The following is a 70968-nucleotide window of genomic DNA, read 5'->3' as shown; positions in this document are numbered from 1 at the left end:
TAGGATGGGAATGAAAGATTCATGCCCGAGACTCCTGAAAAGACAAGTATGGCACCATCAAAGTGCACTTCATGAATTAGCCCTGGTTCATCCTCAAACTTTTGGAGAGATGTCACTTTCAATATTTACTCAATGGCCCAGCTGTGTGAGGCTGGCGCTTCTGACAGCCGATGCATCAGGAGTTCTCAGCAGTCGGGGAGGCCATCTGTGTTTATTTTCCATTAGGAGTGCCTCCCTCTCATCTCTCCCTTCTCATCTCTATCTTCATTAAGGACACACTTTACATTATATGTATTAATTCATTATTCATACATTGAAATGGGATGATCTCACTGATGAGCAACAAGGGACCTCACTGTACTTACTGATGTCGTACCGGCATTCCCATACACATCTCCCGCAACAAAGTCAGTCGCAGTGCGTCTGATTCATAACCGCTCACATCATCTAAACAAACCGGTAAAGCTCAACCGATATGAAAATGCTTGCTTCAGGCGCGACACAGCATGAGTTACCCAAACAGGGAATTCAGCAGAGCTTGTGTGATTTAATGCCAAATTCACAAGATGAGGTGTGTGTGTGTGTGTGTGTGTGTGTATGTGGGAGCAAACTCATTTGCTGGTGTATGGTGGGATGCTAAACTGTGTGTGCGAGGATGGGGGACCACATGATGGGCCCTGGCTGCACGCCTAAAATACACACCTTTACAGAGAGTTGGGGTGTTGCTGGGTAAACGGCCCGCAGGCCCTCCTGACAGACATCGCACCCAATTAGCATTCGGCACCTTCACCTTCTGCTTTGGGCAACAAGCAGTGTTGTGATGTAGCACAATTTTTGTCAAGAACAAGCAGGGTGACTATTGTCTAAGTATAGAAACAGTTCAGGCGCGTCGAGGCATGCCCTCCGAAATGCACACGAGGACACGAACACTCTGGGATGGAAATATTTTGGGGGAATCTCATTGACAGTCTGTGGAATTTGAATATAATGAGAACACAGACAAAAAGTCAAACCACATGACAACCCCCGTCCCTACCACTCAGCCATACACCTCTATTTGGCACGCTGACGTATTTCTTTATTGCATTTCCCCCTTTGATGGCATATGATGCCTGAAAAATGTTAGCCTATAAAGTACCGCTAGTAGCCAGGTAATGATGCAGTGTTCTTTGTTATTTGATTCATAGCATGAAGTTGTGAAGAAATTCAAAGTGTCTATGCTTCTCTGCCTCCATCAGATAAATACTAAATGGCATTGTGATAAATATAAACCAAGATTGTCACAGCTATGCAAGAGAAATCACCGCAGCTGAAGTAGTCTTATTGAAAATGTCAAATTGAAGGGTCGTCCCATTTCATATGTGGGGATTTCGACCACCACCCCTCCATCCCTGATCTGGGAGGCAAGGAGGCCCTCAAAAACAAGGGGTGAAAATTGGAAATGGGATCCAGCCAAATTGTTGTCTTCTCTGGTACAATCGATTCGACTAACAATGCCAATATTCACAATGGATTAAACTCAAGGTGGCTCAAGTCTCGTCAAAGTCTTTTAAGGGCCTGTTGGTGTGTGAGGAGGAGGACAGGAGCTTTTAACAGGCCGCTGCCAAAGTGTCGAGGACAGGTCTCCTCAGGTGTGCCTGGCAGCGGTCCTTGCAGCTTTTTCGAGATTCCGACGGCTATGAAAAGGTGCGTATACAGTATGTGTCATTTGAAAGGTGTGACAAACCTTTTAGAGTGCGATCACCTGTCTCTGCAGCTCCCCTCAGTTTCACAGAGCTCTTATAGCGTCTTTCACTTTCCTACTTGGGTCGCTGTCATTCATTTATTTGTACTTTTTTCCAGATGCACTCAGCTTTTTTTAAATTTTGTTTTCAGCTAATAAGCTCTGAAAAGCCTGCTGTATGCTACATGCCTAACATCAAACAGACAGACAGACAGACATAGTTAGTGACTAGCTGGTGAACACAGAGGAGGCTTTAACTGCTTTGACAGTCGGATATTTCCCTCAGGAGTCGATGAAATCCAAAACAGAGCTAAAATAAAAAAAAAGGGAAAGAATAGATGTTGGACTTACAATAATGAAGTTTGCCGTATTGACTTTATAAGCTTGTGTTTAAAAAAAAATTGTTGACAAATGAATAAAACATGTATAACCACTGATATAGTCTGAGGTTATTGGAAGCTGCTGTATATTGTTAATAGATCGGCTCAAATGCAAATTCTACGTAAGCCAAAATGAGGGGAATGTAGGAAAATGCGTCAGTGGCGTCTACCAAAGTATCGGCTGATATTTGCTGTAACACAAGCAGCACAGCTCTGTTTGTATTGTTCACAAGTCTCTTCCAATTTCCCCTGCTCGGTGTCCCCAAACACGGAAACTATTTAATCTGTTTCTTCCATCATTACTTCTATCTTTTGTTCTCGTTCTATTTAATACTGTAAAAGCATTAGCGTTCAAAAGAAACCGGGAGTGAAAATGAAAAAGAGACACATAAAAGCGGGCTGTCGGATTGCAGAGAAACGCGTATAATTCCTTCATTAATAGATTTTGATAAAGAAAATTTGAATTCCAAATGAATTCTTTATTGGAAAACAAATAATGGCGAGGTTAATTAAGGTGTCTGCGTGAGGAGTTTAGGGAAAAATAATCTGGTTTGAAGAACAGTGCTAACATTTACATATTAAAGGTCATCCAAATTTCTTTTAAAAAAAGTCAATTAAAGTAATTGAAGAAAAGCTGCAGAATGGGTAATGAAATATTGTTAATCTGAATTTAACACAGTGTGAGGCATATTAATTTGATTCCGCTGATGATATTTCCATCCCCGCTGGGCTGTGCTGTTTTTAAACCGTCCCCCCCCCCCCAGGTGAAATTAAAGTTCGGACACAGTCTTGGCATGACTGGGGAGAAACCTTTATTTCCAGCTAACTGTGCCGGCAAATGGCTGCCAAACAAAATGAGAGACAAGTCACAACAGAGGCTGTGCTGAAAGAAAAAAAACCTGCCTCCTTTTGAGCCACAACTCACTCCATATTTCCGCTCAATCGATGGGGACAACATCGCCGAATTCACGCCTCACATCTCATAGTTTCCGTCTAACTGGACTGACAAAGGACTCGCCCATGAAGCTGGTTTTTTCGGTCAAACTCATGTGTATGTACAATTCTGTGTCCCGTGGGTGCCATTAGAAAAGGGCGGCTAGGTTGGCCTCTGGTCCCAGTGAGGGGCTAAGCTGCTGCAATTTGTGGCTTCGGAACAGTGACAAGAGGCGGTCCCACCATGTGGCTGTGTCGGGGCCTCGTAGAGCTCTGATAATGAGGCAGGTTGCCTCATTAAAAGCCATGAGGCTTGCACACAAAAGAAACCGACATCAAAAGCCTCCACGCTGCCTTTACTTCGCCCCTGCTACACATGCTTTTGACCACGGTACTAATGCCACAGTATGAAAGCCACACAAAAGACCTCTCCGCCGCTGCAACCTCTCTTTTGCTGTCGCCTGGCACCTAAAGGCTGCTGTACGTTTCCTTCTGGAAAAATAATTAATCAGTCTTTCATATGTTCAAAAAAAAACGAAAACCTAGGATCTCTGCCTCACGGTTGTATGCCTCTCTGCACACAAGCCGAGTTGCGGTCTAAATCCATGTCTGTCCAGACTGGTATAATATATGTAGCGGAGGGATTTAATGGAAGGTAGTAAGTGTCAAGTACTTGAGAAAACATGCGGTCTTCACTTGGAGACTAGCTTTTACAAAAGAGTACAGAGGGACGACGGCCAGCTTCGTCAGGCGGTGCAAAGACAGTCGCCTGAAGATCGATATCAGCAATGAGCCTGTGGTGGACCGCTGCTGGTAAATTCATCGACAGAGACAAAAACAAGGTCAGATCCCCTGTATGTGTCACATGCTTGGCCAGTAATTCTACATTGTGGCAGATTTGCAGACAACCCCCCACAGCGTGGATTCATCCTGGAGAGAACTACGAACCTTTCTGTTCATTTCTGTTCAATGAGTAAACGTCGGTTATGTCATTTGTCATTAACTGCTAACCTAACTAATAGTCTCTTAGTCTCTGCACAGCAGGTCGGCTTACTATGAAGAAATGTGAAATTTCACTGCCAATGATTGAATAAAAAAGTAATGATTATTTTTGTAAAGAAATTCCATTCTTTTTTTTCATTTTTTGGGGATGGTAAATTACACAGTTCTTTCAGTAAACTACAGGCCTGTAAATGTAGGGCGGCTGTGGCTCAGGAGGTATGGAGCAGGTTGTCTACTGATCAAGGCATCTGTGATTCGATCCCTGGCTCTTGCTCATTGTTGAAGTGTCCTTGGGCAACATACTGAACCCCTAAATTGCCCCTGAATGGCTGCTCAATCTGTGTAGCAGCGTACGTGTGAATGGCCGTGCCTTGATATATGGTGGAATGCTTTGGAAACAAGACGCTGTATCTCTCCCGATGAGCAGGTTGACATTTGACATCCTTCGCCATCAGTGTAGGAAACTTTTCTACTCTCGTACAGGTAAGCCGTCAAATATTTCTTTGTTCTCAATAAAATGTCTTTAGATTGGTTTTGTCATTAATTAAAGTGTTTAAACCTCTAGACTTGAGGTTTATTTTTATTTTTATTCTTTACTTTTTTTTTTTACATAAATCAAATTTTTAGTGAACTTTAATGTCCAGAGTCTAGGATTCAGAAGCATTTAGTGGTGTGGCTGTTAAAAATGCAAAAACCCAGTGTATGATTTACCCATATTGGGCTACTGTGAACAAACTCAGAGCTTCGGCTTACTTTAACTGTGTCGTGCGAGATTCAGGTTCAGAGGTAAGAAAAACTAGAAAAGCTGTTGAGTTTGGGTCGGGCTCTGCAAAATACTCTCTCAGTTGGATTCAGACAGAAAAATGTAGCTTGACTGTAGATGCAAATATAGCATTCCAACATATAGGCTAAAATACCTAATAACTAAAATACCATTATAAGGTACCAAAACCATTATCCTTCTTAGATTAAGGTAATTATACACTAATAAAAACATAATTTTGAATAATATATACCACTTTTGCTTCTAAATCCCCTTAAATCTTACTTTTAGAGAACTTCTGCATGGTAAGGGACCTGCTATAAAGTTGTCTTTCATTTAATAAACGCCAAATTCACATATGTTGGCGAGGAACTTTCATGTTTTTCTGTAATACAGGGTTGCCATGAATGGATCAGGAGATGCAACATCACCACCAATCATGTGAAAGCATGCCATACCTTTTGGTGGTTCAGGGGTCAGGGCCATGCGATGTCCTTCTCTCGGTGGATCAGATCAATCATACAGTGGGTTGCATTCATCTAAAACTTCAAGCAAAATTCAAAAAAAAAAAAAATATCACGCTGCCTTTGACTAAGCCATTAAAGAATTACTCGCCGCGCCCTTTCCCTCCGCAGGCATTTTTTTGCCATTGAGCTGAGCGGAGTCGCAGGAGGGTTGATGCTGTGTGAGTGCGACAGGAAGCAGATGAGATGCGCTCTGACAGCTCCGCTCTGCCACTGCTGGACAGCAAATGTCAGCAGCCAGACAGCATATGTACAAAGTGACAAGAGCAGGAGTCTGTCTGGGCTGTGTGTAATGGCTTTGAGAGCATACACATGCCTGTCATCTGTCTTTGGTTCTGACAGTTGTGTACATTTCTAACAGTATAAATAGCGCGTTGGAATATCAGCAGGATATTCAGGGCTTCGGGGAAAGCTGGAAATTATGAGAAGTTTCTCTGCACGTTGTCTCTGTACGGAGGCGCTTTGAGCGTCCAACCGTCGACACATGAGTCCCCAGGTGCATCGGTGTGAACCGAAGTAAGCCTTGGTGGGGTCCGTCACCGGAAAAATTCAAAGCTTGTGGACCTGAGGCCATAAGGAGGGCAATGGGGTATGGATGGAGATAAGCAGATGCACTTTGCTCAGGCATGAAATACTTTCCAGGGAATGTGGACAGAGATACGGAGAGAGGGAGAGAGATGCAGACCTGAAGTGACAGAACAGAGGAGAGGAGGCGGGAAAAGTGAATGAGTCACCATGCAGAACACAAAACATATTCTTTTGTTCTCGTGGGGATGAGTCACAGTGGATTAATGTACAACGTTGTTTTTGACGTTTTTTTCCCTTCTGTCACAATGTCGTATGAGGTTTTCTCCCAGAGACAGGTCAAATATTCTGCTGTAAAAGCCACATCGGGAAAGTTGTCAATTCATTTGCAAAGATGAATCTGGACGTGACTCCTTTGGAAAATTTCCGATCTGGTGAGCCCAAGAGGGCGTTGGACAGAGCCCCGGGTGCAGCAGTATGATAAGCCTCCCTGTGGCTCGTGGTCGGGTATTCGGCAAAAGCGTGGCGGAGTATTCGGCTGACTGCTGCCTTAGCTCAATATCCACCACTGTGACAGGATTTGGCATGCTCTGGGCCATTTCTGGCTTACCAACAACACTACCTTTCTTTCTCTGTAAATAAAAGGATGTTTCTTTGCTGTTTTTGACATTTTAAACCTAAAAAAAACCCCCCACAAATATTCCAACAAGCAGGCTGGTCTAGCTCCAAACAAAATCCTGTCTGCACTAGTACAATGTGATTGATTCTCTCTCGGTTTTCCTTTGAATGTGTGATGTAATTGTCTGGTCAAAACACAATAAACACATATATCCAATTTGATTCAGACACTCGTCATATGATGCATATGGGCCTTGTATTTTTCGTCCTCTATTCTTCCCCTCGGTGTTGTGTTGTCTCCACAGGTTGAATGAATAATGATGTTCAGCTGTGGGGGGGAAACCCATCGCCTGAAGTCGGATCCGAGCCTTTAAAGCAGTCATGGCTGACCGTGCCCCGCAATTTTCCTCAGCTGCTGCACGCTGAGCTCAGTGGCTGTTCTCCATGGCCCTTTCCTCTTGTTCAGTAGGCTGAAATCGAGTATGTCCTTGTTTAGCCTTTTTGGTTAAAGCACAGACAAGGAGCCTAAAATGAAATATAGAAGACTTATTCTTTGCCTTATTTTATGAGACTTTTTTATCACCTAACAAACCAAATAACAAAGACAGCCTCACAGTGCCCAGCTGGGTGTGCAGCGTCAAGTCACTGTACATTTCCTTCTAGTTTCAGTTCACTGGCCAAAAAGCTGTGACTACATATATTTTTCCTACCCCTACGTGACTGCTCTGTTTGCTCACAGCATTCAGAGATGCCTTATGACGTTAGCAAGTATGGATTTGCAATGAGCATTCCCATGTGGCATTCAGGCTTGAAACATGTTTTTAAAACCAAAAATGTTAATATTCGTGCTGGTTTAAAAGTTAAGATGTTACTGTCTGTGTATTAGGTTCATCACTTTTCATTTTTTAACTTTAAAAAACAAACAAACAACATTTACGTGCCAGTTATTTCCAGTTAGGATCACTTGCTTATGTTTTAGCCAGCTTTAGACTAGTGAGTATACTGATTTCAAATGGTCAGGGTACAGAAAAAGATATTTCTTTGTCTCAAAATACCGGCTATGGTTGCCACAAACATGGCTGAAGAGGTCCATTGTTCCTGTCATGGATATCCTTTTTTTGCCCTCCAAACAAGGTCTTAAAAATACCCACTGGTGTCACATTTTCACTTTTTGGCAGTCTTCTCATCCGTAACTCCACCAACACCCACTCCAGATATAATGATATGAGAGTCAGGTCATAAACATGTCACACGAACGGGATTTGGCACGTATTGTCAAAATGTCAATATGGTGTATGAGCATTTCACCCATTAAGCGTCAAATAATTTCAATATGTTTGAATATACTGAATTCAATTGTTAATTTAAAAGACAGAGAATGAGAAAATTAGGGAGGAAAAAAATAAGGGTTTATGTGGTTCCAAGACCAGAAGCAGCAGATGGAAATTGAATTAGATGGATAATTTGACAGATGAAAAGAATAAGAATAAGAATTACAATGTATTACAAATGTAATAGGAGCTAGTAAGAGCCAGCAGGGTTTTTTGTGGAAGTAACTTTTTGGATCTAGCACAACATATCAATTTAAACATTGTTTTAATTCAGTACGCTCAGCAGCAATGTACGGCAACAACACAGTGATCTGGAGAATTGAACTTTCCTTTCCGTTGATCGATATGCATTTGCTCCGAGTGAAAAATATTTTACCGTGAAGTGCCCTCTTATTTAAATCCTCTGGCAGGCCATTTGAAACTACTGAAACCTCCCGAGGGCTGTACTCTCAGCAAAAAGCAATCCTGGCTCCAATCCACTGCAGCGATTTCAAATGAAATTCAAAGATGCATTTACCATAAAAGGGTATTCACTTTTAAATGGCTTTAGACATCTGATGCATTTGGCTGCTCTTCTCCTGCATTCTTGTTGTTGCTGCGAGATGCTTGCTGTGAGCCACAACATCAATACATGTGATAGAAATATGCCAGAAGGAACAAACTCTGGTTCAACTGTGACGGACCTATGCAATAGATTTGACCCGTGTTAAAGGCCTCCAAATAGACACTGTTCATTACCATTGATTTCAAATGACAGCTGATGAATGAAGAATCTTATTAGCTCCTGCAGTGCAGTTCAGTCTCAGCTGACTCTTTGAGTACCGATCACATTACATCAACATAATGGAATAGTTCGATGCAATGCGACAACCTCTCACGTCACCCTGTTTCTGCCGCAGTTTATGTTTCTGCCGCTTGTTCCTTTACCTGCATCACTTTGCTGTTACTGTTGTCATTTACTACTCCCTTTATCAACCTCCATCTTATCACCGTACCTGGTGAGGGCATTTACCGTTTTTATGTGTGAAGTTTATGACATAGAATATGAGTCAGGTGGGGTCTGTTCTGTATAGCCCATTTTGTGGAGGGTTGACATAATGTAGTATATGCTCAGTGTGTGTAAAAGAAAAGAATTCCACCAAATAAATGTGTTCAACCAATTGTTGCCGTTTGAGACTTCATATAGGCTACTGTAATATCCACTAGAACCAGGCTAGCTGTTTGCCCTGTTTCCTGTCTGTATGCTAAGCTTAGCTAAACAGCTGCTGATGGTAGCTTCTTATCTAAGGGACGCATATGAGAGTGGCATTGATCCCCTATGGCTAAATATTCTGTTTTTTAAGCTGACGTCACTTATGAGACTTAAAGGACCATATAATGCTTAATTTCAAGTTCAAGTTAATTTAGGTTACCGTATTCCCCCCTCTATTTGAAAGACTGTGTTTTAGCACCTGTCTCTTTAAGCCCCCGCCTGCTCTAATTGGTTACCTCACACACACCTGAGCCAGCACTGCTAAATGCAACAGAAATTGCTGAGCTACGTGCTAGGCATAAATCATGCAAATGTGTGACAAGGTGACATAGTGTGATGTCACAAAGTCACGGAGTTGAAGGTGGGACTACTGAAGAGGCTCTCAAAAGCAGTGTTACCTATGGGAAAGAGGAGATTCTGTTGGTGCGGACATTTTTTCCTATGCACAAGAACCTTTCGAACACAATGAAGGAAAGGGGGAAAAAAAGCACAACAGGTCTCCTTTAAGAAAGTTTCAAGTTCAGCAGACTAAAGGGAAGAGGTTGAATGATTCAATTTAATATACCATGATTAAGTCAATATTGCTTGCATTAATGAATAGGTGGGTGACTCACTTGTTGGACTCTTAAGTTGCACTCATTGTTTCTCATTTGTGTGTGACAGTGATTGGCTCGCAGCACTGTGTCAGTGACAGTCTGTTTGTGCAGAGAGGACAGTTCCAGTGCAAACACCAGCACGCAGTGGGTGGACTTAAATGAGGGAGATAAAAGCAATGATGCGTTAAAAGTAAAATATATAAAAAGGAACAATACCTTATTCAAATTAGGGAACAGTGTGAGGCATTAAACAAATAAAAATCAAAAGAATGTGGGAGGATCTTCTGATAAATGGGTGCTGATCCAAAAAAATGAATAAATTAAATGTTGGTGGAAAGCACTGACATGCATCTATCCTCCACTGCATCTCTGGTCATTCATAACTCCTCATCAAGTAGATGCCACGCCCTGCCCCATCATCTTTTGTCTTCTAAAGCTACTCGCACATTCTCATTCAGGTGTCAGTGTGACACCTGATTGTCATGCACTTCCTGCCTGCCCTTCGCCTGACTCATCATTGCGAATCCGGCTGGCACAGCAGTCCATTGGCGCAGCATAGTAAACACGTATGAGGCGAGCATCCCTCTTTATGTTGGAGCTGTCTTGAAACAAAAATTATGGCAGGTTAATGGAGTGGCACCATTCATCTGTGAGGCCAGATCATCTCTTTTTACTTGTTTCTCCTTGACTGTCACACCAGGCGACACAAAACCATCACAGGTCTGTCTCACAGCTCATGTACCAGTGGATTATATAGGCAGCTTTCTCATGTGAATGACAGTGTAGAAGCATCAGAGCGATGTCAAGCGTCTTCATACTTAAATTGGCCTGTGGGTCAGCAGGCGCTCTCATTGTTAGAGGCAGAAAACTCTGTGTCAGTTGTTCAAACGCGCTCTCTTAAACTGGGGCAGGGCTGTTTTTCGTAGCAAGATCTAACAGCGTCTTCTCGGCCCCTGTGCACAATTTTGCGGGTGACATTCGATTTAAAAAGTTTTATCTATGAGACACAAGAAGCTGCTGTGTGAGAAATCTCTCTGTTCAGCATCAGTTGAAGAGGTCTTTGATCGGTAACAACTTGCAAATGTAGAGGCGCTTTGATGTGACGTGTGTCCTCTTACTTCAGAGCCAGAATGGGCTCCATCTTTGAAGCAATAATTCATACAATTGTAACCGAAAAACATTGGCTAGGCGATTTGTGTTTGTTTGGAGTGCGGCTTCTTTTTGAAGTAGACATGCAAGGTTTTGCTTACGCTCTTGCAAAGTAAAAAAAAAAAAAAAGCACGAGGATAGATCTTGTTAAAACAGGAGCAGAAAAGTTGTGTTAGAAGATACACTCTAGATGCAATAGTGAGCTGAGATTGTGTTAAATTATATTTTCAATACATAGTGGGTGAAAAATAACAGTTTAGGGCCTGGTCTCATAGGAAAACACATAAGATGAGTGTATTTCAGCCCAGTCGGCAGCTAAAATTTTGGCATTGTCTGCAAAGCACAGATTTGTTAAATATTTGTCACATTATATATTTTTCAAAAAAAAAAAATGTATGAAACATGAATAAGCATATTTGCCAACATGTAAAAATACCAGAGACAGAGATGGATTGAAAGAGTACTTTATTAATAAAAGGGAAATTATAGCGTTACACAAGCACACAAATCACAAAACAAACAACATGTGATGTAGATACGACTGAAATAAGAAAATATTAATAGCAATTCTGTTTTTATTGGAACATACTCAAATATACACAATGACAATAGCCAGGTTACTGCTGCATATGGTTATAGTGCAGGACTAGTATTGTTTTTTGTCTTTTATTTGTACGAAAAGGTTCTTGTGACTATCAGTGACTATCACAAAGATGTGTGCAAGGAATCTCTGTGTATAAATACTGTTTATACATGCACACACAGTACACAGTATATATATATTTAATAATAGGAATGTGTTTTGTAGGCAAAGGCTTTATGATTACACCATCAATAAACAAAACAGAACATCACACTTGTGGTTTTGAAAATGCAAGGAGACAGTAAACATTATTGAATGTTATGTTATGATATTGTTATGACTGCATGCATTCCCTTCCTCTAAAGGATGTAAACGATACATTCTTCCCTCCGCCACTGACCGTGCAGAAGACGTGATTCGTCCCTCGTGGATAAAACCGTCAGCTCCCATAAAGCAGCATTAGCAGAAACTGTGGCTTGTGGCTTATAGATTTTCCACTTTGAGAAACACTGGATTCATCCACCCTGGCGTGTTTCACTGAGAAAATACTATACCTCGGGATATTGCATGAGAGTATCCCTGTTATTAGGGTTAACATTGCATGGGAACAAAGCAGATTAGAACAATGTCCTGGGGATGAACACCATCTCATCAACGAGCTGTGTCATCTTAGAGTTACTGGCATGAACTGTGAGTGCAAGTTTTCTCTGAAGAATGGAAAATGAAGGAGATTTGAAAGTGCCAGCCTTTTCCTTGTCCACAGAGGGTGATTTATAACAGTATGGATCCCTCTCACTGCGGTTAGGGAGGCAGGACCGTGTCGCTTTGAGGATTTTTCCACCTCTCACCTCAGACAGAGGCAGATGGAGGCATTCTGCAGGTGGTCCTGAATTGCAGTAATTAAAAAGACACAGACAGCCCTGCGGAGCCAGCCCAACATGAGAGCAGGGCAGTGCCCAGACAGATGAGCAGAGTCAGAAGGCGTGAGTGATCAGATATTGCATTTTATAATTTATTTTCAGTTTCTTTTCTCTCCCACTCTTTCTGTTTCTGGGGTCAGACTGGGGCAAGCTTCGTTAAAAAAGAAGGCGTTTGAACTTCTTTCTCCCCTCTCACAGTGAAAATTTGGCTGCCGCTGATAAGATTCCCCCCCTCCGGCATCGGCCGAGCTCATTTGAAGCCTTGACACCCTTTTAGGGCGACCAAGAATTCAGACGGACGGTGACTGGACGACCTGATAGGGAGGGTGTCTGGACATCTCGTACACAGTGTCCACAACAGGATCTGCGTCAGTATGCACATCAGGGTGTTTGCATATCACACATCTGCATAAACAAGGACAGGGCCGACTCAGTGACGCCGCTAACGGGAAATTGAAGGAAAACTTTAATAAAGATTTCCTTTCTGCAGATACGCACCTGTCAATGCGCGTGTTCGCCTGAGCTGAACGTTCATTTCCTCGTCTATGTTCTTTCCTTCTTTCTGTTCTTTAATTAAATTCTTCAGATGTAGATAAACATGGCGTTGCAGCCCACAAACGACACTGTAATTACATTGTACATACCAGCGGACTACCTGTCAAATCAGTAGTCGGGGAGAGTCTTCATTGCCAGCGTTGCATTCTGGTTTTGAAGATGCTAGCTGCTTGAAGAGACCATGCTACTGAGCTTGGGAAAGTGGCTATTTGCCATGGATTTAAAGTACATGTGGAGAGGTAAAGCAACAGACTGTTTGTGTGCAGAAATAAGCCCGTAACAGAACTTATAATTAACTCTTACCTGGTAGCCAGGCTTGTTCGGCTTTATGCAGAGGTTTCCAGCTGCAGATCAGAGCTTCTTCTAGTGAAAACTAAATCCTACACCTTTGTTTACATACATACGTAGTGTTTACACTTGGTCCTCATCCTTTTCTGTTTAGCATGTGATGGCACTGTGTAATTATATAGAAGTGATAACAGCAATGTTAATGCTTTTTATTTTTTTATTTATTTATTTTTTTTTTACACCTTGTGCCCTGTAAATAAAATGTAATTACTGTGAAATAGAGACATTTACCCAAACAAGCTTTAGATTGTGGCTTCTGACTTAAATGTCATGGCAACTACCACGAGTTAATATCACTCCTGAAAGCTAGCATTTAATTTAAAGGAACTATTCAACACTTTAGGGAATATTTGATTTCTTCCCGTGAATTAGATCAGAAGATTTTCATAAATATGCAGCAGGAGCCATAGCTGCTATCTGAGCTTAAAGACTGCAAACAAATCAAACCACATTTTTGACCCATCAACAACACATTCTTAACATCCTGATGGTATTCGACCGCCACAAAAAAGAAACAGCCGTTAAATGAGATGACATAACTCATGCATGATCTTCTAAATCAATAAAAATAAAGTGGAAATGTAATTTGAGTATGATGAGTAGCCACCACACCATTCTATATCATGTCTGCTGTTGAAATTTGGTTTCTTTCAGGATTAAAATGTATTTGGCTCCTTCATTGTAATCCGAATACATGAGAGGACATGTATTATGCACTAAGTAATTAAACTGTCATGTGCTGCGTCTGTCTAAAGCTTTACTGATAGGGGTCATTCCTTATTCCTGACACACAGTCTTATAAAGGTACAAATCAACAAGGTCACCACTGTTGACGCAAGAGTGTCTGAGCAGTCGGTGTTGGGTGTCCTGAAGGGAGTGCGAACCACGGGTCCACAATAAAAGCTCAATCAAAGCTGCCCACCACCTAATCTCCTCTGTCAAGGCAACATTAAAGTTGCATTGTAGAGAGGGAGAGCTCATGTGCCACCCAGACACAGCCGACTGGTACATGGAGGAGGTGTACGGAGCTGGCGGTTCACTCGCTTACTGTTCGTAAGAGACATGGATACTGCTTCTTGATTCTAATTCCGGGAGGCGCTTACACATTCATGAGCCCAAACATAGCTTTCATTCGGTAGCTTTGATCGAATATTGGATAAGCTTTTTAAAAAAATCAAGCCATCATCGAAAGGTTTCAAACAAGGTATGTGCAGCGAATTGCTCGAGACGGGGGAAACTCTGTGTGCCTTCTATCATCTGAGGGCTCAAAACAAACAAGGGTTCTCTGCACAGGGATAACAGCGAGCTCCACATTAGGGGGACGTGTAAATCTTTGAAACAGTGCAAGGTATTGGCAAATCATTATGTCAAATGGGAGTTGTTGCTCAGGGCCAGAGGGAAACGGTGTTGCACATGAAAGCCTTGAAGGGAGAGGGACATCAGAGGAGTCGATTCAGTCAGCCAGCGTGGGGAGACGTGTATGCCCGGGATCAACTAGATCAAAAGTGGCTCCAAAGTGAGCCATTGATCATGTCAGCCAGGTCATTCTGCTGGATTTTTTTTAATATATATACTGGTTAGGGATCTAATTAAGATAATGACATAACAACAACAAAGTGTAAGAGCAGCGGTCTAACGCCGCGTTTCCACTTAGTGCTGTCCAACTGGTTAGTGCCAGGTATGTAACCAGTTTTGTGAAATATCATTTTCAAAAGAGGAATTAACTGCTAACATTATGTTTTCGCAAAAGTACAAATAGGGCTGTCTTGCTTCATCTCTCAGTTAGGTAGTAGGTCGGTTCAGTGATCGACAAATCAAAATAGCATCAATGCAAAGTGAAAACATGGATTCATATCGCCGACAGGTCCGTGTCACTGTTTCCGTCCATGAGCAACTAAACAGTGCCCTCTTTTTATGAAAAATAATCGTATCATGGCAGATATTGTGATATTGGCAAATATCGTATCGTTGTCCAAAGAATCCATATAATATCATGTTGTGATGAAACTATTAGCTAGTTCGTGTTTATGCTTACTTCCTGGTCTGCCTTAATTTAAAAACGTAAAAAATGTTCAACGCACTTTAGGCATATTTTGTATTTGAAAAAAAAAATAAAAATGGAAGGGGTGATTTCTGAACACATCGGAGATCCAGTGAAGGAAATACTCATGGGGACGAATGGGCTGCTGACTGACAAAGCGTAAATGAAGCTGATTTAGCAGGAACAAACCTGTGCTCCAACCACAGATTGTGTCAGATTGAGCATGGACCGAAAGAGGGGTAAAAGAGAGGAGAAAGATAATAGAATTGCATCATGTAGAGGCTGATCTCTTTTTTTTATTATTATTGCCAGCATATGGGTGCACAATTGGGTCAGGAGATAAGCAAGCCCCTGTGGACTGAGTGTGGACAGATGTAATCTATCTCTGGCTGTGTTGATGTCCTCCCCCATCTCGCCTCTCTCATAGGCATGTGGGGATCAGACAGTGGCCTGTGGAAAACAGCTATGCCTTTAGGATTCAGATGAGCATAGGGGAGGATACCTGAATGATCCCTGACACCGGCCATCATTTGCTTTCATTATTTTGATGGTTGAAGCACGGATTTTAAAAATCTAAGAGATATCTGGAGAAGGCACTTCTGGTTCAGTGAGGTGTATTGGAAAACCATTATGTTTTGGCTTAGGTGTTGAAAGGTCGCATCCTTCATTTCAGTTACTGAGCCACTATCAGTCTTTAGCTGCATATTTAATTAGAAAGTTAATAATGCATAGGTTTGACATTACTTCTAATCGACTTTTGCGATTTAATCAATAAGATTTAACCTGCAAATATAATCAATATGAATTGGCTTGTAAGACAGTGGCACAGTGGCATGCACACCATTGTGTTGATATGTGAATGTAGCAGATAAAAAAAAATATGACCACGCTCTAAACTTTGTGTCAGTCAGCAATACAGCTGTAATGATGAGCCAGGTGCCTGTCCTTTGGCCAGCTGCCTGGAAATGGCATTAGATTAGAGTGTCAGGCGGCGATGTGGAAGGTGGAGGGGCGAGCGGGTGGGATATATACGGCGCACTTCGTGAAACAGATGTGGCTGGATTTTCATGAAAGGCATCAATCACAACAGCATCAGCATACAGCCCTGACCCGTTCACAAAAATCATTTCAGTGCGAGAGCTGCATTTTGACAAATGTCAGTATGGAGTATAGGAGAGAGTGTCGTCTGTCTATTGTTTACTAACCAGCTCCTCTGCTCCACAGGGCAAGGGGCAGCTTCTTTTCCACACATTAGAATCATATTATCACTGCAACTCCAGCTTAAAATTTCAATTTGATCTATCTTTAATTCATTTATTACTTCTCTCTATTTTTTTTATATTTGCTGGCTTCCCCTTTTCATTTATTGGTTAGCAATTTGTGACAACTGATCTGCAAAAGCGACACCGATATATCTTTAATTTACTTACCAGCAGGGGCGGATCCAGATTATTTACATTAGGGGGGACAACAGTTTACTAGAGAGGGCACCAAAAAGCGACAACAAATATGAATTCTGCCAGACTTTTCTATTCATAACTTATACTACTAAGTGGAAACATTACCTTTCTTTAATTGTACAGTTACACCGTGTATTCATGTGTTCATGATGCCCCCCCCCGTGCAGACCTGTGTTTGCATTACTATCTAAATAGGTTGCTCTGTCCACGGTCACTGTCATCAAAAATGTCCACCCCCTTTAGTAGAAATCTTGCACTGACATCAAGTGTGTGTATTTTTGCATTAATGCCGATTTGATCAAAGGAGGCGGGGCAATGGGAGGGGCCTCATGCAAAAACGATTTTGAGGAAAGGTTGGTCATGAGCCCAAATGTTCATCCTGTTCATCAAAGGGGTAGTGGGAGTGGCTTCCAACAAAGAGGTGTCTAACTTCTATGTGGATTCACGTAAACACACACACAGTTTTGACTTTTAATTTACTTTTTAATTTATTAGAACAGTGGTTCCCAACCATTTTGGCTTGTGACCCTTTAAAGTGAAGCAATGTGTACATGTAACACATTGTGCTGGCTTGCCTACTGTATGTGAGATACAAGCCATTAAACCTCAAATTGTTTTTAGAGGCTTGAAAATGTGAAACTAATAGATAAGAGAAAATTAGACAAAATAGAGAATGTGTAGCAGACATGTTTTAAATTATTTTTTCCTGGTTTAGAAATGTTCTTGCAATCCTTTGGTGGGATCCAGTCCCCCGGGATTGTAAATGAGTGGAAAATGCCTCCAGCAGAAAGTGATATATTGGCAGCAACTGGGATCTATTAGCGTATCTGGCTGCTGATTTGATGGGAGCTCATTGGGACAGATCAGCGCCACCATCATCCAGCTTAAAACATATAAGGACTTTACACCCGTCCATTCAGGCCAGCCGCCTAATGCCCAGCGAATAATTCCCCAATCAGCACAATGACATGCATGTTGTATATGTGCACGCACACACACACACACGCACACACACACACACACACACAAAGGGGCCCCGTGGAAAAACATCTGTCACTTCAGTGGTCTGCTTATCTGGCCGAGCCATGTCAGCTCTCCCCCCCGTGTGGGCACAAAGGCAGCGGTGGTGTTTTATGCTCTGCAGATGGGTTTGCTGATAGCCGCGCTGCTTCAGTTCAAACAGCCAGGGAGCCGGGAGTGGTGATAGCTGTCTCCTTTTGCTTTCCTCTAAAACACAGACAAAAGACATGCCATTGGAGGTAATTAATAGTTTATGTGACATGCACAAAAGCAGGATTTGGCTTGACTGGGTCTGACTAAAACGCGCACCCTCCTGCCCCCACACCCTCCAAAACGCAGCCCTTGAAGCCACCCGGCCACCTCCTCTCCTCCCCCCCCCACCCCTTAAACGTCTCCCTCCTCCCTCGCACACTCTGTGGTCTGAGCTGCATGCTCACTGTCCCGAAACATGATGAACCATTCAGCCCTATGGGAATTTCTCCTCCCAGCAAGCCAGCGTCAGCTACATCTGTGTTTGTCAGCCAGAGTGGATGCAACGGCAGCAGCGGCAGCAGCAGTGACTTGGCTCAGGCGTCAGGCAGCCTCTCAGTGACATTCTGCTTCAACTTGGCTGAGAGGCGGCACACTTCCTCCAGCTCAGCTCACAGTGGGAGGAAAAGTTCTCCCTCTTTCTCTTCAGCTCCCTGAGCAGATTCTACTCATTCATGAATGAGTGAGGAAGGATGCCCTGCAACTTGAGGATACTTTTCTCATCTGGACAAAAGGTGGACGCACTGAGCAGCTGACTGGGGGGATGTGATGCTGAGCTCCGCGCCCCTCGAGCAGGGATGACCGCAGCCTCCCGGTGTCCACGTCTCCTCCTACTCTTCTTCCTCTTTCTCTTCTGCCTCGGTGCTCCCCTCTGGCATGCGAGGGTCAAAGTCAGCAGGATTTCTCATCCACCACCAACCTCCCTCCGACTGTGTTGTGATCCTGTTCCTCAGCGCCGCACTTGACCTGAAGGCTTCCCAGGCAAAACAAAGGGATTAAACCATGAACTTTGCTCTCGCCAGGAGACACATTCTGCCATTATACAGAGGACTGTGAGATCTGATGAAAGTCAACTGTGAGTATGTTTGTCCTTTTCTTTTTCGGCTGCGTTTTCACAGTCTCGAGAGATTCCGTGAGTGATTGAATGGATACTTTTTAGAAGGCATGACCTGGATTTAAGGGGAAATAGAGTCATGTGTGCACAAGTGCATGTCTGAGAGGTCTCAGCATGTATTTTTAATGTAGCCTTTTACTTTAATGAGCACAGCGGAGGATGTGCTGCCGGAGAGATGTGAGTGATTCCTTTGGAAGACTTTACACATAGAGAAGAGAATACATTGGACTGGATATGTTTTGATTTGGTCACATATTGGGTATAGCCTGATAGTTGTTGTTGAGTGCCTTAAAGGGATGAGTTTGTGAAAGGCTGAAAGTCAGTCAAACATCTTGCCTCTCACATGGTGTCATATCAGTTTCAAACACCTCATTCTCACGTCTCTCGTGAGTCTTTGTCTCACAACCTCTCACAATCTTTGTTCCACATACACCCAGTTCTGCGACACAATCATACAGTTTTACACACCTTGTTTCCCCTCTTTCTGTCTCCTTTTTATACTTATCTTTAAATCAATAGCATTCATAATTCAAAAATGGTACTCTTATTTCAACTGCCTGGTCCTGAAATTTGATATTCCTCTGTTAAAATGTTTTTTTTGTTTGTTTTTTTTTTCATTTCTCACCCAAAACACCAATCAATATTTTTCTTCAAAAGCTCCAGCACGCGGCTCTCACCTCCTCCAGCACCCCCCTTTCCTTCTCTGATTAAGTGAAAATGACAAAACAAGAAAGGATTAAGCAGTGAAGCGTGATTTTAACGAGTCCATCCAGTCCCCGCAGATCTTGTGAGGCGTTTCGACGATTGTAGAGAATGTGCCGGTGCAACCACAGGAAGTAGCTGCTACGAAACAATAAGGGCTTGGTGGGGTTAGGAGAAATCATGACCAGCTTGTAGACCACACTTGACTTTTTTTTTTTTTGCAGCGAATTTGACTTTAAGTTGCATTTTTTTTTATTGTAAATTGGGGTTGTCGAGTTTTCCAGCAGTAATATACCACTGCATCAGACCTGCATTCATTTGGCCCTAATCTCATATACAGTATGCCAGGGAGCTCAATTTTAAGCTCATTAACAAACTGAAATAGTCGCTTCAGAAGGAGACACATGCAGATGTTTTACAGTCCCTGCTTTTGTGCAATCTCAAACTGAAAAATGACATTTGAAATACCTTTGCTTTTTGCAGACAAATTTAACCCCAGCGTAGAGAGAATTTGCCGTTTTATGAGTTGGGAACGAACATCAGGCAACCCAGAGTCACACACAGCAGCATCAGACGCAGGCTCAGAAAACTCTTCATACGAGAACATGAATGAGTTTAAAGCGAGATCATTATCCAAATGATGGGGCATTAATGAAATGTTGTTTGTCGCTCATAAAAATGAACGCCCAGAGGCATTAAGCGTTATGGCTTTATTCCCTTCAGCAGCTGCCAAAGCCACTGGGGTGTCCATAAACAGATCATAATATTCATCTAATGATCATATTCATCATTTTCTCATTGGCGGAGAGATGTAATTCAAGTTTGTACTTGTTTCAAAACCACAGGGGGGATGAGATTTTGGCAGGGGATAAACAAAAAGCAGAAAGGTGTATTTTCGTATGTATTTTGTATTTCACACCTGATGCGACCCATCCTAATGCATGCCTCTTTGACTGATGGGGCTGTATTCCAACACTGACACACTGATGAATATTTCAGATTGCATGTTTCATGGTCAGACTCTTACATGAGAACATTTGTAATCCTCTTTTCTTTCCTCCAAAGCCTGATAAACAGGAATGATTCAAGCATTTCTTAGGTCCTCACATATGCAGGAATCTTACCCATGGGTCAGTGGGCTGACTACAGGATGCACGAACCATTGTGCCAAAAAGCTCTGGGCTGATTTGCACATCATACATACTCACCACGCACACACACGCGCAGTGTCCTTCGCCTCCTTTGCTTTGACTTGCCTCTGTTTTGCCTTCTTCTTCTTCTTCTTTTGGTGTCTCTCATCTTCTTTCCCTTTCTTTCTCAAATGCCACACACACACACACACACACACATGCACGCGCTTTCTCACACACACGCGTGCGTGCACCATTTGCTTTTTATGTTTCTGCTGTACAGAGCAGCTGCTGCAGCCAAAGGAGTGTGTTGAGAAAGGTTATGCATGACTGCGAGGTCTGTTAGGGGCCAGTGCATGGAGCCACTGCACAGGAGTTCTGGTGGCCAGGTGCCAGAGGACCTGCAGGAAGCCACCCTTCAACATGTCCGCCTCTGCCCCTCAGTACGGAGGCTCAGGACGGATTTGTGCGACCTAGTCTGTCCTCATCAGAGACTGGGCACTGTTAATCACTGGATCAATGACCATTACTTATGCATACCGAGCTGAACACGATATTTCAGGAGGCAGTCGGATACTCTTCAGATGTATTTGTAATGAGGAAGTTTTCTTGGCAAGAGTGAGAGCAAAGACATCTTGGCACCGATTCATACTAATTGCCTCTGCGTAGGCTATAATATTTTTATTCTCATGCACTGTATGACCAAGTCACGAATACAGTATGCTACAAGAAATGTTGGCAGCCTGTTTGTTTTTCAACTGACCAGACGGCGTCTCTAAGCTTTCCCCCTACCGTGCGTCACATTTGATACCAAACTGCATCCGTAAAGAAAGTCCCAAAACAGGCCACAACAGGCCATATTCACTATTTATAGTGATGCAGAGTCCATGTTTAGCCCACACTCTGGGATCTGAGTGTACCATTAAAAACGCTTCCTGCTTCGATTTAGAAGCTATTAGCAAGCTTGACTTGTCCCACCAGTTTAGGTCAAGAGGTAGAACGAGTCCATCTTTCTTTGTGTGTGTGTGTGTGTGTGTGTGTGTGTGTGTGTGTGTGTGTGTTTGTGTGTGTAAGCCCTCCGACATGCCAGTCATCACTGAGTCAGGAATATCCAAACGCCACACCTGTCATCATTAATTAATTCTTTTAGTGAACGTAATCACTGACGGTTCAGCCTGTCCGCTTTTTGCTCTGAAAAAGGAAAACAAAATGCTCCGAAGACTATTTCCATAACAGCTGGTGTATTTCGGGTTGAATAGACCATTTTCACTGAAGGTATTTTGACTTGTCAAAGCAAGAAAAAGCACGGGGGGAATTTGTTCTATTAATGACGGCTGCATTCCATTTAGGTGAGAAAAATGCTAGCCACTTCAAGCTACAGTTGGTGTCTCCAACCCATACCTCGCCATGATGACACACACAGACTTAAAGGGTGAATACAATAACAGCCTATACTGTTGTGGCTGACAGCTAACACAAAGTACAGCTTAGGCTAATGGTGGTGTCATTAGTTACCTACCCTAACGAGGTCATGTTTCCACCCATATCTGTTTGTCAGTTGGCTGGTTAATTTGCAGAAAACTACTGATTGGATCTTCGGCAAATTCTCAGGAATGATATGTGGATCTTGATGAAAAGAATTTGGTGTATTACGATGCCTCTATCAAGACTGTTGGGCCTTCGTGGAGGTATGCAAGGTATGCGAGCCATTCTAATTTTGCAGGTAATTGGTTATTACCTAAAGTATGAGACAAATTAACATTTTGACCTGATGTTGGTGCAAGATGATAAGACAAGGCATCACCAAATGTAATGAAATTCAGGGTGACATGGATATTTATACGAAAGCTTATAGCAATCCATCCAGTCGTCGCTCAGATAGTCAAATCATGACCCTCCAAACAACCTTTCCTAAGGCCATGCTGCGAGGCTATGGGGCTAAATGTGATTAAAGGCTTTGACAAGATCATTCAGGAAAGAAATGTTAGGTTTTGAAACCAATGTGTCATATATATTTTTTTTTTTTTTTTACTTGTGAAGGTAAGGTAAGGTAAACAATACATGGCACATTGCTCAGATTGGGCACACCAGGAAACAGCAGCCAGTGTGGTAAGATGCATGGCACCTCCCATGCTATAGAGTCTTAATGATGTGGGGATTTGAGTGATGTGATATGAAATGCCATTCTATAACAAGATGAGGGACAATCCGAGTCCTGCAGGAGGACCCCCGCAGTGACTGGAATGTTATTTGTGAGGGCCTCAGGCTGCTGCTGGCACTCCTGCTAACGTGGCAATGTCAAAAGAATGCCAATGAGTGAGGAAGTTATTTCTCAAGTACGGGGAAGTGATTGCATTCAAAGTACTGCATTGTGGTCAGAAATTGCAATACATCATAGGAGGACCTATCCTGTGAGAGAAATCTTCTTTTCACATAAGACACAAGAGGGATCATGTGAAAGAAAGGAACAGAATACACAACTTACCGCGGTTGGGAAGAACATTTATTGACAAATCCGGCAGTTTGGGCTTGGATAGAATAAAGTAACTAAAAGTGTGCATTCATCTTCAGCCGGGTTCATTTCATACCCAGTACAGGGAGGAAACTGCAGGATGAAATACTTAATCGCCCTCTCGCAGAGCCAGGGTTACACTGAGTAACCTTAAGTTCTTGTTTGGTATCTCAGCAATCAAAGAGAGAGTTTATTCATCTCGCTGTGATTGCACTCAAGTCTTTTCTGAAGCTGGCTGTGCTGTCCAGATACGCACAACAATGTCCCCTTTGCTGTCCTTCGATGCCACTCTAGGTCTCCACTTTAAGTAGGAGCGGCAGCTGGGGTCTGAATTAATTTGCCTTTGAGAGCCTATGCACAGACATAAGTGTGTTGACTGCTCGCTTCTCTTTGGGCATGTTTTGAGGGATTGGACTGACTCAGGGTGAGGATGGGCAAAAGCTGTTTCTCTGCCTAAATGTGTGCATCCACACCCTTTATCCAAATTTCTCTGATGGTCTGAAGGTTTAATTGCTAATACCCACAAGTTCTTTTTTTTTGGTTTCTCCCCACTGAGAGCCTTAGACATCTGTGCTTCCCTGCTGGTGGATTTATGTCACTGCTGCTGTTTGGGACATTTTCAATAAGTTATGATTCTCAAGGACGTGGACATTCAGGACTTGGAAGGTCGAACACAGGACGCAGATGCTATGGCACTAAAATTTCCTAATTTTAAGCAGAGCAACTGGCATGGCTCAAAATTCTGATGCCACAGAGTCCAGTTGTATCCTACTGGAGCACCTGGAAGGGAGCTTCAGAGGACATATTATCTCAATTAGCCTCACACTTGAATACTGTTGTCAAAATCGGTCCAAATCTGTGATTTCCCCTGCAGATTATGATCATCCATCTGCATATACAAATCTAACTAAACCCATGGGACTGAATGCTGCTTACACATTTCATGCAAACCTTCAAGGCAAGAACGGGCAAGACCACATGGCACTGTTATGCATTTGTAGGTCATGAAAGCCGAGGCATCAAACCACAGAGATTCCCAGTGGGGCTCGTTTCGAACGCACACATCCAGGTTGGCATGAGTAGCCCCATGGCCTCGATCGATCGGTGTTTCAAGCAGCACCCAGGGATGAGAGGTGCACACACGCCACTGCTCTAACCTGAGAGGGAAGGAAATGTGTGAGGAAGGATGTGTGCTGCCCTCTGCTGGTGTACTGCGTGTAGTTACGTGTGAGTCGTACTGTATCTCACTGATGGTACTTTACACATAAGAAACCGGACACTTGCAATTTGCATGGATGTCCAAACCTTATCAAGAAAAGAACAGAAAATACGACTAGATGTACTTTAAACATAAGCTTCGGTGCTATGCTTTGTAGACAGAGGGCAACCTGAGAGATGTTGAGGCGGTAAATGACCACACAAGGCCTTCTGCTTACTGACCTCATTCTATGAGTGGTCCTTTAGACTAAAGAAGGATTGTCTACTGAAACTTAATGGTGGGCCACAGGCCTAAAGCAAACATATGGAAGCCCATTTCCACAAAATAAACAAAAGAAATAAAAGAAAATGGAAAAAAAAACTAGTTCCCATGTTAAGTCATTATTATGAGGTAATTGTTGACCTTTTATCTCATAATTATGATTATGATATCATGGGAATATTTCACATTTACAGATAATTTTTTTCATCAAAGTTGGTTTTCATCTTTTTTTGTATCTTTAACTGGCTGAAATGGGCTGTCATATAAATATTTATTGTATAATTATTGACTGACTCGATTACAAAAATATGATAAATGATAAGGGATCCTTCATATTCAAAAAGCTTTTTACCTTGTGAAAAATAAAAACAGCGTAAACAATATTATCATTTTTAATTATAATGTGTTTTTTATTTTTACTCTGAACATCTGGCAGGCCTAAATTAAACCTTGTGCTGGGCCAATGGGCCAACGGCCCTGGGCCAAAGTGCTGCTGAAAAGTACAATATTGCAGGACTAGGGAACTACACAGACCATCCACAAAGAACATTTTTGCCTTTTTGATTATTTTTATCACTCTGCAGAAATGTTGATTTGATGCATGGCTGACAAATTAGCTAGCAGGGAATTTGACATGTGGGCTTTCACCAGCCCCTCGGTTTCGGACAGACTGCATCTATCATTTTACACACTTTCAACAAATTTCATCACGGCTGAATGTGCAATACTGGCTCCCTTTGAGTGCACCAAGGTTGAGATTTGAGTGATCAGGAGATACAAATGTTTGCACTGATTGACTTACTACTTAGCCAGGGAGATTGATTGACTGGCTGGGTGCAACTGTTTAAAATGATGTAGTGACTAAAATGACCTGTCAGGGATACTCACTTTGATTTACTCATCTTCCAAGGTATTCATTTCCTTCCCACAGCCCCCGAGGCTCAGGTTAACTGGATGTTGCCCCTTCGCTGTAGGGGTGACTGTGCTTCTCTGCCTTTGTGTTAATCCTGCTAAAGGCTGGCAGCTTTTTCAGGGTATTTTTTCCCCTGTGCATGCAAGTTTGCTCAGAGAATGGATGAAAAGTGCCCTCAAAGTTAAACTATTTCTGAACAGAGAAATTGATTTAAGCAGATACACATCAAATACTTCATTTACACATCTGTGACATTGCAGTTGTCGGATTGATTCATTTACTTGTATTAGTATCGGATGCATGTGTACTGCATGCATTTTATGCATAAGAATCACAATGTGTAAGATTCTTACCATCAGTCGCAAGCCTAACCCCCACACACTGAGTTTCTAGAGCCCCAAAAGGTGTAAATATATGATGCACTAAGAACATAAAGCTGTACGACCACAGCACCTCAGTGATTTTATTGTCGTCACACATCAGAATTCTTTACCATAGTTTCTCTTATACAGTATGTTCACAGAGAAATGGCCCTCCTCGTGAATTATGAACTGAGTTCACGTGCTATTAATACGACAACGTGGATTTAGAGCAAGGAATAAAAATGATGTAATGACCTGGATTTTTTTAAATGTGCCACAGATGTTTGCAGAGATTGCCTAAAACACTCCATATGGGCACACTCACATGAGCTTACTCTAATTGTGTGAACTGCATGAAGAAAAGAGCTTAATGGCATTTTTCTAGTAGACACAACTGATAAAATTATAGATAAAAGCAGATGCCTTCAATACCAAATTTTTATAGAATTTGCTGAAGTGAATAATAATGTTAAGGATGTCTGACCAGGACAGGTTTTACATTTAATTTTAGGGAGCAAAACAATACGCTTGTTTATTTTCCTCCTCAGTGTGAAGCCAAGTGTGATGCTCAACATGCCGAATTGATGCCATCCAGTGGCTATAAATGGAACTGGAATAATATTTTCTTTCTCTCTTTTTTCCCCCAGGAGATCCTACTGAAAAATGACAAACTGAACACTCTCGTCATGGTTGGACATTAAACACAAGACGACCATGGAAGGAGACAGCATATTGAACTCCACTGTAAACACTACAATGGGAATCCACCTGGTCACTCACAGCCTCTGGGAGGTGATCACCATTGCGACTGTGTCGGCTATCGTCAGCCTCATCACTATTGTGGGGAATGTCCTGGTGATGCTCTCCTTCAAAGTTAACAGCCAGCTAAAGACAGTGAATAATTACTACCTGCTGAGTCTGGCAGCTGCTGACCTCATCATCGGTGTTTTCTCCATGAACCTGTATACCTCTTATATTCTGATGGGCTACTGGGCCTTAGGGAACCTCGCATGTGACCTGTGGCTGGCGTTGGACTATGTTGCCAGTAACGCCTCAGTCATGAACCTGCTGGTGATCAGTTTTGACAGATATTTTTCCATCACCAGACCTCTCACGTACAGGGCCAAAAGGACTCCCAAACGAGCTGGGATCATGATAGGTTTGGCCTGGCTGGTGTCACTCATCCTGTGGGCCCCACCTATTCTCTGCTGGCAGTACTTAGTAGGGAAAAGGACGGTCCCTGAGAGGCAATGCCAGATCCAGTTTTTCTCTGAGCCTGTGATAACATTTGGGACAGCGATTGCTGCCTTTTACATCCCTGTATCAGTCATGACAATCCTATACTGTCGGATCTACAAGGAGACGGAGAAGAGGACCAAAGATCTGGCCGAGCTGCAGGGGATTAACTATCCCTCAGACACTGGGGTCACCCAGCCTCAGAAGACCATCATCAGGTCCTGTTTCAGCTGTAAATTAAGGTCGACTTCACATGACAGGAATCAAGCCTCTTGGTCCTCCTCCAGCAGAAGCAACGCTGCCAAATCAGCAGCCAACACCAATGACGAGTGGTCCAAAGCTGGGCAGCTGACCACCTTCAACAGTTACGCCTCCTCCGAGGATGAGGACAGACCCGTGTCTCCCGGAGGCTTCCAGCCCTCCTTCAGGAACCAGGCCTGTGAGACCATCATCAAGAGTGGAGTGGGCAGTGAGAGTGAGCAGCTCAGCAGCTATGACGAGGACAGCTTCTTCCAGACGCCACCCAAGAGCAACTCCCAGAAGAGCAGCAAGTGTGTGTCCTACAAGTTCAAGCCTGTGGCCAAAGACGCTCACGTGGAGCACCACAGCAAAAACGGAGACACCAAAATGGCGCCCTCGACGTTCTCCTCGGCCGAGTCCATGAGCGTTCCGTCCACCTCGTCGACGTCCAAGCCCATAGATGCCACGCTGAAGAACCAGATCACTAAGAGGAAGAGGATGGTGCTGATCAAGGAGAGGAAGGCAGCTCAGACTCTCAGCGCCATCTTGCTGGCCTTCATCCTAACATGGACGCCTTATAACATCATGGTGCTCATTTCCACTTTCTGCTCAGACTGCATTCCCCTCTCACTCTGGCATCTGGGCTACTGGCTGTGCTACGTCAACAGCACCGTCAATCCCATGTGCTACGCCCTTTGCAACAAGACTTTCCAGAAGACCTTCCGCATGCTCTTACTTTGCCAGTGGAAGAAGAAAAGGATCGAGGAGAAACTATACTGGTACGGACAAAACCCAGCGGTCAGCTCCAAACTGACATGAACTATTGTTTTTTTTTGTTTTGTTTTTTTAAGATGGTGTATGATATGGCTGTAAATTATATGTTTGTATTATTGATCTTGGCTTTATGAACCTGAACTCTACATATTAGATGATATCAAAATAGAAAAAAATACTATATCGAGGAGCTGGTACGATTTATGGTGTTGCTCATTAATCAGTAGGTCTGCTATAGTGTCTGTTAATTACTGCCTCCAACTTTAGAAATGAAACAATGTTATAAAACTGTCCCAATATAATCAGTGACACTGTAAATACTTTTCTTAAACATTCAAAAATACCTGTATTTTTCCCTGATGCTCTTATGCAGGAGATGCCATTAATAAACACACAGAGTATTTCATATTGTACTGTATTTGTATTCAAGATGCACAATTTGATATTTCTGATGCCATGATAAAATTGCCCCAGTCCAAAACTTAACACTAAATATTGGTTGAATAGTATCAAAGGTCCCATATTATACTGATTTCCAGGTTCATACTTACCATATTTTTGGGGTCTACTAGAAGGTCTTACATACTGTCATTGATAAAAAACAAAAAGGTTCTCAAACTGCCCATCGCAGCATCACTACTCGCCCTCTGTCTGAAAGGGTAAGTTAAGGCCCCCCTGCCAAAAATACCTGTCTGCTCTGATTCGTCAGCTTTCACAGGCCTTGAGCAGGCACCGCCCACCATGTCCCTGCATCAGTTCTGCGGGTGTTTATGCAACACAGGCTGTGCGAAGGGCATAGACCATATTCATACGGCGTCAATTTTGCTCTGATGTCATGCTCAGGGTAGCAAATTCTGGGATAATGCTACACTGCTTTTTTTTTTTCCATGTTGCAAGTTGTGTAAATGTAGGGAATCCGATTAACTGATATCATGTCACTGCTTCCCGATTTCCTTTGATCAGCAAGTGTACAGAGAATGGATACTGAAACATTGAGCCATATTTCAGTTAACATTAGCATTTAATTACTTCTGAGCTAACATTACCGTTTACAGTATTGTCAGATTGTCTGTGTTTCTAACACTAGCAACTTGAAACACAGTAATACAACATTGAACTTTGAGCTTGGGACTGTGATGTTGGAGGGAAATGGCCAAAGTGTGATTATGGTCTATTCCTGAGATTGGTCTCCGAATAGTTATGACATCACAATGTTTCCTGTCGGCTAGTTGAAAGGCACAAAGACTGGAAATCTCACATTCTACGATATGGGACCTTTAAAAAAAAACAAAAAACGCCAGTATCCTTCCCCAACTTGATGCTCTTACACCCAAAATGTAGGTGTTGTGTTTGTGTTGAGGATGCACACTTTGTAACTGCTATTTTATTTTTAAAAGGGCTAATACGTGTCGTCCTGATGTCAGAATCTGCTTGCTAAGTCAAGATTGTAACTCGATGATAATCAAAGCCTTTTCACATGTGCCAATGTCATTTGTCAGATGAGTGAATATCCATTCAGCTTAATTGTTTTTCACATCGCACATTCTAAGTTTTCTGCCCGGAGTTATGACACCATAAATTACCGAAATTAAGCTCAAAATGACTTGTTAGCCATTTTATTAACACTACATGACAAACTTGCTTAACAATGTTTACAACAGGACAAGTGTGGAGGTTTCAAGAGCACATATGGTTTATTATTCATCTGTTTATTACTCTCCATCCTCAGGATATTTTGTTTTTCTTCGAGTGTCGATATACAGTATTTGTTTTCTCTGAATTACTGTTGCTAGATCAATATATCATCATGTCTTCATTGTGTTTCTGGCAAACTTGTATTGTACTGTGGCAAAAAATAAAATGGTGTTTGTGCAATGTTGGAAGCCGTGGATGGGAGGTGACATGCAACAGATATTTTACATGTGTCACGAGCTAAAAATGTCATGGAACACTGTTTTATTTTGTAACTGTGATGAACCAGAAATCTGCACTTGCAACTTGGGGATTGAAAGAGCCGCTTTGCTTTATGTTAGTATGTGATGGAAACAAAGCTAGAGCTAAAAACATAAATTTTTATACCGTGTTCCAAGTTTGTGATTCATTTATTTGTTCTTTTCAGTATTTTGTGATCATGTCCATGCATTTCTGAATAAAATGTGGTGAATTTGACTTCCAGTTTGTTGCAAAGAAAAATCTAAAGAAACTAAACTCTTGGCCCCCAATAGCTGCCAAACCCAGTGACATTCATTACCACAAATCCTGAGATTGTCCTCCTCATAGCTCGTCCTTCTTGCAGTCTCCGCTCTGAATCAGTTTGAATGTGTCCGCAGGTTTCACCATCATCCATGCGTACTTGCACAGCCGCTCCTTGTTGCAGTCCTTCTGCCAGTAGATGACGTTCCTGCGATTGAGGTTGGCGCCGGCGCAGGCGTCGTACCACCACCCTCCTCCCGGCACCCCTTGAAACTCCAGTTTCGCACAGTTTTGGAAGTAGTTGTCGTTGTCTCTGTCTTTAGTGGTGAATCTCTGGTTGTCGTGCAGGTAGTTCTCAGTGTCCAGAGTCAGAGCGTCTACAGCCGTGCCCTGGAACAACCCCAGCCTCAGTCTGTATGCGGACGACTCATCCTCCACCAGGACTGGATCATACTCCCCCATCTTGGTTGTGGCGTCTCGGTCCACCAGCTTCACTCCAAGTTTATAGCGCCCCGGGCCACGGGTGAGCTGATGAAGGTATTCGTTCCCAAGCCAGTGATCGCCGGTTACATGCCCGAAACCGAGCTTGTACTCCACCCAAGTACGATCGAAATTCACGCTGCTGTTGATGGTGATGTGCTGCACCACGGTCCAGCCTCCCTCCTGCATGGCACAGTAGGCCACGATGGGGGAGTCTCGCGGTTGGATCAGGTACACCCCGTCTCTAGCCTGGCCTGAAGACGTCATCAGCATTTCATGGCAGTCTCTGGGCAGCGCTGTCGATCAAATATATATATTACCCTTCAATAAGTAACGGTTAAATAACATTGACATCCTTTAGCATGTCTTAAACCCCCAAGAATTAAAAAGACTGTTGGTGAGTAAGAAATAAGACTGGGAGAAAATTTAGAAAACTTGACATAGCAGCAAAATGAATGTTTACATACCACTGTGTTTTCTTGTTCTTCTCCCTTTTTTTTTTTATCAAAATGAACAGTTTGGCATTTTGGGAAATGAAAAAGAAAAAAAAAGGATAGAGGCTGAATGATAGGCAAAAAGCATATTGCAATCATTTCTACAGATACTGAAATAAATAAAGAAAGAAAGATTATGACTTCATTTGTGGAGGGTACCCAACAAGCATGTTCCCTGAGGTCGGAAGACTGGAGCTCCTGCAATTTGGATGTTGCACTTAGCCATAGCTGACTTTGATAATATTTGAAAAAATTGTTCAGCTCTTTCTGATACTAATCTCCTGTGTGTCTGTTAAATATGAACAACCAGGAGACAGTATACTGCTGGCTACTGCTTTACTGACAGCCTAGCACAAAGACTGGAAAAAAGATAGATATAGCAAACCTTATTATGTCCAAAGTGAATTAAGAAATACAATTTTGTTTGTTGATTAGTTTATCTATCAATTTAATTTAATCAGAATTGGTGTGTCGGTGATCAACAGTGTTTTTCAATGCCTCGGGTAAACATTGTCAAACCTTGATCAACTGCCAAATGCTTACAACTGTTTGTCTGACAAGATCTCACTAAGATACACAAATCACCTCTTTCAAAGTGCTTATCACTGATGAGTCACTGAGCAATTTGGGTCTACAGCCTGGAATCTGACCCACACCCACAGGAGAATTGGATCATCGAAGATAAAGAAAATTCAGCATTTTAAAGTAATCACAGGGCTGAGGTCGGAGGATCCAACACAAGTCATGTGCATTTCATTCCTCAAGAGAACTGCGAGCAAAGCAAAAAGGGAAGTCTGAAAGTGAAAGCGCGCACCGATAAATACCTCTCATTCCTCGGTTGAGGACCAACTGGTGTTCATCTGGATGAATCATATTCAGGTTCTCAGCCTGGAGATGCTTCATGTCAGCTGCAGCCACGCTGAGCAGCAGCAGGGCTGCCGCTGGCAGCCAGTCACTCAAACACTTCATCCTTCAGCTGCCAAACCAACAGAGTTTGGTCAAATATACAGTGTGCCAAGCTTCTTTATTAAATTAAGTGAACTTAATAAAGAAAACACAACAGTCCACTGCTGAAGAAAATAATTGGAAGATATCTTTGAAATGTAAAGCAGCGTGTTTACCTTCAGTAGTGCCACATGTATACGGTGACGGAAATAGTTTGTTCTCTGTACCCAAATCTTTCCCCACACTCCTGCTGTAGTTGTCACCACCGACTGAATGGAAAGCACCAGCGGTCGACTGTCGAGTTCAGTTTCAAAGTTCACTTAAAATCCCCCCTCAGTGTCCCAGTCACTGCCGGACTTCAACCTCAGGTTCACACCACAATGACACCAACCCTCCACTTATCTGTGTCAAGTGAGATAAACCCGCATGTAAATGGAGAGATATGAGCTCTAGGCAAACCCACATCTCTGACTTACTTAAATCACTTCACAACTGACTGAGGTTGAAGTCCACATGAGACTGAATGGTTTAACTGAATTTGACATTGCATTGCATTAATAAAACAGAGACATATCAGTTCTGTTTTCTCCCACAGACAGTGGTTACACCCTTTGTTTTGGATCTAAATATTTTTTTTTAAACACCATAACATTTAAAATTTTAAATACAAATTTTATTCATCACAGATTTAGCAATCAAAGGGAATGGACACTCACAATATATCCATCAAACTGACATTTTCCTAAAAAAAAAAAAAAAAAAAAATCTTGATCATAATTGCAACATCCTACTTGGTCAATGAAAAGACAGTGATTAAATTTAAAGTATATTGCACAGTCGCGGTACTTCTGTTCAAGTTGTCCTGTAAGGTAATAAATACGTAAAGCTGGACAGACATCACCTTACAAGCTAAAAGGCACTTTTCTGTGTAAACAGCAGCAGCTCCAGTCTAATAATTCGACTAAAGATTCTTGAGTTTTTGTGGAGCTGCTAACAATAGAAAAAATGTGTTGCAGTTCTTCTTTGCTGTCAAGTAAGTTGAGACAGGAAGGAATCAATGATCTGAGGAAAAAAGATAATTTTATTTAGCATAAGAAAATTCAAAGCCATTAGTTACTGTCAGTGGTGATGATTTGATTTTACATGCAGCACTGACCTTTGCCAAGTCTCCGGCAGTCCCTGGAACAGTTTTCAGCAAAGGTTCCTGATGCCATAACTCCAATAACTGCTGATTAAAGACCTGGAAGTTTCTGCAACAAAGTGGCAAATTCACACTTTTTTCAAGTGGTGATGCATAGGTGGTTTAATTACTATTATATATATATATATATATATATATATATATATATATATATATATATATATATATATATATATATATATATATATATATATATTTATAGGGTTGGGGTGATTACAGCTATATGTCTATTTATGCATTTTTATTTTACTTTGTTTACTGTTTCCTAAGAATAAGCTGAACATACACAGCTTTATTTTTCATTCTTTTAAAAAGGTGCAATATGTAAGAATTGTAAAATTCATACTCAAAACAAATAAGGGGCAGTCTATCATGCGGATGCCGATTGGGACATGGATCTTGGGATGGTAACATGCAAAGGGATGAGCCAGGGCTAGCTGGTTAGCATACCAACTTAAGTACATGTATTTGCGATGTTAAAAAAAATATTTGTTTTATTGCTTCACATTCTGTTGATAATTAAAGTTATTATCTGAATGCACTGAATTACATTTTGCACCTTTAAAGTTCATCCCAGCTCATAAAACACAACACTTACTTATCCGATGGAGGTTTAGTCGATCCACGATAGCCACTTGCTCTCAGTTCCTCGCCCCAGTTTTTCAAAACTGAATTTATCCACGTTAAACCAACGATGAGATACCTGTGAGATCAAAGGACAACCTTTAGCAATTTGCAGCTCCGTACAGTAACTATTCTGCTACACTCCGTCCATTGTATGTTTGTTTTTTTGGCAGAAATTTCATGAGAGCAGGAACACTCACTCTTCATATGGATTTGTGAGGACTTTCTTCACTAAAGGAAAGAGGTCAACACAACACCCAATGGTGATCCTGGAAGAATCTTCATCAATGCTGCAGAGAAAAGTCGATTCAATTAATATTTAATCCTCTTGTAGTCAGCGCTGCTCAATCTCTTCCAAAATTTAGGGCGCTCACCTTTTGCTTATCAGTGGGAGAAAATCAACAAACACACCAATATCTTGGATCCTGTACAAAGACAGTGAAGTAACACTATTTAATATTACAGTGAACATATTGCGTGATAAATCTTTGAAAACCAACTACACGCTACATACAGTATATATATATACGTACCTCAGGAAGTATGTCAACAGCTCTCCTATGTTTCTCTGCCAGAGTGTTAAAGACACTTTCAGTCTCAGATGTCTTCCAAAGAGCACGTCAGTCATCGTGCTGTGATCCCTTGTGAGCTGAAAGACATTGTCAGGCTCATATCTCATCTGCATTTTAATAACAAAGTAATACTAGAAATACAGTCAGAGCTGGGACAGTATGTCTGACCTCAGTGAGCGTACAGTTGTCGGCTTGTTCAGAACCAGTTCTACCAGTCCTGTGGTTGTTATTGACATTAAGCGGAAACTCCCAAGGGTCCATGTCAAATATCTCCTGTTGCACGTCCTGCGTGCACTTCATCTCGTTCTCCTTGTTCGCAGCATCACAAGGCCTCCCGGTCCCGGGCGGCTTCCTCCGGGCCACAGCCAGGTGGTGGGTCTTCCTCTTACATGACACAACCCGCTTCACTCTGCCTGGGTTATGGCAAGAGCGACTTACTGGAAACCTGGGCAGTGTGCAACGTTCAAGCGTTATGTTGAAAGCCAAAACACATCATGCACTGGATGAGATGTAACGGCAGAAACTGGAAGGCCTACCTCTTTTTGTTGAAGTCCTCCACCTGAATTTAAATATACATTTTGCATGGTGATTAATAAAACAATAAAGAGGACCGTCCAACATATAGAAATGTGTGTGTTAGAAGGTGTCACCCATCTCACCTCTTTTGTGTTTCTCCCATGAGTATAGGTCACCTTGTACTGAGATGCATCCTGCTGAAAGGCATTCGCAAGGTTTTGGTAGTCACCGTCTTCACTGTTGGAGTCCATTACACCTTGAGACAGAGAAGCCCCTCTTCATCAGCTATAGTACATTTTTAAACCTAATTAAATTCATATAAAAACACACACAGCCAGTTACCAATGTGATCAAGTCTGCATAATAAGATAACAAAAAATGGTTTATGTATCTAAATATATTTATTATTCACAGCATTTAGCAAAAAATATTATTAATTTAGGTGGCAAATACATGTCAAGCCAGTACAGTAGGAACTAAGAAATAACGGGAGAGGTCGTTTAAAAAAGAATACAGTTTTTATCCTCCAGTCTGCCAGGCTTTCCAAGGTTAACACACCTAAAACACAATTTCCCACAATCCACGTGGGCATGACGTAGCCAGGAACTGCTCCCGGACCCACAGCTGAGTTTTGTTGTGAGTGTTTTCAGCGACTAATTTCAAAAAATGCAGCGAACTTATTCGGTCCAGAATGTGTTTGAAGCTTTTGGACAGCTTCGCCCGTTTTCTTTAAACTGTTAAGTTTCTGTTGGAGACAAAATTAAGAAGATGTTTTCTGTTCGTAACACGTTAGCTGCGTTTACAGTCACAACCGTTTTTCTAGCAAGTCGCAGCAATGTGTAACTGCGTGGCCGCACTTCAGGTGAAACAAATAACATATCCTAGTGGTGTACTCACCTAGTTTCCAATTCCTAATGAGCGACAATAGAGTTAAACATTCCCTGTGATTGTTTCAGGCGACCGCTAACAAGCTTACGTCCAATTTAAACTGATAATACCGCCCAGAATTAGAGAATAAAGCATCCTATTCATCACCCAGTCTGTGTGGTGTGCGACCTCTAGCGACTATTGAGATATTAAACGGTGCACATTTCAAACCAAACACCTCGTTAAAGCCTTGGACAACATTTGCGGTTTCAAACATGCTCCCAGTCAGCTGATCCAGACACATTTAATCAGAGAGGCAGTTACCAGAACTGATGGATCAGCTGGTTTCCTGTTTGGGCTCTAATCAAACATTGCTTTTTGCACCTCATGAGCCATGACCCCTGACAGTGCCTTTATCGGGCCAGTGAGGCATATCAGCTGTTTGCCTTTGCACTTTATTGACCTGAGGCAGGCTGTGGCTTGTGGGCTAATCCCTGCTGCACTTGGGCTCACTTTGACAGCAGCCACTTCCCTGAATGCACAATGAAAAACAACATCAGCCGCTTTTATCGACACATCATCTCTTTCCGCTTTGCTCCCGCTGACTCTGCTGTTTTTGGTTCTGCACTTTCATCCGATGTTCATCAGAGGCCGAGGCGCGGACTGTGTGTGTGACTGTATAGACTGGCGTTGAGGTCAGGTAGGAGATTTTATGGCCGCACTGTTTATTTCTAGATAGGCCCTTGGTTTTATATCAACAGACTCAGTCATGTGATGTTTTGCATGAAAGCATTGAACGTCATGTGACTAAATTGTTTTATTCTCTGGTTGTGTGTTGCCTCAGCTCCTGCAGCTCAGTCGTTGAAATGGTGCCTGTCCATGCCGCCTGTGCTTTGTTAAGCCTCGCACCCCTGTTGGTGCTCGGTGTTCCTCCCATCTGGACCCAGCCGGAGCAGGTGCACCTCTCTTATCCAGGTAAGTGTTTGAACCTTCTCCCTCTGCCTCATGTGTTTTCATTTAGGGACACATTCCCTCCCCCCCTCCTCTGTAATGCAAACCAGTATCCAGGTCATATGACTTGCAGATTCACAGATGTTTTTAACAAATAACTCAATAATACAATGATTGAAAGCACTGGTGTATTTAGAGAGCTGAACCTTTTGTAACTCTTCTGAAGCTCGGCAGGGAGTCTCAAGCTCAGAATCACTTCCAGTTATCGTGATGACCAGTTTGAATAAAGCTAGTGTGTTTCATGCAAGGCACTGATGATATGTCCTGCAAAAGCAACATGTCTCTGTGCACACTGTAAGTCACTTTGAATACAACTTCCATACATTTTGCTGATGTTACTGCGCACAGAGTCCGTGCAGCGTAAACGTTTTTTCGTTTCACTCCGCGTGAAGGTGAAACATGGTGGTCATTAAATGAGTTGATGTCTTGGTGAAATGAGTACCTGGCCAGTCGTCAGCTTATCTTGCCAGCAGCAAGATCAAAAGCACCACTCTTGTGCAACGTCAGCCTTTTCACAAGCATCTCTTGGCTTTGATAAACGCATCGATAAGTGAATCCAGTTGTTCTGTCAGATCAGTCAGCGTCACGATCCCAACGAGTGGGCTTTTTCTTCACAGGAGTGCCAGGTTCCATGGTTGTGACCTGGACCACCTTCAATAAGACGGAGAGCAAAGTGGAGTACGGCCTTCTGGGGGGTCGGCTCTTTGAGATGAGCGCCAAAGGTGACGCCACTCTGTTTGTGGACTGGGGAGAGGAGAAGAGGAAGATGTTTATCCACAGAGTCTCTCTCACAGGCCTCAAACCGGCTGCTTCTTATGGTGAGTGGAGCTTTGGTATTAATTCCACTTTGTCGGATTGTTTCTCCACATAAACGTGTTTTTTCCTCTGTATGATTTCAGCGTACCACTGTGGGAGTGATGTGGGCTGGAGCGATGTGTTCTTCTTCACTGCCCTGAATGACAGCACTAGTTTCAGTCCCAGGTTTGCTCTGTACGGAGACCTGGGCAACGAGAACCCTCAGTCTCTGGCTCGGCTGCAAAAGGAGACGCAGCTTGGCATGTATGATGTCATCCTGCACATAGGTGAGCTCCACATGGATCGAAGTGTTACAACCATTTTTACTTTAAAAGCAGTAAAGAGGCATTAAGCGTTATCAGCTGTTGTCTAAGGCGCTAGTCATCCACAGATACCTTGCACAACACAAATGTGTAACGAAGAGATAATACATCCTGATGGTATTAACTGTAATCAGCATAATGATACTTATTTATCATTTGTATGTTTTGCTTTCGGATGGTGCGGGTTAGATACCGGTCACCTGCTTGCTCCATCACTTCACAGTTGACGATGTGAATAGGTGGGCAGTAGAATCCAAACGAAATATGGGGAAAAAACCTGACTTAATCTCTGACTCTCTTGCTTTCGCCCCGTTTCTCAATTTTCTTGCCAGAGAGTAATAAGAAACAGATAATTTTTCTTCTCCTTTTAGTGGCTCGTCAAATGAAACACAGACTTAAACACTATTTCACAGCTAATTTACAAGGTTAGGGAGAATAGAATTATTTGTTTGCCTCATAAAGTAAGATCAAACTTTCATAGTCCACTAGTCTAGACCTATTCAGCTGGGAAGGAGGGCCCATTTAACAACCTCATTCTGGCCTTTTGATCATTTTGTTAGTAGGCTTATTAGCCCATTTATTAGTTCCGTCTGTTGCTAAGCACACAAATAGTCTTATTTCAGTGGGAATTTCCCTTAAGGAGAGGGAATTTATGGAAATCAAACTGACATCCTACTTATGAGATTAATAGTGAAAACTCATAAACAAGCAATGGAAAAAACACAGGGAATACAAAAGTCTCGCCCCTTTGCACTTTGTTTCTTTCAAATCTGGCCCTTTGGAAAAAGTGGTTTAATAGGCCTGCACTAGTCGTTTATTAAAGGAAAAGTTTGACATTTTTGAAAATTATACTTAATTGCCTTTCATGCTGAGAGGTAGATGAAAAGATCGATACTACTCTCATGACTGTATACCGAATATGTGAATGCAACTTCTCATCTAACTCTTAGTAAGAAAATGATTAAGTGTAATTCTCCAAATGTTTGACCATTACATTAAGCCTTATCACTATAATACAATCTAAGTATGATGGCAAAATTATTAACAAACTGAGAAGTAACCAAGTAAACACAATTTATCAGGGATATTTTGGCACAGTGCACCAAAGATATATATTGTTGTTATACCTAAGCTGCAGGAGAGTCAAACTCAAAATCCAAAACCCAGATCTGTTCTAATCTACAGATTTTCTTTTTGTTTTACAGGGGACTTTGCCTACGATATGCATGAGGTACTCTTCTTTCTTTACAATACAATGAACTCAAATCACACTTGTGCTCAGTCGAGGTCACTGACAGCACATTTCTTTCATCAATAGCATATATTCTTAAAGCCACTGAAATATTCCACTAATTCCACAGTGACAGATGAGAAAAGGCCCTCTACCTTTCTCCACTGCGCCTGCCCTCAGACTCACCACTATTTATTATCAGTGTATAAAAAGGCTCTCAGCTGTGGTTGAGACACACAGCTTATGATTAGCATTACTGCAAAATGCCTTAATCCTGCGGTGAAAGACGAGAGTTGGGCTCATGTCGCTCAAGTATTTCTTGAACAAAAAAAAGCACCATTTAAAACCACAAATCATGAGACCCAATAACATTTTCGCTCATCTGAAAAACCTCCCAGCTGTCATCTTTCATACCTAGTGTACATGGTAACCTTGTCTTGGACGCGAACATCATTTGTCCTGAATAGTTTTCCTGTATTGTTCAAACTTTTTTTTTTTCTTTATATAGAGAAATGCTAAATGCAATCAGCAGACTGCTGCGAAAATTAATAACCATAATTTATCCGGGCTGCGTCTTTCGCTGGAATGTGCTAGTACATCCTGCGGCTTCACTGATATTATAAATAGAAAAACAGAACGTTTCGTCTGAAAGGTCATAAATGGCTGTGGCAGGTAAAAGCCATCAGTGCAGACATGAACCGCAGTGTTTTCAAAAGCCGTGTAGAAAAAAAAGGGAAAAAAACTCTCTGGTTTCAGTGAGGTTTGTTTGGTAGAGCTGATGATGCATTCCTCAAACCGTCTGGAAAATGGACTCGCATAGTTCTCAAAACTAATTTGGCTCAATATTGGCAGATGGGGAAAAATGAAACATTGTTGTCTAGCGGGAAATTTTGGCTTCGTGTTTAACGGCTGAATGAAATTGTTCCAGGACAATGCCAGGATTGGTGATGAGTTCATGAGGCAGATCCAGTCCATTGCAGCCTATGTGCCCTACATGACCTGTCCAGGCAACCACGAGGCCACATAGTAGGTGGAATTTTAATTTCCTCTCACTCTGTTTGACATTTGTTCGGCAGCTATATAGGTTGCTCAGTCAGTCGGACGTTCCACAAAAATTTCCTCTCCCTTTAGCAGCAACAGTTTTCATCCTAGGAAACAAAAACTTGATTAACAGACTTGCTCAAGATCGAGTGGAAAGGTTGATCGCAAACTAAAGGACGGCTGATTAACTGTTCATGTCAATCGGCTAAAAGGGGCTGTGGCAGTGAGTGTGGCCTATAGCAAGAAGAAGTACAACTATTAGACGGATTCACGTTTGTGAGGGTTCGTATTCATATTTGTTGAAAAATTGTTTCTTAATAGCGACCGCTTCAAGAGAAATTCATAGCAAGTGAGTGCACATGGAAGCTATTTGACTGTTTTCTTTTTATTTACATTTTTGTGCCACATTCTGTCCTGGGGCAGAGTTATAATCAATGGGTTTTGGACAATAACAGCAGTACATTCAGTTTTCCATATTGGGGAGCAAGAGTTTCCAGACACCCCCTGACAAATTGCATTCAGAACTGACTACTGTAAATGTAAAGTGTGTGTGTGTGTGTGTGTGTGTGTGTGTGTGTGTGTGCGCGCGCATGTGTTTCTTCGGGGGGGTTGGCCGCAGTTTTTCCACTGTAAGGAACAAACTTTGGTCTGCCGAAAAACTCTTGACTGTACCTTCAGAACACATGGGAGCTATTTTGGTCTCTGCAGGCTGGAACGGCGTCAGGAACCACCAACATCTAAACAAGGCAACGCCCTCCAAAACAAATATTTATCTGACTGGGAATCATCATCTCTCACTATCTGTTTTTCAGTTCCCACAGACGACCCGTGGTGGTGGTGTTGGTGGGAAGTCTGTCTGTGTTTTGACTCATCTCCACTGAATGTGTTGTTCACATTAAGCCTGGGAAATGTCCTGGTCTTAGGCAAAGGGGAAGTGAGGAAGGAACACTGCAGTGACTCATTGATTAATAGTCATTTTTCGATCGAAAAAATCCTAAAAATCTGCCAGTTCCAGCATCTCAAATGTGAGGATTTGATGCTTTTCTTTGTCTTACTTACCAGTTCGTTGAATTTCTATTAGTTTAGGAATGTCTGTCAGAACACATAATTTGAGTTTGGCATCTGAGAAATATGGTGAATATTTTATAATATAAAATGTTGAATAGATTAATTGGAAAATGATCTGCGTAGTTTTTGTTAACAGGGCTGTACCTAATGTCATTTTTTACATTCAAAGCTTTTAATGAGGTTTTCGAATAAAGATTTGAACGTCTGTAGTCGTATTTTAATCCCGAAACGAAAGCCTCGATTTGAATGAAGCAACTTGTTAGATTTAATGATTTATTCTTTTTAGTTAAATCAGCTTTCTTTAATGAATAAATCTGAATCAAACTGGGGATTTTCTACAGTTGTTGGTATGAAAGGGATGTTGACCTTGAGTAATTACTGTAATAGTGTTTGAGCCGAATTATAAAATAAGTGTATGGCCACTTTTGTAAGTGGCAGGTGGAAAAGGAAACAGTTTTGACCACAGTGAAAAAAGGATAAATGCCAAAAAATATAGAACTAAAATAGCCTTCAAATGTCCCAGTCCCCCTTTGTACTCACTCATAGATAGCAGCCACATCAATAAATACATTCTTTTTTATTTCATCATGACCTGAAAATGCCCAATCATTCAATGTAAGAAAGAAAGTGAGAAAACATTTTTGGATCCGTCCCTTTATCTGGATACGCACGAAAGTTCATGGGAATGTTTTGTCCCGAGACCCTTCCTCCATCCAATTTTTATGGAAATGCGTTCAGTAGTTTTTGTGTAGCCTGCTGACAAACCAACAAACAAACGGACGTAGGTGAAAAAATACCTCTTTGGCCGAGGTAATGAAGCAGAACATTTTGTTGGATAAAAACATGTTGTTGGATTTGGAAATGAATGCATCTATTCTCTGTTTAGATAAATGAGTTGGAAACGATCCTCTGCAGCCACCCCTGAAATCTGACTCTACAAATAGCGTGACGCTCATAATATTAGTGTAGCCTAATCTGCATCTGCAACGGTGCCGAAAAGCCAGCATTTAAGTGATGTAGAATTTAAATCTCAGTGGGCTGAATGAAGCTTCAAAGCTCAAACCTATTCAGTACAGCCCTTGTTGATCATAGTCATTTGTTGCAACTCTAAACGGTGCAGCAGCCTGCAGTGCTTCTCTGCGTGTACGAGTTGTACGCTGATATTCTGAAATATTGATATTGTGCTTTTGGTGCTTAAGCCTTGCTATTTAATGAGTTTTTAATTTAATCTGAGTTGGTTTCAGCTTTGGCAATGTATTAATCAGAGTGGTTTTGATCAATGAAAATGTATCACCACTGATGTCAATCGATAAAATATAATACTCTACCTTGTGGGTGAAATATTTTTTAGTCCATTTCACTCTAAATTTTCAGGTTTAGTTCAATAGTATTTTGTTGAAGATGATTATAGATGTCTAACAGATGCCTTAAATTCATCAGATCAGCAGCTAATGTTTACCTAAACTTCAAGCACGGTTGCTGGGGTCAGTCGTAACATTTAGAGAAGCCTGATCTTGCACCATAATATTTACTTGCCGCCGCTATACCGACTGGGACATCAACTGCATGGCCTTGCCATGTGAGGCGCGACTGCAGCCTGGTCTCTATTAAGAAGCTGCACACAGTAGTCTGTTTTCCTTGGCGCCGCATCCTGACATAAGAACCTGATATCAAGAACCATTTTTGCTCGCTGCATTACATAACCAGAAGCCCAGCTCCGCTCTCCCTCCTTCTATATCTAAATGTGTATTTTGTTCTGTGGTGATATTCCCAGCATCTGGCCCCTTTCTTTTTCTGCCTTGCGCTCTGTTGTCCTCTCCTCTCACTACACTTCTCTGTTCCTCTCTCTTTCCAACCTCAAAACCTATTGGGTGAAAGGCAATCGAAACAGGGGCCGACCACAATCGGTTTTCGGTCAGCATTCCAGCAGGATGAGAACAGCGGGTCCCCTGAAGATGCCCCAATCAAGACTGTCTTTGTTCACCACGTACAATATGGCACATCAGGCCCTCGGAGGGACAGCGAGTCGCTGTTTGAAACAAAGTCTTGTGATGGGAGTCTGTGGCATGCTTCCTGAAGACTACGACGGGTTCGTAACAACTGGATTAAGCTCATCAGATGATGAAAGGGGAAGACATGATGAGGAGGGGAAGTTTTGTTAGGTCAGCTTAAGAGTCTGGTTGTTCATATTGGATTTGACAGCCACCAGATTTTTATCTCTGTCTTCTTTTAATGGAAAGCAAACGCACATGGAAACAAGCGTGCTTCGGGACGCAGAGGATGACTCACATGTGGGTCTCCCAGCGTGCAGATTAATGAAACAAATATAAGCTTATCGTCTTTGCACCACAAAAGGAGAGACATAGAAGCCCTCAGTTGGCTTTATTTCTCCAGGCTGATCCTTTCCCTGAGAGCATGCCCAGTTTTATCACTCTGTTTGGATCCGTTGAGAGCATGTGTATTATTTCAGGGCATAGAAAAATTGATTGTTTATTGCTATTTAGTGGATGGTGCCTTCCCAGACCCCTCTACATGTGTTCTGGTACCGTTCCTAGCCACAAGATGGGAGTATGAACTCATCTCACGACTGCTCCTGGTTCAGTGCCATGACTGACGACTCAAGATCAAAACTAATTTCCACAGGTGCAGATGTCAGCTTTTTAGCTTACATTAATTGTATGATTGAATCAGGATATACTAACATTTTCAGATGATGCATTTGAATAAATGATGTGGTTCTTGTATGAAAATACATTACCTTAAAGTCAGAAGTTAAGTGTTTCAGTATTAGAAGTTTTATTGACAAGAAGTATTTTGGAGTGATATCAGCAGTAAAGACACCTAAACAAAGGATTCTTCTTCATGCTGAGTGATCACAATACTCAAGTCAACAAGTCCAATTAGACTCTTTCTCTTACTCAGCAATAACAAACATCTCTCTGATCCTCCTTTTCTGTCCCAGCTCCTGCCCTTTGACATCTGACCCTCTGTCTCTAGTTCTCCCTAACCCTACATTAAGCCAGTCAGTGTAGAATATATTTAAAGAATACAGCCCTTTTCTCTCTTCTTATGTCAGATAAGAAAACAGTCGCCCCAATCACCTCGCTTAGTTAATGGCCCGTTGAGAAGATTGGCTCCTGCCTTCATGCTGGAATAAAAAACTGTGAAAAGAGACGGGCGGGTTGGCGTCAGCGAGAGCTTTCCATGAAAGGGTTTTTCCCTTCTGCGTGGTGCACCCATTGTAATATTTGAGGTGCACTGGTTTAAGATGGATGATGGTGGAAGAACGACGCTCCCACTTTTAAAACGTGGCTCAGTAGACCAACACCCTTCACATCGAGAAAATACGATTCTCTCTGAAGAACAGAGAGTCACAATTAACAAGACCCTGCTGCCCCTCGTCTGTTACTGAAGAAATAACTCAAAGTGGACACACCTTGTGTAGTGACAGTCCATTATTACTTTTCATCCTTTGTTTTTCATTATTTTCCACCGCAACCTTTTTTATTTAATACTACGCTCTGAGTAGAAAGGGAGGGAGGGTAGATGAGTGTCTTAACTGTCTTGTCTTACTTTCAGAATGAATCAATGTTGAAAAAATTGTTTAAAAAAACCCTACAAGTTTACAAAAAGTTTGCATTGAAGTCCAACTCCAAAGACGGACTAGTGAGTGGATGAGTCTCTGATAACATTCAATCTCCCCAACATCCTCTGTCAGCCGCTTCTAAGCAACTGCCTTTTTTAAGACCCATTAAAGCTTCTCAGTTCACAAGTTGGGTATTTACTGACCTCCTTTTATGTCATAAAACATAACATGAACATTTATTTAAGGCATCAAACCCAAAACCCATTCAGAAAACCCATCGAACTCGAGAGAAAGAAGTACATTTTGGGGTTTTAGGACTCATTCCTGCAGCAGCATGTAGTCCAAAACCCAAAGACTCTTCGTTCGCTTTCATAAATAACATGCAGCAAAGCTTACATTTAGCCACTGGAACCCATAAATGTTGACATTTTTACTTGAAAAATTACTTCATTTCAAATTAATCGATATCAAAATAGTTTGCAACTAATCTTCTTTAAACACTGCGGCTCTAGTGATTGATCGTATAGTTTGATGCGGTGCAAAGGGTAAATAAATTAGTGGCGGGCATAGTGGTAGCAGTGGATCGATCACTACAAGCGCCCTGCTATATCTGGATCAAGTAAGAAACCACCACAACTCGGTGCTGAAACAGCTGTGGAATAGCCTCTAATGTGATGCTCTGCTGGAAGCTGGATGTAAAATTACAGTGCTCTTTTAAGATGTCATGGTTTTAAGATCGGTATATATTTAACTGCCTGATTTCTTGATTGACAGGTGTAGTACGCACAGCCTCGGTGGCTCCTACTCGCTCACCCCGTCTCGGCTCCACCCAGGCTCCCCCACGCCGGTCCAAATTTTTTTGATTATGCAGCTCCAGAAACTGACCATGATGTAAAGCTTCAAAACATCCCATCAGAAAGGGCGATGTCACCGAGGCTACGTCCATGTTTTTCTGCAGCCTTTAATTTGGAGATTCAGCCTCTGATAGCCTGGCTGGAGCAAAGTGTACGGTTTCTCAGAACGTCTAAAACTGGCGTGCTCCTTCACTCTTTCTCTGAACTTCGGGGCAGATGTCACCGCCACAGTTTGATGGTCATCTTGATCCGATGATATACCACCCCAAGTTTCCTGCCAGGTCAAAAGGAGACCCGAATAGCGACCTAAAACAAAAGGAATCCACCAAAAACTAGGCGGTTATTTTCAGATTGCTGGTTTATAGCTTAGCTGAGAATTATCTTCGGCATATTGTGAAAGAGACTGCAGTCGAGCTGTTGTTTGAGATCTGGTGTAGACACCACAAAATAAGAGAGCGCGGAAGCTTGAAGAGTTAAATGCTGTTTCTTAGACATTCAAAGAACGTAGATTGTATGATGCGTCTGTCTAACTACCCTTTCTCTTCTTGTTTGTGCACAGCAACTTCTCAAACTACAGGAATCGCTTCAGCATGCCGGGCAACACTGAGAGCCTGTGGTACAGGTGAGAAAGGGAGGAGAAAAAATATGTCCATTTCTTTGAATAAGTTAGAACGTTGTTGCTTTAGTAATGACGTGCTTAAGCTGGTGAAAGAACCGCATGCAGTTTTGGTGAACCCAAACACGGAGCCAGGAAAAGAAATCATTTCTTTTCCACCAAGGAGCCTCTTGTGAAGTATCACGTGCAGGTTTTCTGAACCTCCTACTGTATTTCAGTGAGCTTTAATGAGCTCCCTTCTCTTAGTTTGGTTTGCCTCCTATCTAAGGGACATGGTGACTACACAAAGGAGCTATACATCTGACGGGGTGACTCATCGCCCATTACAGGCCTCCTCCTCTCAGACAGTAAGATAATACCTTGCTAGACCACAGGCCAGCTGCCCACTTCTCAGGCCGAGACGCAGACAGGCCTGCTGGCTGAGAGCCCTTTTTCTTATGTGCACGGTTAGGAAACAAGAGGGGGCTGACACTGGAGAGGCAATCTGAAATCCTGCAACTGCTACTGGAAAGTGTTCAGAACATGCAGTACACATGTACAGAACACATGCTTTTCCATTAACCCCACAGAGTTTATTCGCTAAAGTGGACCTGGCACCGCACCATACAGCAAAATGTCAGGGACTACAACGTCGCCTGGATTTTGGAGTATTTCTCACACGATGTGGGGTTTAAAGAGAGGCCTGTTGTTGCTTTTCTGCTGGCTTTCAGCATGCTTCCCCAGCTGGATCTGAGCCGTGTATCATGTTAATGATGTGTGTCCGCAGCTGGAACCTGGGGTCAGCGCACATCATCTCCCTCTCCACCGAGGTTTATTTCTACCTCGAGTTCGGCCTGGAGCTCCTCTTCAAGCAGTATGAGTGGCTGAGGAAAGACCTGGAGGTTAATGACTGCACCGGTTACATGTGTTGATGATGGCTAAGTGCTCTCCTTTGTTCACACACTTGTTCTCTCTTTTTTCTAATTCAGCAATTTCAAAGATTACCAAATGTCCCCTTGTACAATCTACAGATTTCTCATTCTGTTAGAAATAAAATCTTGCTCTCTCTCTGTCTAACGCATTCTTACATATGCGTGTCTTCTCCTGAACCAGGAGGCCAACAAGCCAGAGAACCGAGCAGTGCGACCATGGATCATCACAATGGGACATAGGCCCATGTACTGCTCCGATGATGACCAGGACGACTGCACCACGTTTGACTCCAAAGTGTGTAAACGACAGAATCCTATCCGTTCATTCATACACTTTAACTAATGCACACAGCGCCCTAAATGACACTGCCACAGAGAGTATTGGTGATCAAGCTCATGCATATGACAGGTTGCCTTTATAAGAAGCATGAACATCAGGGCTATTCAATTACACATTTGTTTGGACCAGAGTTTAAAACCAGGAATTGTCAATGCTACAGACATTTCCTTTTTTTTTTTGTAGCTCTAATAAATTTAAAAATTCCGAATTGTTAATTGTCACAATGGATGCAGTCTGAGGTGTATGATACAGACACGTCGTGACTGTGTACATCACACCTATAAGCATATGTTTGTGAGACATACCTGACACATTCATGTGGACTGCAGACCGCCAGTTGAATAGGTCGAATGTGCAAAGAACAAGAAGCTTTAAAGTTTGGCTCAGTAATGGAGGATAATGCCACTCACACATCTGTTTAGTCTCAAGTGTGGAAAATCTTGTTGCGATGGCTTAGCTGCTCTCCTGATGGCAGCCATCTTAATAGCAAAGCATAATTATCGGTGCTTTCGTGACCCTTTAGTGATTCATTTCATGTGATTCCGCTAAGCAAAAGAATTATTATCGTTACTTTACAACATTTTCTGAATTGCCTACAAAGGGCTCATTGTTTGTGTTGCAGTGTGCGGACATCTGTATTGTTTTAGGTTCATCACATGAAGGTATTTGTAGGGTTCGCTCTCCGCCGTGTTGCCTGACACTTTAATTACTCCTGGTAGCAGACGTGTCACGCTGGTTGCAAGTTGGCCAGTCCACATCGCAGCCCATAAGCACATTCAGTACAGTCTGCTGTCATAATCACTGTAATTTGGAACCAAATAGTTTCCACTTAGTCTGACTTCTCTCAGCACTTGGCTCTGTTTGGAGCGAGGCTGGCACGGGCACGATGGGGCTCCACCAGGTAGGGTTTCGTGCTGCAGGTAGTGTTTTCGCACGTGAATGCCAGTTCATGCTGTCATTATTCCTCTCTGTTATATCTCAGGTCCGACTGGGACGGAACGAAACCCAACCTCCAGCTCCTGGTCTAGAGGATCTATTTTACCGCTATGGTATGAACTCTTTTTGACAACCAGCTGTGCGCTGCTAATGGGTGTTTAAGATCACACATTTGCACGCTCAGACAGTCTAATGTCCTCACAGTTGCAGAGAGCAGAGCAATCCAAACATCCTTTATTAAAAAAGCAGGCGTTTGGTCTGGCTGACATCCCAACAGCCAGTTTGTAAATGTTTTTCCTGTATTACATTTCTCAGACGTTTGTTTGTGGCATTTAATTATTTAACTTGTGGTGGAACTTTTGAAAGTTTGGGTTGCTCTGATCTTAAGCTTTTGTTGATTGCTGAGAAATCTCAAAATTAAATGGGCAGAAGATCTGAGAGGCATTCAGATTACTCAGCAAAATATGTTTAATTGGGCTGTTTGTGCAGTTATGTTTTCTGTGGAAGGTTGCTGACTGTCATCAAATGTCTTTCACAGGAGTGGATTTGGAGTTGTGGGCGCATGAGCATACGTATGAGAGGCTTTGGCCTGTGTACAGTGACAAGGTCAGCTCCTGCATTATCAATTTACCACGTTCTTACATCGTGTTTGCACAAAGTGTTTTATAGTCAGTGAAAGAGACTTTTTGTGTTTTTCTCTTCAGGTGTGCAACGGGAGCAAGGAGCAGCCTTATGTGAACCCAAAAGCTCCCGTACACATTATCACAGGCTCCGCTGTAAGTGCTTTCACATCACTGCTAACATTTTTCCATTGTAAATCATTCAACAAACTGACAGCGGCATCAACAAAAACAATGTCAGCCTTTGTTCACTGTCCTGCCTGTGCAGCAGTTGCTCTGCCGCATGAGTTTAGCACCAGCTGTTCCTCTGGTTAAGTGTTTTCTGATGTGGTGGCGAGCAGCGCAGGGCATGCTTCGTCATCCGACCACAGAGGGGTTAGTCACTGGCATATCAAAATGCGGCCAGACTCACACCGAGGCGCAGCCACAGTTGTAAATGTCACACAGGGCTTTGTGGATGGAGGTGGAGAAAGGCATGTGGCTCATCACTAACAGGTTCGGTTAAATCGCTGTTGAATCCTCCGCAGGGCTGCAGAGAGAGGACTGACAGGTTCAATCCAAACCCCAAAGACTGGAGCGCCTTCCGCAGCACAGACTACGGCTACACCCGCATGCAAGTGGTCAACGCCAGCCACCTTTACTTGGAGCAGGTCTCTGATGACGAGGTGAGGACTCGTGGAAGAACATGCACAAGCGCAGCAGAGGTGAAAGGACACTTTTGACGGTCAGAGAGTGTTGTTGAATGATAAATGCTTTTCTGTGTGTTGCAGTACGGCAAGGTGATTGACAGCATATGGGTGGTGAAGGATAAGCACGGCTTCTCTGCCTGGTTCTGAAGACTGCCATCCTTTAAAAATACTGCTCAGGGAATGCACTTTCAACTTAAAACAAGCATATTTTCAATCATGCACCGATGATAAAAACTACCCAAGTTTCCATCCTGGCCCCTCAGCCTTTAAAATTACGAAGGTGTGAATCACTCATTTAATCGCAAACTTTTTCCACTTTGTTTTATCCAATAAGATGACCTCTTTATAATGATCATCTACTGTGAATGTATATAATGTAGCTGTGATTTGCTGTGAGGTGCTCTACTCCACAACGTTTTATAAACGGGGCATCAAAAACTGTTTCATTTTTGAATAAATTCAGCTTTTTACTCGGATCTCTGGTTTAGTCCTTCCTCCAAAAAGCATCACTGCAGTCCATCACAGGAGTTTGACTTTAGTTTGTTTAGTTTTACTTTTCATCCACAGGTAGATTAAGGTACATTCCTCTCCATTGACAATAGGCATAGACAGCTGTCAGCTGACAGTCTGGCAGACACCGGGCCTCATTCCCTTCTGAGCCTATTTTTCATTTCAAATACCTGGAAATGCACTTACACAGATCACATCTCCTTTCTATCACTCTATCTAGACGACAGATTCTCCCTTGGCCTATCCGATCAGGATATTGGAACCCATTGTCCGTATGTGTGGCCGTTGGGACACAAGACAAAAAAGACACATGGAAGTCCACGCCTACACGAAAGAACTGTTATGTAACTCAGAGATACTTGTGGCTTTGGCACATGCAGAGAGGGAGAGGGCTCTTTCCCCAGAGGGGTTTTGCTCGCACCATGACTCTCACCACTTTGTTGGCATTAGTCCCTAATAACAGCGTGCTGCTTCTGATGAATACTGGCTGACAACCAGCGCGGATCTGCATGGGTCTGTGTTTCGAGTTGTCAAGCAGTATGTTAGCGCCGTAGTATAATCATGTCTCCGTAATTCTGTTGGCACAACACAGTCGACATATACAAAATCAATGACGTGTTGACACTGCACACATGAGTTAACATACAGCACGTTATTCAGCAAGTGTTACTATCCAAAGCGAATGCGGTGCCTGTGAGAGGACGTACACATGTTAATCAGTGATGGAAACTCTGCAGGGAAAACGGCGTCGTTTTTGCTGGAAGAACGTTAAGGTTACGCTCGGTTGGGATGTGTCACAACAAGTTAGCCATGAGAAGCTGAGAGTTCTTGTAGAAAGTACAAATGTAGTCAGGCGTCAGTGGCATGTCTTTAAAGCTGACCATGGATTTGTTGAACTTCTCTCTGATGTCGATACCCTGCTGTTCGGTGGTGTCTGGCAGGAAAAGAAACACATGCGTACAGTGATCACACCTCACATTCACATGCTCTTGGTGTGCCTACCCACCGCTAACTGTCACTCACACACTGACTTACGACTGTAAAAGTATCTGTGTGGAGAAGGCCCCGCTGCACTGAGTTCCTAACCTTTGACCATGCTGTACCCTGCGTATTGTGTGTCCCACCGAGCGAGAGACACCACGTGTGGACTGCAGAGAGCAGACGGGGGGCCGGAGAGGAGAGCATTGGCTGCCAGAAAGTAGCCTAGATTGAATCATTGCATTTGTTTACGATCACGAACAAACACATTTCTAGTCCAATAAAAGTGAGTTGTTTTCCAGTTAGTCACCTATGTACAATGATATAATAAGCGCATCACAAGGCGTGCACGTTCCCCATCATTCTGCTCATGTGATTGCCTAAAATTTAGAAAGAGAACAAAACATTGATCTCAATCCAGGAAAAAGAGAGCAAGGAGAAAATAACATGTCACCTCAGATCGCACGGCCGATGCTGAAATACGATGTGCTTATTACCACTATAATTGAGGAACAGCAGGTCTGTGGTAGTGTGGTTACGGGAGTTTTTGTTGACAGAAATGGATTCCTGCCTTTAACGGGGCAACAGATTTTCTCGCACTTCCTCGTGTACTCCGCGTTCGCCGATTTATGCCTCTCGAGCTTTGCAGGCTTTGGCAGGTCAGAAGTCAGATTTGTTTAACAAAACGTATTTCTCATGCAGTCAGACATTTTAAATGCCCTGCTTCTCACCGATCATGCACAACAGTAGGTTTATTGCGACCGGGGGTGTTGGCAGTTTAATTTGCTATTTGACTGTAATTTGCCCCTGTTAGTCCTCCATCAGGGTAGTTCGCCACTGTAATTCATCGCCGGTTGGTGACCCAATAAATCGGGAGCTGGTGTCTGCTTGGACTTGAAATTCAGAAGCTTCACATGACCACACAGCCTCCCCACTTCAGTTAGCTTCATTGCAGCTAGCTAATTTTTAATCACACATCTACAGCTATTTATCTTCCCAAGCCTATGGCTCAATAAACCATTTAAGTAATGAACTCTCTTCAGACCACATGGGAAATTGGGAAGCAGATGTCTCTTTCTCAACACCGAGCAGCAGTGAAGCCTCTCTATAAGACCTCTCAGAGCGCCCTTCAGTTCAACTCTGCGGCTTACCAATGTTATTTATCTATTTTCAAGAGTCTCTAGTAGCGCTCACACTCGACAACAAACTCCCTCTGGAGACACGATTCGGCTTCTGTGCGGTATTTCTCTCCATGGGTGATCTAGAGCCGGCACTTGATCAGAGGGTTAAACTGTGGAGACTGGGGACATGTGTAATGAATTCAAGGCCCTCAGATGCTGGATCTCCAGGATATTTCATCAATCCAGAAGCTCAGTGTTCTTCCATAACCAAAGCGCCACTATTAGGCAAGCCTCAGACCAACACCAAGACAAACAGCCAACTACAGTCTGCCCAGGCACATCTCGGCACATTCTTGCCATAATTCCACTCTCAACATCAACACCACAATGACTTACAGGGCTTCTGAATATGCCATCAACAGGAACACAGCATGTGAACTGTGAACGTGGGGAACACACTATATTGCCATAGTAAATCTGAGGTAAACATGATAGGGCCCACAGTGAAATTGGGTTTTTGTTTTTGTACTCGCACAGAGCATAAGGGAAATAAAAAAAAAGCCACGTTTTCTCTATTAGAAAAACATAAACCAACATAGATCAGACTGGGGGTTTGATGAAAGCAGTATATTATTTCTGGAGATATGGGAGACAGACCGCCTGGGTCGAAATAACACTAAAGTGAAGTCGGAGAATCCTCAGTGATAAACCACTGTCGGGAGTCAGACAGCACGTGTCCTCTCTCCACACAGCACACTTTCATAAGCAAGCACATGTCCACCTTCAAAAATGTGCAGTTTCATTTCCATTGAATACCTTAAACAAACAGTAACAATTAGTAGCACTCAATGTAGCAGATGATCTTCAGATTTCTATGTTAACTGAAACTGAAAGTTAGACTTTCCTGTTAATATTCAGCTTCAGATAACGATTACCAACCAGGTGAACTTGTGCCCCAGAAGAGACTTCAGCAGTACAGAGAAATGGAACTCGACCAAATCTCAATTTTTGGTACCGATACTGATATTAAGGAGAAAAAAAAAACCAGATATATATAATGTGCTAATTTTTTTGCCGTGATCCCTTAAACATGGTTATCAAACACTTTCAAACTAAAATATCTATAATGGAGGCGAGATTTTTACAGTTTAACAATAAAGTTTATTGTCTAAAATTACTAAATCAGTGACCTAAAACGGTAAGCTTCACTTAAAATACAATAATCATAAATCCCTCCCAAGAGATTTTGTTCTTTAAAACCTAAGTTTATCTATTGCCCGATATCTATAACATGTCATACTGATATATCTGTGATAGGCCAATATCAGTCACTAATATTGGCCTGCTGATACATCTGTCGAGCTCTACTTAGAGTGAAATAGTGTAGAGTAACTTAATTAATTTGGAGAACTGTCACATTCAGTTGTAAGACATGTACAACATGTTTTTGATCGAGAGTGCATGAAAACTAATTGGCAAGCAAATATTGGATAACTGAGTAGTAAGCTAAAAGCAGTGGATAAAAGTAATGGGTGAAATGTTAAAATAGTGTCCAAAAGTGGTCAATCAATTGTCAAAATAGTTAAATGTTGTGAACATGATGCTTTATATTATCATAAGATGCTTATTAACAATAAGAAATATATAAGTGTTAATAATAGCATAATTAATATGTTTGTTGTTAGTTTAATGACATTTATTGGCACTTATTAGAAACTTGTAGTTAAGGCACAAGCCAATGAAAATTATAATAAAAACTATGAATTAGTGCTTGTAAAGAATATATATTAATCTTAATTGGGTCTTGTTCTCACTTTAGCTCCAATTGCTGCAGAAAGCATAGTTAACTGATAATATGTGCATAGTTAATAATAGCCAATTATGCATAATAAAGTACATAATAATTTTAATAAAGCAACATAAAAGCATCATGAAATTTAACAAATGACACAATAGGTTATCTTCCTAAATGTAATAAATCTGTTTGCAATGCTATTATCAACAATTATATGAAACTCCTGAGCTTTAAAAAAAAAAAAGGTCTTAAGCAGTCTAAACTGTTATGTATTTTAAGTACTTATAAATGTCTTATAATGTAACAATGCATGTGTTAATAAAGCTTTTAGAAACACTTACAATTATCTCACTCATGTTAACAGCTTATAAGCACTCATGAGGGCCTTATTACCTATTAACAGATACCTATTACAGGGACCTTAACATAAAGCATTACAAAAATTGTTGAAATAGTGAAATAATAGATAAACGGTTGAAACAGATGATAGTCAAGTTGAACTATACTGCAAGCTTGATCCAACCAACAGTTCAGTTGTGTGAAAAAACATTAACAATATGCATTCATCCATAACATCCTGTTTGAAATCAGTTTTGAAGAAACTGAGCTCATTTGAGATATAGAGACACATCAGACAAGGAGGTTGGGAGCCACTGATGTGAAGGATCAGTCTGAACAGACGTTTGAATCAACCTTCACCCCTCAAAATAAAATGTCTGTAATTTACAGATGGAAAAGTTTCCATGCAGTTCTAACCACAAGCACTGAACAGGTAACCCAGCAATGGAGCTCACATCAGCGACAGTACTTATGCAGTCATCCATCCTGATTAGCAATGCTGTAATTTCTCAAGAAGACATTAGGTTAACTACTCTCCTTGGGTCAAGCAAGGAGGACTCATTAAAGGACTCATCATCATCATTATCATCCTACAATTTAACAGTGAAAGGGCCTCTCTAATTTTTCGTGTCCTCCTATCTGCTCATTTTCAAGTCATCAGTCTTCCCCGCCGAGCAGAAGAACCTCAGGACACACAGGTCATGTTGTTCTACATACTGACACGGTTGTTCTTGAAAGCTGCAGCGGGCCAACATGAGACTCCTCTCAGTCTGCAGGAAGTGCCTCCCCGTGCCAGAGGGCAGAGATTCAACTCATTAACCTCGAGCCTCAACACTCGAGGGGCCTTGAGAGCTGAGCGACAACAGGGGTATGCTACCACATCGGCTGCTGCTGGCAGGCAGAGCTGGGGCTTGTCACTCGGTTCAAGAAGTCTGTGTTCGGGTCTGCTAAGTCGACAAAATATTCTCATTCAGCAGCCGTGTGTGGGAAAACTAAATTTGTTAAGCCTGGTCTGTTGACAAGATGACGTCGGAACTCTTGCCACTGACTGACTTTGAAGAAAGCCTTGCTATGCAGAATGAGAAAGATTACGCATTGTGGCATGCATTCGTATACTTCCTTAAGGGGTCTGATTTTGGAATGGAAACATGTCTTGTTGGACTTCCTTATCCCCAAGCTGTCACAACATCAACCTCTTTTGTGATCACTCCTGGCCTATTGTCGAGGGCCACCACTGCTGACGACAATTACCCATATCCAATAGCCACGAGGATCTGACTCATTTAGCTACCGCACATGCACTAGAGGCTCGTCATGCCTGCCTGGTTAAGACAAATTGCACGGCAGAGCTGTTTTCTCTCACAGGCTGGCAGTGCTGACCAAATGCTCTCACAGAATGCATCATGCTGTTGAGAACAATGCCAGGCTCATTATTGACTATCCTGTGCCCTAAATGTTGCGCATGCTGTGCAGTCTGTCTCGCCCTTTAACTTTGGTTACTGGTACGTTCTCAGACTTGGCTGTGAGGCCTGTCATTGTTGGAAGTTTTGCTGACAATGTCATTTTCTTGTCGATCCATATCCACTGTCTGATACGCAGCACTGTCGAGATGAATAGCATACCTTTGTTGTCTCGGGTACAAAGCCATCACTTTTTCAGCACTTGAGATCTGATCTCTTGCAAAGGAAAGGTCAGTGAGAGGTTTACAATGTCCAGATTTTTACAGGAATGGTGGTGATTAACAGTAATGGTTTTTGCACTCTAAACTCTTGCCCTCTTAAAAATGTCACAAATTGAGCCTGAGGACTCCTCAAGTGCTCTCAACGTTCCAGGCACGTGTAGACGCCGTACTTCACACATCTGACATCAGGAAACAAATAGAAATGTGGAAACCGCAAGTCATTTTGAGCATGCCTGCTCCTACTATTTGACATGACAATCACCCAGTGGTAAGCAATCCCAGCAGTGCCCAAAGGAAATCATGTAGCTCTGTAAGAATGTTATGACAAGGGCATAACCTAGCTCTAGACATAAGACAATATTTCAACACCTTATTTCCCATGGGGACTTGATGCAGGATCTTTCTGAACTCCAGCGGTATCCACATTGCTACTGGTTTGTAGGCGAGCACTGATGGATCTTTCAGCACTCAGCAAAAAGACAGAAATGCCGAAGCTGCTTTTTCTTCACCTGAGGTAAGTCTGGTGTTTAACACTGTTCATGGGTCAACAAAGTAGACCTCCCCTGGGTTGGAGGGCAGCAGTGAACTCAAAAGCACTCAGGAGTGCCCTACGTGGCCCCTAGTGATGGCCAAAAACGGGTCAGGAATGTAAGTGTGTGTGTGTATGCATTGGGAAGATTGTTGCTTGTAACTGAGCAAGGGATCAAATAGGCACATTTATGGGCCGCGCTGAAAGCTGTCTCTGTCCTAAAAGCCACAGTTCAGGCTGTAAAGGTAATCATCCCAGGGAGATGGTATCCAGTGTTGTTTTTGAAATAGTGCGATCATACTAGACCGTCTTGTTGATGGTGAAGCGGTTTTCAGTGTTTATGGAGCGATCCAACTTAATGGGCAATGTAGATCTCCAGTGTAGCCTGAGAAAAAAAACTCCTCTCCTCACCAGCCTGTTGGGTAGGAACTGACTGACTGGCTCACTACAAAAATACAGATGTCTCAGATCACAGAGTAGAAGGTATTCAGAGCATCTGTCCAGATATGCAGCAGGCGGATTTGTCATTAGAGGACATTTCATGTCCCTGGCCTGATGACTGCTGGACTCAGGCAGACAGGTATGCACCTTGTCTAGACCTGGGAAGATATCTTACGTTTTGTTACCTATATCATCCAGATTAATATGAATATGGCCAGAATTCAAAGGTAACGCCAAATACATATCGCAACAACTGCTGCACCTTGCTCGCTATCCTTGGCTGTAGCTAGCTACCATTCACTAATAAGCTCAAGGCTTATTTAGCCGTAAAGCCAGTGGCCCTAGAGATCTTGACCAAGACCTTGGATCACTTGGAGAAAAACCACCGGTGACAGGACTCAGCTAAATTCGATTTAGCGGCCTGAGGTGAAAGTGAACACGGCTGGACACAGAACCTGAAGTAAACACAGCCTCCAAGTCCAGCAGAGGGCAGTTTGACAACAAGAGATAAGATACGGAGGTGATTTACAGCAGATCTGACCAAGACTGTGACTCCATGAATGACAGGAAACGGTAGGCATGGACAGCAGAGGCGTGCAGCAGATGACGATGTTAGCATTACTCAAATCATTACTGTTCATAGCATAACTTCAAACTCGAAGACTTGTTACATTAGAAATGATATAAGGATTTTATTTCTCTTTGAATCCATGAAAGACATGCAAGCCACACATTGACAGTATTACATTGTGCATAGGTGATAACAGAAACAGGTGGTTCCAGTTTTTGTACCCTTTCATCGCAAGCAACCAAGGAAGCTAACGAAACCATGACTTGGATTGTTTGTTCTACCTTACAGTAAGTATGTTTGACCAGCCATTAAGTGGACCGAGGCATGAATTTGGGCAGAGAGAAGCAAATCCTCCCGTGGCTGGGAATTGGTTTTGTGCGGCCACTGGCCACCAGAGGAGCTTGTTTAAACATACCCAGACTGAAAGACTTAATGACCATGCTGACAGCAGTCATTCGAGATGTCTAGTGAGGCTGGAGCGCCTTGGCTGAAAGGGAGAGAGTCTAACAGCTGCAGAGAGAAAGGGAGGGATGTTGTGGTCACCGTCTCTTTATGTAGGCTCCAGAGAAAAGAGGTGCACAGGATTCATTTTTAAATCTGACTTCAGTATTTGTTCTCCCACCAAACCTAAACCAACAGAATATAGGATATACAGTCCCATGGCAGCCTGCTGTGTTTTTCCTGCCACCTCAAATGTGTTCTGCCATTTGCCCCGATGTCATCTCAATTAAAGCTCACCATGTGGACAGAGAACAGCTCAGACTTAAAAGTAGGTTTATGTTTTTCAAAGGTAGTGGTGAGTTTGGATTGCATCCTAAATATAGTCGGACATATTTTGGAATAAATTCTGCTGATTTGATTGATTCCCAGAAACCCATGAGGTATTTCCACGTGCTTCACACGTGCTGACCAGCAGTGGATGTGCATATGTAGAGAAAACGGTAGCAGGAGAGACGGTGCAGTTACAAAGAAGCAGCTCCTGGACATTTTGTTCAAGTAATCTCAAGAACTGAAAGTACTGTCCATTCTGTGAAATGAAAAGATGACAGTGTTGCAATCGAATTGATGTTTTGACCTCATGATAACCCACAAAAAATCTTTAAATATCTTCATATCAGAATCACAGACACTGTTCTTCATAGGTTATGATGATGATCCACTGAGTTATTCTTATCTTCCACCACGCCATTCCCCAGGATTTAGCACTGCAGAGACCACATGTGCATGAAATGTCCTCAGGCCTTTAGGCCTTTTTATCTGATAGAGACTTGGTCTGCTGCTATGTTTTGATCCCCATAACTTGGACCAGGCCAAAGCAAAGAAGAGGATCCAGATACCAAAAGCTCTGAAGATCCTCATCATCTGTATTTTGTACTCTGTGGACAGGGTCACAGTATATTATGAAACAAAGTACTTTCATGATTTGAAGATATTTTCTTCTCTCTAGTCGGTTTAAAGGTAATCTGCCACAAACAGTAGACCTCACTGTTAGATGAATCAATGCTTTGTGGCAATATCATAAAACTCATGAAAAAGAAAACTTATAGCCTACATGATGCCCATAAAAGCAAAACTATGACATATTTTCACTTTTTAGGTTGATGTTACTAAAGTCCAGAAATAGCACTCACTGGAAGATGTGGCTAAATCTGAAAGTCCAATATTTACTTTCCTTAACTTTGTTTATGTCTCTAATACACTGTTAAATGTTAAAACATGTTCACTAGTGAGTCACTAACTTTGTTTGTCTGCTGTTTGGTGTCGGGCAGGTGGCATTCATCAGGTTACCAGAGCACTTGTACCATCAACTGCTGTCTGCCTTTTGCAGCGGTTAGACTGACCCAAAACATAAAACCAAAACAAAGAGCTGAAAGACGAACAAAGAGGAGTTGGATGATAATCCTCTGGGGGTTCATCACTGTGAGCAACAGCTATAACAGGGCGGTGTAGGGTGGTAACTAGTTGAGTGCACACACACACACATACACATACACATGAACATATAAACACACACACAAGTGTATTAAGTTGTCTATTGATTTGGAGTTATGGATTTGACAGCTGGCCAAATCTTACATATTGCACCTTTAAGATTACCACTGACAATATATGGCTACCTGAACCGTTGACGTTTATTCTGAATTCGTCTTTGAACGTAAGTTGGTCTTTCCACAGTGTATTTAAATCACTCGCACCCGTTCTCCGCCCAGTACGTTGTTGGTGGGCCCACTCACTCTCTAAGGCCCACATTGTTATTCCACTGTTTGTATTTACGCCCCTGCTTTTCCATAACTATAATCTGATCCATCCACTTGGTTGCTTTTTGCATAACAGTGCATTATAAAGCCAAGGCATGGTGGGAGAGAGAGCTTAAACTAATGGGAGAGAGGGGAGCAAACGTGAGTCTGCAGAAAAAGAAGCAAGCTTCTGCTGGTGATTTAAGACATCCGAGAGTGGATAATCATGGCTATCCTCCGCATTCCAGCCTATAAGAGAACAAGATTAAATACTTTTGGAGAGAGGTGCTGGCTGTCCTTTCCTGCTGTGCTTTGTGTGATTCCCCTTCAAAAGAAAGTCACAAGGGTTATTGTGATGAAACTCTTTCTCTGTGCTTGTGGAAATCTGTTTTGCTTTATCCCAAAGGTCAATGAGCATTTCTCCCAGACTCAGCAGTCTGCTCCAGCATGACCACTGCTACAGCAAAAAAAAAAAAAGCGTTCTTATGAGAAGTTTAATAATAGGATGTCTGTCTTCACTTCTGGGCATCTGGTTATTGTGAAGGAAGACACAGGTTGAATCCTCAGCTGCCTTTAAGCAACAGGGGTACGGTATATCATGTGGGATGCTCGTGATGGATCGGAAGCAGTCCGCAGAAAGCGACTGCTTTAGCGTAACACAGCTAAAGTGGAACACACAATGTATATCTGAAAGGGCTTACTTTCCCCAGGCTACAGGAGGTGAGGGGAGAAATAAACAGTGTCAGCAGCTCGTCGTTCTCATCTCACACAGTTCTCTCATATCCCCTCAGTTTCTAACTTTAGCTCCGTCTGTCCCGACCTGACGCATGGGCATGGGGTCAACTACGGTTTAACGTGAAGGTGAGATATTCCTCCTGTGTTTGGTTTAGTTCTTCCTGTCTTTTTCTCCGTGCGTCCACATAATCTGTCTCCTCTGTGGTATGTAAACTATCACTGACGGAGCCGGTTTTTGCTCTCTTCCCAAAATTTTAATCAGAAGAGAGAGATCTTCACTGAACTAAACAAACCGAATAAACAAACTCTCCTTTTTCAGTTTTCATGACTGAATAAACTGAATAAACAAGCTGACTTTGAAGGACAACACAATTTCTTACTGTTTCACTCTGTTTATATGTGGCGGACCCTGCCACCTATCATCTAGCCATCTAGCTTCAAACGGTGTTCTGGCGACCTTATTTTTGTCTGAGAACAGCTTGTTTATTCAGTGAGGAAAATTGGGTTTGTATTATTACCTCATATATATTGGAGTCTCCAAAACTACACAGTGTCCCTTTGACTAAACAGTTATTTACAAAATATCTCAAGAGCAGAGCCGCAAATCTTCATCGCTCATTATTTTGGAGCGTGAATAAATATTTCCAGATAGAACAGATTTTATTTGCACGACCCTCTTGCACAATTTTTGACATTTCCAAAAGATTAGCACGATGATGTGCTTGTGTCTCCGTGTTTGTGTGTAAGCACATGTGCGACTTTTGACTTAACGAGTGTGTGGGCTCATCAGCACACACTCCCGTCAAGCGTACACATGTGGAGCGCCTTCACAGCCGTGGCTTAGATTCCAGCCATTTCCACGGCTGCGACCGATCCAAACACCAGTCAATTCAGTCACCCGGCGTGATTCACTCCCTTGTGCTGCGTGACTCAAAGCCCTCTTCCCTGCCTCCTCACGTCCTCCCCTCACTCCCACTGTCCTCCCTGGACATAGGCTTGCCATTTGACCCCCGTCCAACTTGGACATGCTCCCCTAAATGGTCAGCTGCAGGCGCGTATACGACATTTCTGCATAGCAACAGTTTGTGGACATCCACTCTGAGGCATACACATGCAAAAATGACAAACAGATGGCTGTGGAAGTGGAGTGATTTGCATTTTTCCAAATGAAAGGATCGGTCCCCCATTTTCTGCATACTGACTCCATATACTTTCAATCAATACTGAACCGAGTGAGGCTCTAAATCAATCTGATACAGGCTCAACGCTGTCAGCTCTGGTGAGAATCAACACGTGCAGATTGTTGCCTTTGGAAAGTGAAGAACTGACTCTTTCATGAGGTGGCAGTTGAAAAGAAAAAAAGATTCCTTTAAATTGGTCCAACAATGAATAAAACCCACAAGTTTGCCTGGTCCAGCTGAAGTATCACACGACGACTGAGCCCAAGCGGGCGGATCTACTGCGTGGTGTTAAAGAGGACCAGATGATGGGGCCGAAGGTGTTTTCAGCCGTGGGGTTTCCAAGATTTTCTGAGAGGATGGGAAGAGAGGAGCAGAGCTGCAGATGTTTTGTCTTGTTCTGCTGCCCCGAAGGCTAATTTGCGTTGCTCTCAATCGGGATTGACGACGAACTGAAGGTGATTATGCAAGGATTGACTCCACGGCTCGGAGCTTTGTCGGTTCCCTTTATTTACTGATCCCGGGGGACTTGCCACTGCGGCAGATTTGAAATGGGGTGTGAAGTGATCCCTTGGACGGAGCGGACCCAGGGTGAGATGAGGTTGAAACCGAATGACCTCAGAAATCCAGAGACCGAGAGTTTAATAGGATAGTTTCCAGCGAAAAAAAAAAAAAAAAAAAACGTTCTCTCTTGAGGACGCTGTAAAAAGCTTTCCTGTTCCTCTCCTCGTGAGCTTTGAACTCGTTTTCTCCACTTTCTCACCAGAGCTGCAGAAAATTGAATGTAAGACTATAATAAAAGCAGTCACTGAAGTCAAATGAGAGGGAAAGTCAGTCTGGCCAGTTTACAGAGGCATGGTGTCATGTAGGCCCGGGAGCCAAACACCGCAGTGCTGCTCACACACAGGGAGGGGCGTCCAGTATGTCTGTATGTCCCACAAGAACCAAAGAAGTCCTGTTAAACATTTGTAATACTGTATACATATACAGTGCAATACTAGTAAACACCCAACAATCAAATCTCGATTTTGACTATCTGTTGTTAATAAAGGGCTCAACACACCCAACCATCCAGAGTCAAGAATTACACGAGTGAACATTTTGTGTTAATGGATCAGGAATTACATTTGAGAGTAATCTCCATCCAGTAAGTGTATGTCAGAGCCAGACAATCATTAAATACATACAGAGTCCAAACTGCTACCATTAAGCAACTTTCTTCGCAGATTGTTCTGGGCTCGGTTGGTAACCGGTCCAGCCCAAAGAGCCACACTGATAGGAGTGACAGTGCTTCTGGCAAGAAAATATAAATAGTCAATTAATAATCAAGGTCTGGTGTGTTATAATGTGGGAGATGGCTGAATATTCTTCTCTGGAAACGATTCAGCATCAATTTTGCATTGGATTAAAGGAATAGTTTGACATTTTCGGGAAAAAAGATTATGATTTAAAGAAGTTCGACCAAAAAATGATAATTCAGTCAGTATCTACTCACACCTGTGCCAGAGGAAAGACAGGTGATGTTAACACTCTTTTTTAACCCGAAGTCTTCACTGTAGGGTTATCAGATTATTAATTTAACTAATTTATTTATCCATAAATTGGCCTAGCTGTCACTAAGCCCTACATGCATCACGTTCCTGTTGTTGTCACATCAGTGTACTGTAAATCTTATTCTGATATCTGAACTTTTACAGGCTCAATACTAATTTGATGATGTTCAATTTATTTCGACTATTTCAGTCCGGTAAGTGCCAGTACCTACTTTGCTCATTCGGCTGCAGTGCCAGTCGAAACAACCGTTGTCTAAACAATTATGACTTTAATTACGGTCACTGGTGTAAATATTCACATTTGCATTGTAAAAAACAATGTAGCCCCTTTGGAAGGGAATACAGCTAAGTGCTGTATTTACTTGTGTTTTCTTTGGTCATTAGAGACTACTTCCAATGAGAAAGGAATGATCCGGTGAAGAAAAGTGTACCCAGTCATCCAGAGTTAATCATTTGGATCAGTGAGCGTCTTTTGCTTCGAGCAACATCGCCCACAATTGAGCTTGGAAAACAATGGGCCACTGTGCTCTGATGCTTAAACATCTTCGGCCTGCCAAAGTCAATAAAGCTGGATTTTTTTTTTTAAAAGCTACTCGATCAGTTCCAGACCACAATTAAAATGCAATCTAAAGATTTTATCTCCCTCCGACCTGGATTTTTGCTTTCTCTTTGAAAACTGAGAACAGATGAGGAGGAGTGATAAACTACCCGAGAAGAAGTGAAGAAAGGGCATCAGGTGGCTCCAACACTACTCCACCTGGAAAACAAAACAGGTGAAGGGATGGCGAGAGATTCGCCCCGTCGCCAAGACATTCAGGCTGTATTTTCCACCGAGTCCAAGCGTGGATAAACATCAGGCGAGAAGCAGGGTGTCTGAGAGTGAGCTGTCAGTGGGCAGTGACGGGGCCAGCTCTCATCTCCACCGTCTGCACCGGTCAGAATAGGAGTGACGGGAGATTCCACAGCGCCTCCTCAAATAAGCAGCACGCGGCGCGACACCTCCCTTCACAGGAAAAAACGGGAAGGAAGATGAGACGGAGCGAGACAGAGACCTGCCTGTCCGTTCAGCCAGCGGAATGGGAAAGCTAAACACCTCGACCCAAACCTTCAGTGATGGATTCCACTCAAGCGTAATCAACAGGCCTCGCAAAAAAAAACGGAGACCTTCCCTTTTGTTGTTATGATTCATTTTTGTTCTATGCGGTAACAAAAGTACAAGTGTTCGCTCTGTGTTCCAACTCTCAGGATGAAATGACAAAAATAAACCTGAGCAGTCACAGGTTGTCCACTTCCTCTCTTCCAGGATAACCTTGCGAGGAGTTACTGGCAGCCGCAGGTGTGGTTAGGGTGTGGCGACCAGCGAAAGAAGTGACTGTGTGAAAACAACGATGGCGGCTATGAGGTTAGAATAGCTGCTGCTTTAGCATCAGTTATATCAGAATCGGAGAGTATATATCATTGAAAGAAGAGCAAAGAGACTTCAAATTCAAATTGTTCCTATCATGAGGCCAAAATTTCTGTCAAGTAGTTTAGGATGAAATACCTTCAAAACTAATGAGCGTCACCTAGACGTTCTCTTTTGTGCTAATTTGCTAATGTTACCATGCTACCATGCACTCTGTACGTTGCTGAACATGGTGAACATGACACTGTGCCAGCTCAACAGTAACATGTTCTGTTGCTATGGCCGTGTTTCCACGCTAGCATTAGCATTTAGCTCCTGTTGTGGAATTTCGGCTCACTTGACTGTTCAGGAGAGATGAAGAACAGCTCCAAGTTCCCCCCTGGGCCTGAGTGCAGCCTCACAGGGCACTGGTTGGGATAACAGGATACTCTTAGTCTTCCTCTTTATATGATTAAAAACACCCATCATCTCAGATGAAAGTGGCGCTGGCCTTTTGTTTTTCATGATGTTGGAGTGTGATCTTGAAACGTCAAAGCTAATTAAAGACAAAAAGGCACAAGGGATGCTATAATGAATGGGGATCCCGACAGAGGCTCTGAAGACAGTGTGTTATTTTAAACCCCTGCTCTGCTGTCGGGGCCTGTTTCCTGCTGATGTACAGAGGTGGCCTCTGAGAGAAGGATTGGGCCGATCTACAGTATATTATGTACAGTGCACCTTCAAGTGCTTCCACAGGGAAAACAGACTCTTGACAGGAGGCAGTAAAGTCAATTTGCATCATCGTGCCCCCCGAGGACAAACACAGGGTTTGTTTAAACAAAAACACATTGAATATAAATACATAAGTCAAAGATTGGTTTACAAGGACAGAAATCTAATAATCGTTGATTTTTATCATTACAGCCCCCTTTTTGCCAGCGGGGAACATGTCTATAAAAGGGTAAGGGGGAAGTTATGTCGTCAGAGCGCAGCGATCCGGCAGCTGGTCTCCTGTGGAATCCTGGGCGATACTGGGGATGACGGAGACCAGCTGCTGACTCAGTGACTCATTTTTACCTCAGCGGGGAGAAGCAGGGAAGGAGAGAAGGAAATGGGAGAGCAGCAGCTCTCGCCTAGACAAAGAACAGATACAGCCAGCCAAACAGTTATTAGTCCTGCTATATCAGTATGTACCTTTCCTTTTCCTTTGGCACCATGCTCAGATCATGTTGCAATGCATTCACTTGGTACATAAACAAGATATGATGGAAAAGGTCATGGTACAAGTATTCACCTTTCGGTCATCGCAGTAATTAGAGGGAGAATAGAAGCAGAAAGTTGCTATCTTTGTCGCTAAATGACGGTGACCCAAATATGTGTTTCTCTTTCGTCCCTCTCGCTGTTCTTGTTTCGCTCTACAAATGATGTGTTGGAGCCTGCATTGTGTCTGAATATTGGCATTAGCAATCATTTTAGGCTCCGACAGATGAAAATGGATCGGTGGTTCTCACTCTTGGCAGTCTAGCTTTAGATTCAGGGGTGGAAAGACTATTCCAGTGAATGTTTAATTACTAATGGAGAAAAGATTACCTTACATTTATTGAAATATTGGTGAAACAGAGCTCTAGCTCTTTCGCAGTTAGCTGTGAAATAAATCCTTTAAAAGAGGCTTTATGTAAAAATGTGTCGAAATGTACATGTATTAATCTTTTATTTTTATTCTTTTATCCGCAATAGCAGCTAACACTACTTTACAAAGGGCTTCCAGCACAACACAGAATTTCCACAGAGCCCCTTTTAATAATAGTCAGAAATATTGTAGCTGCCAGGTTATTTTGCATGCTTTTTAAGTTATTTTGAAGTTTTGCAAGTTTGAAATCGTACTTGTGACTAACATTACATTGCCCTAAAGCTGCGCTAATCAATATTTTTTTATAGAATAGATCATATCCACTGATGTAGCCCTAGTTATATGGAATTTTATAGCATCTTGAAGGTTAGAGAAACCAGTTAGTAACTAACTGGTGAACAGTGTTGGGGAGTAACGAATTACATGTAACGACGTTACGTAATTTAATTACAAAATGTACGTAATTGTAATCCGTTACATTACTGGGAGAAAATATGTAATTAAATTACAGTTGCTTTTGGAAATTTCAATGATTACAACTTAAGTTACATTTGAAAAATCGCCGCAAAAGCTCGGATTTATCAAATAGTTTTTCGCCCCCCTGGATTCATGTTTGTTTTTAGTTATTTTCATATCAACATCCTCCTGCCAAAACTGACGCTTGTGATTGGCTCTCTGGTCATGTGCCATTCGACTCAACCGACAAACCGCACGGCGGCAGTCAGACTCAGCAGCAACAGTGTCGGCGGCGCACAAGATGTTCCTGTGCTGGAAATACAAAAACACTTCATACAGACAGAAGCCAGGCTTCCCTGTATTACAAAGGTGGCTCTCTTTTAACCCGGCTAGATCACCATGGTAACATATGCTTAGCTCATAACCTGGTCCCGACCAGGTTCTGTTCAGAGTTTAATCATAAAATCGGCGATAAAAGCGCCGCTATTTCACTATTTAACTCATTTACAGCTGACGTCACCTTTACTTTGACAGTCCAGTGGAGCTGGATCAGAACATTTGTGCGGAGGGAGAGATCGCGCTGATCCGCTGCTGTTTACTTTCTCTCTGAGCGTCTCCGCCTACAGATGTTCAGCTGAGGGGAAACGCTGCTCAGCTGTTGATCCGACTCGCGTCAGGAGGTCATTTATTAGGCTATAGCCTATTTACTTTTATATACAGTCAGTCACCACTGAAAGAAGTTGTGCGCTCGCAGCAGGACAGATAATTTAACTTAACGTGGCCATGAATACATTCATTGTTTCGCCTGTTATGTGTTGCCCAAACGCAAATCTTGAGTAGGTCTACTGTGTTTTCTCACATTTAAAAAGGTCTTTGTACAGAGACAACATGAGATTTGCTTGTAGCTACAGCACCTAAAAAACCCACTGTAACCTATTTTCATACGCACACCAGCCTCGCTTTCAATAAAACACACACTGGCATTTTATAATTGCGATCAGTGAAATATATGAAAACAATATAAAACACAGTTCAAAACAACAGTTGTTGCTGCTCTAAAGCTTCATATTTAAAAGCAGCTCAATGTAGAGCTGTCAGAAATTAAAATCAGCCTCCTCTTGTCATATTTGCAGCAACACTGTTGCTTCAGGCTGTGATCAGGCTTTTTTGTATTGCTCATACTCTCTCCATTAAAACAACCTGCTCCTCTTGGCCAAAATCAGCTCGTTGTCGCTCCATTTAGTGAGGAAATGAGCCTCCTTTGCAGTACAGGCCCAAGGTCAGACTCATAATATATGGTTGAACCTTTGAACTGAAAGGCTTATCACACTATAGGTCTTAAAATGTGAAAATGGTTAGCAGTTGAGAGATTTAATTCAAAATAAAGAAAAGTAATCATAATGTAATCAAATGTAATTAGTTACATTACTTTGAGAAAGTAATTGAAATAGTTACACTACTATTACATTTTCAACAGGGTAACTTGTAATTGTAACCAACTACATTTCCAAAGTAATCTTCCCAACACTGCTGGTGAACACAGTGGAGCAAAGTGGCGGACTCAGGATGTTTGAGGGGCAAGGGGGAAAGAAATAAAAAGAGCACCGCATGTTTGCATGGTGGGCACCAGAGCACAGAAAGTTGTGCCCTCTCTTCACCATGTATAGTGAAGAGAGGGCACTTCACCTTTGAAGCTTTGACCACTGGAAGGGAAACCTAGAGGGCACTTTATCATGTTGTATCTACCATAGTAAATTCCAAGTTGGCCCTTTTGCTGCATTTTTTTGTTTAACATGGGGACACCAGTGATGGAGCATTTAGCAGCTAAATAGTTAAATATTTTCCTCAGAAATGATAAAGACCAAAAACAGAGCCTAAAGAGAGTGAAAATTGGACTTGGACGCCAGGTCGACACAAACAAGACTTCGGATGAATGTAAATGTTATGAGCTGATAGTAAAAATTATTGTTGCATCTTATTGTGTGGCCCTCAAGTGGCCAAGCATTAGTTATTGCAGATTTCTCAGTTCCAGAACAGACACAGATTCGAACACTCTACCTACAGGTCTCTATATGCTCAGTGATGCTTTTAAGTGTTAACTCTACTGTGTAAGAAGGCTTTTCTACTAGAATCAGTCGACAGACAGGCACGTGTAAAGCAAAGTTTGAAGAGAACAGATGGCTAAATTTGACTTGTAGCCGGAAAGTGCAGGTGTAACTTCAAAACAATAAGGATGGCTTTTAAAAACAAAATAGTCTCCTAGTTATTCATTCCATTGACCCGGCACGAACAATAACAGGAACCTGCTGGCTCACATAAGTGGAATGCAGCCATCACCAACGTTCTTAATTAAACCAACAAGTACCTTGGAAAGTTACACAATGCAACAGCAACAAACACATTTTTAATTAACTGGCACTGTAGGCACGCCATCCCAGATTTACCTCTGGTTTTCTAAGTTTCCAGTTAAGTTAGTTGACATGAGATCCACTGGTACAACAGCTTTGTTGACAGCAGCTGAACCCAATCTAGTGCATGAACTCTGGAACACCCCGGAGAGCCCACACACAAACATGCACACATTGTCAGACACCGCAAATTTAACACAGATCTCTGTCCCTTCTAAATCCGGGAAGGGAGCAGACGCTCCTGTATATGTTCAGATTATTGAAGTATCACACAGCGCTGATAGCAGATTGTGCAATCCACTGTACTGCTGCTTCCAGAGAAGCATGATGTCCCAGATGTTTTATGTAACCGCTCCAAAGTGGCAACTCCTCTCCACAGGGAGTCTGGGAGGTGGGTGAGTATGTGTGTGTGGGTGTCTTTGAAGATTATTCCAACTGATAAAAGCCTTGACTTCATGGCCCCTACGCAGCCTTTCCCAACTATAAATAAAGGGAAACATAGTTCTTGATTAAACTCTTCCCAGTGAATCTCTGCCTTAATCATTGTTAGATAATACAATGGCGTGATGCTGCGGCTCATTAGCTCGTCTTCAGCTGCCACAGTGAATCTGACTCAACCTGAGCAGCAATCAATCAGTGCGTTCATGAATGGAAACTCTCATGACATCAGCCGTGACTGCACTGGAAAGAACCTCTTCAGATAAACAGCTCGCAGGTCTCACAGTCTCAGACAAACACCTCCAGGAAACTAAATAAACTAGATGCAAAACAGACAAACAAGTGACACAGCGGATGAAAGACAGATGAAAATTGGGTGTTGTCATTTTTTCTAAGTACATACCATTTCTGTCTGGGAGTGTGTTTTTCGGGATAGCCTTGCCCTTATAAGGTGGCCGGTGTCCTCGCTCGTACTGTGCCCCGCTGAGAGGGACAGCCACTGTTGAAGTCTCAGAAACAGCAGACTTCAATTACATAACAGACTTGGCAGTGACAAAGTGTGTATGCTAAAGGCTAAAACCTTGAGTCGCACAGGATTTGTCAACGGAGGTGGCTGGAATGTCTGGTATGACTGGTGGTACCACCGGCACACAGATCAGAACAATCTGCTGTTTGTTAATCCAGGAAAGAACAAACAGTCTCCTTTTGTTGCCCAGTGTGAATTATGAAGGTTGTGTAAGCAAATCAAACAAAAAGACAAACAAAAATATGAACATTCCACATGTGACACCGATACCAATAATCAGTCTGTAAAGATGTGACGTCTGCAGCCGTCAGCGGATGGACTTCAATCAA

General features: G+C 42.4%; 4 protein-coding genes across 10 annotated transcripts; 2 read left to right on the top strand and 2 right to left on the bottom strand.

The window, feature by feature from the left end:
- The first annotated feature begins 18179 nt into the window (after positions 1-18179).
- On the top strand, positions 18180-28620 carry chrm5a (cholinergic receptor, muscarinic 5a). The gene is made up of 2 exons (XM_030391405.1): positions 18180-18828; positions 26614-28620. The coding sequence occupies exon 2, from the start codon at positions 26681-26683 to the stop codon at positions 28259-28261; it is 1581 nt and encodes a 526-aa protein (XP_030247265.1). The 5' UTR covers positions 18180-18828; positions 26614-26680; the 3' UTR covers positions 28262-28620.
- A 1196-nt stretch (positions 28621-29816) lies between these two features.
- On the bottom strand, positions 29817-32886 carry LOC115565844 (fibrinogen-like protein 1-like protein). 2 transcript variants are annotated; one of them, XM_030391415.1, is made up of 4 exons: positions 32505-32886; positions 32208-32359; positions 31357-31380; positions 29817-31185 (listed from the first exon to the last, which is right to left on the bottom strand). In XM_030391415.1, the coding sequence occupies exons 2-4, from the start codon at positions 32350-32352 to the stop codon at positions 30491-30493; spliced, it is 864 nt and encodes a 287-aa protein (XP_030247275.1). In that variant the 5' UTR covers positions 32353-32359; positions 32505-32886; the 3' UTR covers positions 29817-30490. The 2 variants fall into 2 exon arrangements, with proteins under 2 accessions (XP_030247275.1, XP_030247276.1); XM_030391416.1 differs by lacking the exon at positions 31357-31380.
- A 190-nt stretch (positions 32887-33076) lies between these two features.
- LOC115565843 (KATNB1-like protein 1) lies at positions 33077-70567 on the bottom strand. Of its 5 annotated transcripts, XM_030391410.1 has the most exons (11): positions 36139-36783; positions 35800-35986; positions 35385-35497; positions 35262-35284; positions 34894-35170; positions 34687-34802; positions 34528-34578; positions 34354-34443; positions 34128-34232; positions 33485-33578; positions 33077-33390 (listed from the first exon to the last, which is right to left on the bottom strand). In XM_030391410.1, the coding sequence occupies exons 2-11, from the start codon at positions 35831-35833 to the stop codon at positions 33358-33360; spliced, it is 936 nt and encodes a 311-aa protein (XP_030247270.1). In that variant the 5' UTR covers positions 35834-35986; positions 36139-36783; the 3' UTR covers positions 33077-33357. The 5 variants fall into 5 exon arrangements, with proteins under 5 accessions (XP_030247270.1, XP_030247273.1, XP_030247274.1 ...); XM_030391413.1 differs by lacking the exons at positions 35800-35986; positions 36139-36783 and adding an exon at positions 70517-70567; XM_030391414.1 differs by lacking the exon at positions 35800-35986 and having other exon boundaries at positions 35385-35545.
- acp7 (acid phosphatase 7, tartrate resistant (putative)) lies at positions 35813-50605 on the top strand. Of its 2 annotated transcripts, XM_030391406.1 has the most exons (15): positions 35813-35877; positions 36757-36808; positions 36953-37083; positions 37737-37937; positions 38019-38201; positions 39443-39468; positions 40397-40494; positions 46577-46639; positions 47400-47514; positions 47726-47839; positions 48867-48933; positions 49359-49426; positions 49525-49596; positions 49968-50105; positions 50211-50605. In XM_030391406.1, the coding sequence occupies exons 3-15, from the start codon at positions 36975-36977 to the stop codon at positions 50274-50276; spliced, it is 1320 nt and encodes a 439-aa protein (XP_030247266.1). In that variant the 5' UTR covers positions 35813-35877; positions 36757-36808; positions 36953-36974; the 3' UTR covers positions 50277-50605. The 2 variants fall into 2 exon arrangements, with proteins under 2 accessions (XP_030247266.1, XP_030247269.1); XM_030391409.1 differs by lacking the exon at positions 36757-36808 and having other exon boundaries at positions 35819-35877.
- Positions 70568-70968: the final 401 nt, after the last annotated feature.

Source organism: Sparus aurata, chromosome 16 (genome assembly GCF_900880675.1).
Source record: "Sparus aurata chromosome 16, fSpaAur1.1, whole genome shotgun sequence".
Taxonomy (NCBI): Eukaryota; Metazoa; Chordata; class Actinopteri; order Spariformes; family Sparidae; genus Sparus; species Sparus aurata.
This window is presented reverse-complemented; position numbering and strand designations above follow the sequence as displayed.

What these genes read in the sequence shown, in the direction of transcription:
- LOC115565844 (XM_030391415.1), bottom strand. Translation starts at nt 32,352, where the DNA reads ATGAAGTGTTTGAGTGACTGGCTGCCAGCGGCAGCCCTGCTGCTGCTC. An exon ending in CCTCAACCGAGGAATGAGAG is followed by an intron (nt 31,381 to 32,207) that starts GTATTTATCGGT and finishes AAAAAAAAAAAG; the next exon opens with GGAGAAGAACAAGAAAACAC. An exon ending in AAGAACAAGAAAACACAGTG is followed by an intron (nt 31,186 to 31,356) that starts GTATGTAAACAT and finishes TTTGATCGACAG; the next exon opens with CGCTGCCCAGAGACTGCCAT.
- acp7 (XM_030391406.1), top strand. Translation starts at nt 36,975, where the DNA reads ATGGTGCCTGTCCATGCCGCCTGTGCTTTGTTAAGCCTCGCACCCCTG. An exon ending in GGATCTATTTTACCGCTATG is followed by an intron (nt 48,934 to 49,358) that starts GTATGAACTCTT and finishes TGTCTTTCACAG; the next exon opens with GAGTGGATTTGGAGTTGTGG. An exon ending in GGCCTGTGTACAGTGACAAG is followed by an intron (nt 49,427 to 49,524) that starts GTCAGCTCCTGC and finishes TTTTCTCTTCAG; the next exon opens with GTGTGCAACGGGAGCAAGGA.
- chrm5a (XM_030391405.1), top strand. Translation starts at nt 26,681, where the DNA reads ATGGAAGGAGACAGCATATTGAACTCCACTGTAAACACTACAATGGGA.
- LOC115565843 (XM_030391410.1), bottom strand. Translation starts at nt 35,833, where the DNA reads ATGCCCACGTGGATTGTGGGAAATTGTGTTTTAG. An exon ending in CTGTTGACATACTTCCTGAG is followed by an intron (nt 34,579 to 34,686) that starts GTACGTATATAT and finishes GTCTTTGTACAG; the next exon opens with GATCCAAGATATTGGTGTGT. An exon ending in ACTAAACCTCCATCGGATAA is followed by an intron (nt 33,579 to 34,127) that starts GTAAGTGTTGTG and finishes ACTTTGTTGCAG; the next exon opens with AAACTTCCAGGTCTTTAATC.